Source organism: Arachis hypogaea, chromosome 17 (genome assembly GCF_003086295.3).
Source record: "Arachis hypogaea cultivar Tifrunner chromosome 17, arahy.Tifrunner.gnm2.J5K5, whole genome shotgun sequence".
Taxonomy (NCBI): Eukaryota; Viridiplantae; Streptophyta; class Magnoliopsida; order Fabales; family Fabaceae; genus Arachis; species Arachis hypogaea.
Genome location: NC_092052.1, coordinates 29,121,420 through 29,193,508, shown reverse-complemented (window position 1 = coordinate 29,193,508; position 72,089 = coordinate 29,121,420). Strand labels below are relative to the sequence as shown.

The window sequence follows — 72,089 nt, the reverse complement described above, 5'->3', positions numbered from 1 at the left end:
GAAAAAGCATTGCTTTTTTTTTGTTTTTCCATAACCACTGATGCCTCAAGGGATGCACTTTCCTCCACAAAACTATTAGGAGCAAATCAACACCTCCCTAGGAGAATTAAGTTCCAATATGGGACAACTAAGGGTGGAGCACCAAGAGCATTCCATCATCCTCCATGAAATTAGAGAAGATCAAAGAGCTATGAGGGAGGAGCAACAAAGACAAGGAAGAGACATAGAGGAGCTCAAAAGCACCATTGGTTCTTCAAGAAGAGGAAGACGCAACCCTCACTAAGGTGGACTCATTCCTTAATCTCCTTGTTTATTTATTTTCTGTTTTCGGTTTCCATGCTTCATGTTTAATTATGTTTGTGTCTTTACTATATGATCATTAGTGTCTAAGTGTCTATGCCTTAAAGATATGAATATGAATCCATCACCTCTCTTGAATGAAAAATATTTTAATTACAAAAGAACAAGAAGTACATGATTTCGAATTCATCCTTGAAACTAGTTTAATTATTTTGATGTGGTGACAATACTTTTTGTTTTCTGAATGAATGCTTGAACAGTGCATATGTCTTTTGAATTTGATGTTTATGAATGTTAAATATGTTGGCTCTTGAAGAATAAGGAAAAAGGAGAAATGTTATTTGATAATCTGAAATATCATAAAAATGATTCTTGAAGCAAGAAAAAGCAGTGAATACAAAAGCTTGCAGAAAAAAAAAATAGCAAAAAAAAGGAAAGAAAAAGAAAAAGCAAGCAGAAAAAGCCAAAAGCTCTTTAAACCAAAAGGCAAGAGCAAAAAGCCAATAGCCCTTAAAACCAAAAGACAAGGGTAATAAAAAGGATCCAAGGCTTTGAGCATCAGTGGATAGGAGGGCCTAAAGGAATAAAATCCTGGCCTAAGCGGCTGAACCAAGCTGTCCCTAACCATGTGCTTGTGGCGTGAAGGTGTCAAGTGAAAACTTGAGACTGAGCGGTTAAAGTCAAGGTCCAAAGCAAAAGAAGAGTGTGCTTAAGAACCCTGGACACCTCTAATTGGGGACTTTAGCAAAGCTGAGTCACAATCTAAAAAGGTTCACCCAGTTATGTGTCTGTGGCATTTATGTATCCGGTGGTAATACCGGAAAACAAAGTGCTTAGGGCCACAGCCAAGACTCATAAAGTAGCTGTGTTCAAGAATTAACATACTGAACTAGGAGAATCAATAACACTATCTGAACTCTGAGTTCCTATAGCTGCCAATCATTCTGAACTTCAATAGATGAAGTGAGATGCCAAAACTATTCAAGAGGCAAAAAGCTACAAGTCCCGCTGATATGATTGGAGCTAAGTTTCATTGATATTTTGAAATTTATAGTATATTCTCTTCTTTTTATCCTATTTGATTTTCAGTTGCTTGGGGACAAGCAACAATTTAAGTTTGGTGTTGTGATGAGCGGAAAATTTATAAGCTTTTTGGCATTGTTTTTACATAGTTTTCAGTATAATTTAGTTAGTTTTTAGTATATTTTTATTAGTTTTTAAATAAAAATCACATTTCTAGACTTTACTATGAGTTTGTGTGTTTTTCTGTGATTTCAGGTATTTTCTGGCTGAAATTGAGGGACTTGAGCAAAAATCAGATTCAGAGGTTGAAGAAGGACTGCAGATGCTGTTGGATTCTGACCTCCCTGCACTCAAAGTGAATTTTCTGGAGCTACATAACTCTAAATGGTGCGCTCTCAGTTTCGTTGGAACGTAGACATCCAGGTCTTTCCAGTAATATATAATAGTCTATACTTTGCCCGAGTTTAAATGATACAAACTGGCGTTCAACGCCAGTTCCATGCTGCATTCTGGAGTTAAACGCCAGAAACAGGTTGCAAAGTGGAGTTAAACGCCAGAAACAGGTTACAAACTGGCGTTCAACTCCAAGAGAAGCCTCTACATGTGTAAAGCTCAATCCTCAGCCCAAGCACACACCAAGTGGGCCCCGAAAGTGGATTTCTACATCATTTACTTATCTCTATAAACCCTAGTAACTAGTTTAGTATAAATAGAACTTTTTACTATTGTATTTACATCTTTAGTTTCATCTTTGATCAGTTTTATGCTATCTTAGACTTTCATGGGGGCTGGCCATTCAGCCATGCCTGGACCATTATCACTTATGTATTTTCAAACGGTAGAGTTTCTACACACCATAGATTAAGGTGTGGAGCTCTGCTGTTCCTCATGAATTAATACAAAGTACTACTATTTTTCTATTCAACTCAAGCTTATTCCTTCTCTAAGATATCCATTCGCACCCAAGAACATGATGAATGTGATGATTATGTGACGCTCATCATCATTCTCACCTATGAACGCGTGCCTGACAAACACTTCCGTTCTACATGCAAACAAGCTAGAATGAGTATCTCTTAGATATCTAATATAGAGAACCGAGTCCGAGATATTAGAATCTTCGTGGTATAAGTTGGAACCCATGGATGGCCATTCTTGAGATCCGGAAAGTCTAAACCTTGTCTGGAGTATTCCGAGTAGGATCTGGGAAGGGATGGCTGTGACGAGCTTCAAACTCGCGAGTGCTGGGCGTAGTGACAGACGCAAAAGGATAGTAAATCCTATTCCAGTATGATCGAGAACCGACAGATGATTAGCCATGCAGTGACAGCGCATTGGACCATTTTCACAGAGAGGATGGGATGTAGCCATTGACAACGGTGATGCCCTACATAAAGCTTGCCATGGAAAGGAGTAGGAATGATTGGATGAAGACAGCAGGAAAGCAGAGGTTCAGAGGAACGAAAGCATCTCTATACGCTTAACTGAAATTCTCACCAGTGAATTACATAAGTATCTCTATTCTAATCTATGTTTTATTTATCTTTTAATTATTAAAACTCTATATCCATTTGAATCCGCCTAACTGAGATTTACAAGGTGACCATAGCTTGCTTCAAGCCGACAATCTTCGTGGGATCGACCCTTACTCACGTAAGGTTTATTACTTGGACGACCCAGTGCACTTGCTGGTCAGTTGTGCGAAATTGTGACAAAGAATTAAGATTATGAACGTGCGTATAAAGTTTTCAGCGCCGTTACCAAGGAATGGAACCGTCACGATTTCTGTGCACCATTGCTCTATTTCACTTGGTAATTACTTATGTTGCCAAATTGGCTTATGAACTCTTCATGTTAGATTTTAATTTCTATTTAATGCAATTTGAGGTATTTTCAGATTTATGATTTTAATTTAGCGTTTTATATTCTTAGCTTTAATTGATGAAAAGGCATTTTTATTCGGATAGATTTTTCCCCTTTTGGCTTTGGTTGAGTAATTGGTGACACTTGAGTTGTCAAACTCAGCTGTTGATTGAAAATAGGAAATTGCTGATTGATTTGGATCCCTCTAAAGCTAGTCTTTCCATAGGAGTCGACTGGGACTTGAGGAATCAAATTGATTAGTCCACTTGACTTTCCTTTATTTAGTAAGGGTTAACTAAGTGGGAGCAATAACAATTCTCATCACACCTGATAAGGATAACTAGGATGGGATTTCCAGTTCTCATACCTCCAAGAGTTTTTCTAGTTATTAATTTAATTTCCTGCCAATTTATTTTCCTGTCCCCTATTTCAAAAACCCAAAAATACACCATTTTCCATAACCAATAATAAATCATACTTCCCTACAATTCCTTGAGAGACGACCCGAGGTTTAAATACTTTCGGTTATAAATTTTATTGGATTTTGTTACTTGTGACAACCAAAGTTTTTGTACAAAAGGATTCTTTGTTGGTTTAGAAGCTATACCTACAACGTGATTCTTTTTATAAAATTCTTTACTAGCAAAAGTCCTCTCGTCAGTCACTCACGATTTTTACTCTCTCACGCGTGTGCCTGGCCGACGCATATGCATCGTTGTATTGATGCAGGTGCGTGGTATAAATTTCAGAGAGTTGTGATGGTAGCGTGCCAGTTTTGTGCAAGGAGCACAAAACGTATCCACGCATATGCGTGACTGACGCGCGTGCGTCACTTCCCCTCTCTGATTTTCATGCGTACGCATGGGCGACGCTTATGTGTCACCCGCTTTTCTCCGCTTCCCACGCGGGCGTGTAACCGACGCGCACGCGTGACCCCATTTTCAGCAAAAATTGATTTTTGAGTTTTTAAAGCCAAATTTCAGACTTTTAAGCCTCCATTTTCATTCTTTAAGTCCTAAATTTTTATAGTATGCCTACTAATAAGAAGAAGCTAGGAAATGTGATAACTTGTTGATGAAGAAAGACTTGGAGTAATGAATTGTGATTGAGGAAGTGCAGAAATGATGGTTTGAAAATGAATGTGATGTGTGACCCCGGGTAATAGGTAGTGACATTGTCCACTTGTTCCGGGTATGAGATGGGGAAGGAGAATTATGACAAATGAGTTCAATTATGGAGTCTTGAATGAATGTATGTCTATGATACCTGGGTAGTAGCAAGGGTCGTGGTTCGTCCCGCTTGCTCCGGGTCATTGTTTGAGAATTGGTAATAATAAAGAGTGATTATGAAAGAATGTGTATTTGTGATACCTGGGTAGTAGCAAGGGTTGTGGTTCGTTCCGCTTGCTCCAGGTTAATGTTTGGGATTTGATAACAATGATGATTGATTGAGGAAACTTTAACATGTGGCGAGTATGTCGGAGATGTATATATAACTAATGAATGAATGTGGTAAATGAATAATGATGGAAAACGTTGAATATGAGTATGCTTGTGTTTTCTCTCTAGTTGTAAGGGTGACAAAGCACCGATACCCTCTAATGGTGACAGGGCACAGATACCCTCTAATAGTGACAGGGCACAGATACCATCTAATAGTGACAGGGCACGGATTCCCTCTAATGGTAATAAGGCGCAATAGAGAGATTGTGCCCGGGTTAGCTACCAGACACGTCGGGTTGACTTGATAACCGACAGATGATATCATCAGCCATAAGGCAGGCATACATCATTTGCATATGTTTGATTTGTTTGGGTTTTCCTATATGTGTTTTGGATTGCTATATCATATATGCTATGTTACCTGACTATATGCTATTTGTTCTACTTGTACCTTAATTGTGTATTACTTGTCTATATTGATTATGTTTGTACAACTGAGAGGTCCTTCATGCTGGTGTCGGTTGACATTGAAGGCTGTTCTTGTTGAAATGGAATAATGATATGATTAATTTAAAATGATGATTATCGAATGAGGTAATTTGAGCTCTCTGGGTAGACGCAGTGAAGTGATCTCACTTGCTCCAAGTGAGGATATGAGGTAATGATATAGAATTGCTGAGACAGAATAGCAGGTGATGATTTTGTTTATGATTCTTATCCTGATTCGTTGGAGAGTTAAAAAGTTGGGAAGCATGAGGAATATGAATTAGATTTAGCCTTCCCTTATGTCAGCTGCCTGTTTATGGATTAGCAAGAACATAGGATGAATATTGGGTGAAAGGAAGTTTAGGATGCTTAGTGAGTTTTTATTACAATGTATTATATTTATTTAGCAATTTTACCGTACTGGGAACCCATGGGTCGGGGTTCTCATTCCGTATATATCTCTTATTTTTCAGATACAAGTCCAGGTGCTCAGAAGTGAGCTGTGGTTCATCTGAGAGATGGTGAAGATCTTTATATTCTCTACTTTATATTTTACTTAGAATCTCTCCACCTTTATTTTGAAATGCCTATATTATGTATTGAACTCTTTTGAAATTGCCTATAGAGGCTCTTATGTTTCAATTGGGAGAGATTAGGAGATACTGTTGTCAACTACTTTCATACTGTACCCTAGTTGGCCTAAACTTCGCGGGTCGCGACTAGTGGCTATTTACTTATGTTATATATCTATATAACGTCCTTCTCTTATTCTCCTTAATGCCTTTATCTGTATATCGCTTTCGACTTCACGCTTTATCCTCCAGTTGTCGATACGTGAGTGATACGACTTCGCGATTTTACTTTTACTCTTTTCAGGCTTCTCGATTAATACTCATTTCAATTATACTTATAACTATGTATAAAAAAAATCCCCCTTGAGAGTCGTACCACCTTATTATCATTGACTTATGACTCGAGTATAAGGATTTGATTATTAGGGTGTTACACATAAAACTTTAATAAATAAGTTTTTGATATCAATATAATAATACTGTTATTTTTTTATTACTAATATTAGGTTACTCGTAATAATAATATTATTATCTTTTTGTTAAAGATATTATTTTATTTAAATAATATGACAGAAGAATAAAACAGTAATCTTTCCTAAAAGTTTTAGAAAGACAAAGCTAATCTTAGAACCTTTGAAGCCTCTTCATAAAACATATAGGGAAAGTATGAGAGAAGACATAGGAGTCTGTAAGATATTAAAAGAGGTGAATGAAAAGGAAGAGTTTTAAATAATGAAAAAGGGAGTTTTGCTCTAATCGAAGACTTAAAAAAACTGAAATAATTTGAAAGAATATTTGCCACAGAAAGTAGAGAAACGAGACTAAAATAATATTTTACAGAATTGATATGAATGAACAAATGACTAAGAATGAGAATGGCTAAGACTAACTGAGAACTGGAAACTGAGAAAGATATAGAGATTAATAAATGAGCACTAAATGATTGAATGTTCGCCTGGCAAGAACGAGAGTTCTATTTCGCTTGTTTAGTGCACAAACTGTTAAATATTTAAGTGCGGGAACACCCATGAATTGATAATCATTGATTATGGGAATAACCTACGAACTATTGACCTTTAAATGTGGGAAAACCCACAAATTGATAATCATTGATTACGGGAATAATCCACAAACAGTTGTGTGTTGATCTCAGGGACGCCCATGAATTGAAGATCGTTGTTTCCCCTTTTGCGTATATTATAGCATCGAGCTTTGTGCCAATTGCCAGTAGTCATGAACGAGTGGTATTCTTAACCACAAAGACATATCCACAAAGTAGACAATAGGAAACCATATCTGAGACTAGTTCTTAGATAATGTCAGGTTGTAGGGTGAAAATTGACACATGAGATCATAGCTTGCATAGGACAGACATACATCATAATTATTTGTGCATATTTTTGTGTTGTGTATTTCTATTAATGTGTGTGCGCTTTTGGTTGATTGCTTTTATGTTCTTTGTTTGTTGAAGTTGTATCTGTTCTATTGCTTGTTTGTTGTATAATAAAGAATAAAATGAACTTAACTACGACCCCAATCCAACTAAGGACTCTCCAATTCTTACCCCCTCTTTCCACCTTATAGATAAAGGCAGGAGAACCTTTCCATGATCTACCAGAAGTTTTCACTTATAAGGACCCCGATCTCATCTGCATGTATATACTCCACGACTCGTCAGAATGGAGGACCATATGGTTGCTGCTGCTTGAAGACATCCTGTTTAGTTACATTTGAAGACCTAGAGTGTCTTCCCCTCACTTTTGTAACCTTAGAGGAGACTAGGCTTATAAAGAGAAGTAGGCTAGTCTGGATACCAGTTTAGGGGCTTTTGGGAGAGGCCAGGACCTGGGATATTATATATCTATAAATATTATCTAGCTATGCTAGGAATGCTCTGTCTGGATTCGTATGAGGTTGACGACGCATGATTATAGACTTGATTCTTATATATATTGAGATAGTTAACTATATTATTAATATGATATGTTTTACTTGCTAGCCTTCTATAATTTTTGTGATGTATGTTTTTGTATAAATGACTTAGTGTTTTCAAACAAAATTTTACCTGTAAACCGATAACATGTTAACTACTATTAGGCTCATATTTATTAAATAATAGATGATGATTAGGAAGACAAGTCTGTAGAACTTAGTTTTCGGTATGATCTAGACATATAGAAAATTGGGCTATTACAATTTGGTATCAAAGCATTTCGTTCCTGTTAGAGCCTGGAGAATGGACAGAATCATGCTTCATTGTATACTCTGTGTTATGCCTCAAGCATTTAGTATATCTTTATGATATGGATTGCATGATTGTTGCTGTGTATCAATTTTAGAGACTATTCACACTTTACTTGAAATGTTAAGACTGATCACCTTAATATTGAATGTTGGGTGTGAACAGGATCTTGATGGCTGTACGGGGATGAGGACATAGTGTGTGAGGTGAGAATTTGAGACATATTCCAATGAGAGACGCGAACGCTTTTATAGCTGCAGTAAACATCATGGCTAATATTGTGCATGAAATGGCAACTACTATTATTCGAGCAATTGACCACTTAGGGAAAAAGAACAGTGACTGTAATGGAGATCGTAATGGCGAATGTAACAGTGATGAAGAGATGGTGAATCATGATAACCCTATGATTGTGACCAATTTTCTGAACGTGAATCCACCCAAGTTTAAGGGAACGCTTGTTGCGACGGAAGCTGGTAATTGGTTTCGAGGTATTGAGATGTCGTTGCGAGCGCAACATGTGATAGAAAAACAACATGTAGAGTTTGCAACCTAAATGCTAGAGGGAGAAGTGGAGCATTGGTGGCATGGAATACAATGTTTACTATGCAGGATGCGAGAGAGATCCCTTGGGATACTAATGCTCGCCGGATCGTCGGTTAGGAATTTTTTACAAATTGAGAAAGAGCAGATCCGTTGCAAATATAGCTCCCAACTGACAATTACGGCACAAATCAAAGTTTAGAAGAAGAATGTCACAATTTGAATCAATAAAAATCAGGAGTTTTACTTTCCATGTTGTTTTCCCTTGGATTAGCAATCAAGTGCACAAGTTTGGTTGTGAATTCGGGTTTTCACACATAGAACGGAAATTGAAGAATTTAGAAATTAAATGAACTAAAACAATAAAATAACAAGAACTAAAATTGGCAAACAAGCAAGACAATGTACTAAGCAAGCATAAACAAGAACAATTACTAAGCTATCACTAGATCAAAAGTCAACTAATGCAAATTAAAGAGGATAGAAGTAATAAACTAATGAGAATGTAATTCAATGCATGAAAGGACCTTTACTTGGAGTTAAGAGTTAATGAATCCTATCCTTGTCATAACCACAACTATAGTAATTACAATGAGTTAATCCCACTTATTTAACCCCTAAACAATAGGAAAAGTCAAGTAGGCATAATTGGCCTTAATCCACAAATCCTAGCTAACTTACTAATTAAGCTTAGTAAAAAAACTAGCGTTAGTACACTTTTTCTCTCGTTTCCATAAAACGTGATTTTCTCCATATTTGAAAACTGAACATGTCAAATCTTTCTAATTTTCTTTGACATGTTTAAAAGAAGTTAGTATGAATCTTTTCCATCTTATATCAAATTTTGAGGACGAAAATTTTTGTAAAGTGGGTTTATTGTAACAACCCATATTTTTGAAACTTCTATTATAGGCTATTTACGATTTATTTTATTAACCTGAACTTATTATCTTTAGAGGACTATTTTATTAAAAATAACTACATTAACTTTATGATTATTGATGTTTAAATTAATTATGATTTATTCTATTAGTTTGAATTATTTATTAGAAACTATTTTAATAGGCAAAATTAAACTGATTTTTATAATTATTATCGTTTGAGTTTGGATTAATTAAGATTATTATATAATTTTGCTATAATAAGATTTTTACATAATTGAAACTATAATTTTAGTAATCTATTAATAATAAACATTTTATAATTTAATTTGGGTAATTAATATTTCAAGTTCAAAATCTGTCGGTACGAGTAAATATCGATACTCTTCAATAAACTTAACTTTGCTAATGCTTCATCATAGATCTTCTATCCTTATGATCATCATGTTACTATGTCATTTATATTAGTAACTCATATATATTTATCTCTATATGTATTATGACTTGTGTTTTAATATATCTAACTTTCGTAAGCTATTTTGTTTTGATATGTATTATCTGCTTTGAGCAAGTAGGGTTTTGGCCCGTGGAGTCGGTGTTTGACATCTTTAAAGAGATCAGACTAGTCTTGAGGTCCGTCTTTATTGGTGGGCCTTTTAGTGTTTTTGGGTCTGACTCTTATCTGTTGGGTCAGGGTATGAACAAGTTCCTTTGGCACACTTGTGACTTTGACATTTGCATTCTGTTTTATACAAGATCTCTCATACTTTTCAAGGGGTTAATTAAGATTATATGCTTGCATAATCTATTCTTAATATATAAAAGTAGATACATAAGTTTACCCACATTACTTTCAAGCCATTTCTCTTCTCCTACTAACGCTATGTCAGCAACATCACTTACTTGGCAAAATTTTAGAATCAACCACTCAAATCTTGCCAAATCAACTATTATTTCCAAATCAACAAAAAAAATATACAAAAGAAACTACAAAAGTCATTAAATTCATATTCCTATATTTATTATATCTTACTGTTATAAACAATACAATAAATTTATAACCCCAATAATTAATTTATTAATTTCTACAAATAACTCATTAAATGTAATAAACATCCATATTACAAATATTATAATAATATTATTAATCATAATAAATTTTACGTTACAAATATTCAAATTCCATACTATTTGAACTATTTATATAAGTCTCTTATCACTATTCCTTCAAATAACATCAAATTTAGCACAAGAAGTTTATTTCGAACTACACAACATCTCAAATTTACTCAATGGAACATCATTTTTTGGAGAATATCACCAAAAAACAAACAATTGGTTTATCAAAGTTCGCGTGGTTTGTCTATCAAAAACATTAACACCCACAAATAAAGAGGAACTTCTTTGCTTAGAAATGATTGTATTAGATGAAAATGTACAAAACAAACATATTTATTGTATTTTTAAATTGAATTTACGAAAAAATACTTTAATTATTTTGTCTTTTATACTTTTTATATTATTTTATAATACTTTATATATAATTGTATTTTAATGTCATTAAAATTATACTTTTTTAAATATGCTATTCATTGTTCCTTTTTAATAACTTAAAAAAAATAAATGTAATCAATTTTTTTATTAACCCAATATTTATTTTAGGTTCAGAATTCAATTTAAAGGTTTCGATAAAAGTGTTACAACAACTTTTGTACTATTTAATGGCGAAGCAAAAAAAATTATTGGGCACAACTGCTTCAAATCTAATGACACTCCAGAAAAGTAATGACATTGAAATACCACCCCAATTGAAAAATTTGTGCAATCTCACACTTATATTTGAAGTCAAAGTAAATGATTTTAATCTCAAAGAAAGTTTTTAACAATACACTGTTGCCAGGACATTTGTTCCAATGAAAAATACTGTATCTCAACATCCATTACAACAAATAAAACAGGTAGTACTCCAAAAAAAATTACTTATTTAAGACATCATTTTTATTTCTAATTTAAATTATTCATTGATTATAGGAACCAATTTCGCCAACACTAATATCATCACGAAGATCTCATACCTATCAAGAGATTAAGGAGAAAGAAAACCATACAAATTCAAGACACATCTAGAAGTCCATCAACTAAAAGTTTAAAACATATGCCAAAATCAAACTACCAAATAAAAATATTATTTTGCACAACTCCAATATCTAAATTTTTTGTACTACATATTATTTTAAATAAAATATCTTTCAAATTTAACTGTAATTTACATATATTTAATTTAATTCTACACAACAGAATAATTTTTAATATTTATTATATACCATTATTAATTTATCACTCCGCGCATGGCGCGGGTCTCATTCTAGTTTGTAATCTTGATGCAAAGTCATGCAGGTAATCACTAAATAAAAAGACAAGTATCAAGTTTGTCGAGATCCAAAGATAGTGAACTAACAAAAATGACAAAACATAACTACATAATTTTCTTATATGAATGATTATATGTAGGACATTTTACTTTGTGAACTTATTAGTCCAGTGTTTAGATATTTAGGATGGGAAGGGTGAATTTACAGAAGAGCTACGTAAAGATTATTCTTTATTTTTATTCACGAAAAATAGTTACTGATGTATCTTTTAAGGTGACAACTCAAATTTGGAAGTGTACTTAATAATTAATATAAATGACAAATTTAAAGTTTTTTCAAATTTTCTTAAGGGGTGGGGTGTGTTCAGGAACTAGTATATAAATTTCCCAGGTCTAATATTGCTAAAAGACTCCTCATGATGAGTCCTTGCACTTACCTTTAGTTTGGATTTTGTTCCAAGAGAAAATACAGAAATGATAAGATGTTTGAAAAGAATGATGAAATAAGAGACAGGCAAAGATTCGATCTTAAAAAACGAAATCTACAAGTTTCTTTTATGGATGACACAACAATAGATAGAAATTTTTATCACTATTTACCCATCTTATTCTCCTTCCAGTTTATAGTTTCAAATTTGTCTCTTCCAGTTTCACAACTTTACTTTCTTTTTGTATATTTATTTTTATCAAATAAAATACAAAGACAACTTTTATGTCTCTGTCTATATTTTTCCGTGTCAGTATGTGTCTGAAGACGAAATCGAACCAGCACCTTAATCATATAAATTCTCCTTATTATATGCTAGTCCATAACCAAGAGGGAACAAGGGATCATAGGACTTAACTCCATGATCAACTAGTTGATCAAGCTGTTCAACTCTTCTGAACCATGTCATTGGTAGTTGACCCTTGAATTCATGATCACCAAAGATGACATCTGTGATTCCCTGTCCCTCAGTACCCGGCAACCAAGCAGCAACAAGAGCATCTATCTTTTCCAACAAGCATGACTCTATGACCAATGGTCTTCCAGATATCAAAATCACTAGTGTTGGGACTTTATCAGCAACCAGGTTTATGATTCTAGATCCATTAAAAGGGATTGTGAGCTCTGAATTGTCACCTCTTCCCTCAGCGTAGGGAGCCTCACCGACGACAACAATGGCGAAAGGAAACTCGTGGCGTTCGATGATCTCTATTGATGGATATTGCTCATAAATGACTTCTGTTTTGCCTCCCACTGCTTCCTTAATAGCATCTAAGATAGTTGTGCCTGAAATGGTACGAATTACTCAAAGATTTTAAGCTATAGAAGCATCAATGATCAAACTCTACCGACATTGCGAATAACTGGAAAACCAGATAAAAGACTAGCATTGTGTTAGCTGATCAACAGCCAATAAAACTCTTTGAATATTTATGACACAGATCAAAAGGTTGAGTCTCATCAGTTAAAATATAATAGTTATTAAACTAAGGAAGTTTTTCACATTACATACTTCCGTTCTACAAATTTCACAACTTCCACTCTAAAGAAAATTCAAAAACCAAGCATATCTGTATAAATTTCACAACTTGGGGAGTGGACAGATCCAAAAATTTTCCAATCCTTTCTTTCCAAAACTCAATTTGTAAACATATCAATAATAGCAATGATCTCTTCCAAAGCAGCTTAGAGAATTATACATACAGAATCCGAAATATAACAATGGCTTACCAATTGCGATCTGGCCACTAGATCCATATTTAGAACCGGTCCACCCTCCACATTGATATCCGATATCATTGGCATGAGTTCCAGAAACAAGAATTCTTTTAGCATGCTTGCTCAAGGGAAGAAAAGGTTTACTAGGATTCTTTCCATTTTTCAACAGGACCAAGGACTTTCGAACAGCTTCTCGAGCTAGATTTCTATGTGGCTGCAGAAACAGTTTGATGGTAAATGGAAGTCTATCAATTAAAGGAAAAAAAAATTTTGTACATAACATTCAAATGACAGTACAAAATTGTGAACATTTTGGCAAGAACATATAGTAATTTAATTCGAAATGAAACCATAACCACACAAAAAATCTTATTATTTAGGATATTTTTCCATCAAAGATAGTTTAAGTTGAAGCAGTTTTAGTTTTGTGTCTCTTACAGATATTTATCGATGCTCTCTCACTCTCTTCCTTTTTCCTCATGATTATTGACTTAATTTCTTGGAGAATAATGCCTCTGCAGGCACATTGTTTTGTAGGTTAAGTAAGTACTGTTTTGGTTCTTGAGGTTTTTGTTGAAAATCAAAATCGTCCCCAATGTTTTCTTGTTTTCAAAATGTCCCCAATGTTATAATATAAATTTAACATGGTCCTTCCCTTAAGAATGCTAAATTTTTGGACGAACTTGTCCATGAAAAATTAATAATTATAAAGCTTTATTTTATTAAAAGAAAAACTCCAGCTTAGGTTAAATGTTTGTTCGTTCCCCAAACATGTTTTTGTCCTAACTATTCTGAAATATTTAAAATCAATTTAGGTTGCTAAAAGTTAAATTGTTGGTGGCCTAGTTTTTTATCAACTTTTGTGGCTTGTTGCATTTCCAAATTGGATGCTTGTTGATGATCACAGTGGTTTGATGGACTGATGAAATCCTAATTGTTTAATAAAATAATGAGGATGAACTCTTTACTAGCCTATAAATAAGAGGCATTAGCCGAAGCTCATTGTGCACCAAACACAACCGTGTTGTATATCCAGCAGCAGAAGCAATTTTGCTTCTTGCTTCAACACATGTCCTTTTGGTATACTTGGTGAGAGTGTTGTTTTGAGTTTCTTTTATTTTGTGAGGATAGTGTGCCCTGTTGAGATAAATACTATAATGTATAAGGGATTTGGGAACTTGGGTTTGAGTGTTTGGTCATCATTTTGATATCTCGTTAGACATTTGATTTAAGTAAAGACTTTGTTAGGTAGACAATGACTTTTGTGAACAATGAGTTCTAAAATTGGCCCAATAAAGTAAAAACACACTACATTCCCAAATTACCCACCTAAATCTTAATATTAGGATAACCATTTGCATACCTAGTGAATTGAACATCCGATATATCCATTGTTTACATTATTTAGTATTTTCATTGTTTACCTATACTTTTCTTTTAAGTAAAATCATCACCTATTTTGTATCTCTTTTATATTTCATAGTGAAATATTTGTTTGTTGTCTTTGTTCGTTGGCATAGGTGTTAAGTCAAACCATGTTAATCCTTTTTGTGTCGGTTTTGTTATTCCACTAACGCTTGCGCTACTCTCTATTTCCTAACACTAATGTCTTTGTATCCTTTATTTCAAGGCAATAACGAAAATTTCTTTAGATTATGACAAAACTCACTCAGCTTGACCAGACACGGAAGTATCATAAAAGAGGTAAATACTAAATCGGTATCCGAAAGATTTTGGGCTGATAAAATAGTACTTAACTTTTGTTATTAACAAAATAGTCCCTGAAAGATTTTAAAATTTGACAAAATCACCTATCGGGAAAAAGATTACGTCACAGTAAACGAGAAACACTGATGTGGCCGTTGTAAGAGAACTCCAATGATGGCAGAGAGCTTTGACGACATTTCCGATCTTATTCTTCTTCTTCTTTGCCATGGCGAAAGGGGACGCAGCGTCGAGATGCTGCCATGGCCTTCTTCTTCTTTTCCATGGCGGAAGGGGACGCAGCGGCAAGGTGCTGCCATGGCGGAGGGGACGCTTCTTCTTCTTCTTTGACATGGCAGAAGAGGACGCAGCGGCGAGGTGCTGCCATGGTGGAGGGGACGCGGATAGGACGCAACGGCATGTTGAAGAAGAAGAAGCGGCGAACACAAGAACGCGGCGAGGTACTTCCATGGCGGAAGGAGATGCCAAAGGGGACGCAACGGCATATTGAAAAAGAAGCAGCGAACACGAAGAATGCGGCAAAGTGCAGCGGCATGCCATGACGGTCTTTTTCTTCGGCAGTCATGGCGAAAAGGCAAGCAGCGGTGTGTTGAAGAAGTAGAAGCAGCGAACACGAAGAAGAAGAAGAACGGAAACGTCGTCGGAGCTCTCTGCCATCATTGGAACTCTCTTCCAACGACCACATCAGTGTTTTTCGTTCACTATGACATCATTCTTTTACGGTTGAATGATTTTGTTAAATTTTAAAATCTTTTAGGGGCTATTCTGTTAATAATAAAAGTCAGGTACCATTTTGACAAAGCCAAAATTTTCCGGGTACCAATTGATAGTTATCTCTATCATCAAATATCCAAAAATGATTAGTAAAAAGCCTTAGCACTTGAAAGAGAAATTTAGCGGGAGCTAATTTTGCTTACCTTGCAACCAACTATATCTAGCAAAGATTTGTCAGTCAAAGGAAACTCAAAAAGTTTAGCAGCAAACTTCACTCTCAAAATCCGCTCAACAGCATCATCAATTCTGGCTATTGGTATTTCCCCTGATTGCACTAGAAAGGCCAACTCTTCCATGAAAAGTTCATATCTAAAAAGGACCATCACCTGCATATTTTTGAGAATGTATATTTAAATATAAGATAAAACAGGTTTTGCTTATCAATTCTCAAGGCACCTTGCTAAAATATATTAATGCCCTTATGACACTATTTAGAAAAGCAAATAAAGCTAAGCATCATTGCTAAAATACATAGGGAATTGAAGTATACCATGTCAATTCCTGCATTGATGGCAGTGGAGATGCAGTGACGATAATCTGATCCGTATGGTTGGCAGAGTTCATCAATTCCCTCCCAATCAGAAATCACAAATCCCTATACCAAAGTATTTGGTCTAACCATTATGCTTTATATGAATTTCACAAATAAAAGAAAACACTCCCTGTGTTCCCTTTTACCAGTCACTGTAACTTTTTGGTGCATTACTGGATATTGTATCTAGATATATTGATTGAATGATGTACCAAAATGTAACAATGACATGGTTTGTAACAGTGGTTTGTTTATGGCAGCAATTGATTGAAAGATAATAAAGTAAAGTGACAATTAGATCCCTGAAAATTTCGACTTCGGACTAATTAGTCCCTGAAAAAAAAAAAAAAAAGAGTACCAATTTGGACCCCCACAATAGCAAACGGTGGACACGTTATATCCTTCTATCAATTCATCACATAAAACTTAATGGTGGTGCTTATATATACCGTCAACTACTGTAACGTGTCTATCTTTTGAAAGATTGTTACGTCGATAACAACTTTTGGAGCAAAACTTCACCTGATCTAGTAGGATTTGTTATAAATAGAAGGCAGCTGATAAAAGGTTATATAGAAACCCAAAAGATAATGAATGTTTCGCTGTCCAAAATTATATTATTTCCATGCCCATGTACAACAATGGGACACACACCACTGTAGATAACGAAATACATGGGCAACTCCGTTTGGTTTTGCACTATCCATTGACGGAAGGACACAAGTGTTAACTGTTTAATATCATGATACTTTTGTTTTCTTCAAAGACTATTTAATTCTAAGTCAAAACCCTGGAGAATCTAATTGTCACTTTACTCAAGATAAAATTTGCAGAAAACATCCCACCTTGAAGCCTAGTTTTCCTTTCAAAATTTCAGTTAGAAGAAAATGGTGACCATGGAGTTTATTTCCATTCCAGCTAGAATATGACACCATAATGGTCGAAACTCGATGCTCTATACAGTACACGTAAGGGACCAAGTGTATTCTCTCCAAGTCTTCATACGATAACACAGTATTCCCCTCATTTACACCTTTCTCTGTTCCTCCATCTCCAACAAAATGCTTGGCACAAGCAATAACATTGTTCCTGTAATGCAACTCAGGTGAATGAATATGACCTCGATAAAGAAAGATATGTAATGCATCGCTGATTTTAAAAAAAATGAAAGTTAGCTCATTGTGCTCAAAGAACATTTACAGCTTCCTGTTTTTGTTTATAATGTTTACAAGTTATATAAAACATATAGAATGGGTGGTTATGGATGCTTTTGGATCATGCACTAAAAATACTCCAAGAGCATGTAAGTACTTAAATTGCACATATGTGTAAATAAATGACATGTAAACTAGGAAAAATGTAACAAATTTTTTAAACAAACATGTCACATTTTACAGCAGTACTTGGGATAGAAGGTAAAATAAATCTTTCCTGCACAATGAGAGTTGAGTTACTCCCTTTCACAATAACTTCAGGAAACTCAAAAGCCATAGAGCTTTTCTTCTTTTTAGGATGTGTTTGTTTCAATTCCGAAAAGAGTAATTTCACAACTTGAGATTGTGATGGCTTTTAAAGATTTATGCTGGTATATAGATTGCTAAAGGAATTTCAACAAGATGCATTTTCATTTACAATCAATTCAAAAAAACAGTCAAGAGAAGACTATGAAGAAAAAAGATGACAAAGGTAAGAGATTTGTAGATTCAGTCTCTTAAGGACATGAATTTATAAGCAATGTAAGTAGCATCGATGGCTTTCATCTACGGAGGATGGCCCTGCAAACCTAAAACAAAAGAAGTCATCTTTCCAGCAATTTCAGTGTTTTCACTGTAACTCTCATAGCATCTTCCCCATCTTGGATCTTTACAAACCTGTCCATTCAACTATTTATGTGAGTTGAATATCTGCATTTCCAGCACTAATCTATTTGAATGTTAAGTGCCACAAATAAAAGAAAGAAGAAGCACAATCTATGCCTCTTCATTGTCATGGATGTTTAAGTCTTAAGTTTTCCAATTTAATCAATTTGAGAAGAAGTTTGGTTTTTATTAACCAGAATCAATTCTCATCTCTAAATTCAGTTCAGAAGAAGCGAAACTTTTTTACTCTCTTTCATAACTCTTTTTTTTGTGTGAATGTGTGAGTATTACTTTACAACTCTAATATTATTTGTAAGAGACTTTGTTGTACAGTACAGAGTAAATGTACACAGCAATAGTACTAAGTACAGAACATACACAATATTAATTGCTTCAAGGTAAAATGCCAAATAATGATTTCAAATAAGGAGTAAGGACCAAACAACCACTGCTTATCTAGGCTAAAATTTGGATTGTAGCACTACATTAAGTATGATTTTGCTCTTTACTTGTAAACGTCAATATAGGGTGGCCATCTATCACCTCTTCCATGATACCAAGAATAGATGCCGCAAAAGTACAAATCCATGCCTAACCACTGTTGACATTGCACGAATTGCTAAAATGACTCTTTATATAGTGGAATTCAGAAGATTTTTTTTTAATGAGTATAACTAATTCAGAAACAAATAATGATTGGTTGATTATGATGCCTTACTGCCACACAAGGAGCAAAAGTGTAGTGAATTCCACTAGCTCTGAGTTCAAGTGAAGTTGCAGCTCCAATTCTTTGAACAAGATCTGTATCTCTACCACACCATGAATGAAAAACCAAAGTTTGTTTAAGATAACAACAAGACTTGTATGTCAAAACAAAGCATAATCTAGATGACCAAGAAGCAATCTCTTACCAAATCAGAGGCTGGAATTCATGCTCTTAAGAATTAAATTGAATACAAGAACATGAAAGTATTTGGCCTTTGAGGCATCTTTTGAAGTACACATGACCTCTTACTGCTCTGACAATTGAGCTTATCAATAATATTATATCTCAATCATATTTACCTTGGTTTTTTCAGCTACCTTTTAATAACTCTAATCTCAATAGCTACTTATGTGGAATGACTACATTTGAAGTTAAGGTTCCAACCACAAAGGTTTCTAGCTAACATATCAAGAAGTTTATTAGAAAATTCAGGCTGGAAGAACATGAAGGGAGAGCATACTCCCAAAACACACAACAAAGTGAAGAGAGAAGATTGAACACCAACCTGGTAGCTCCAAGACCAACATTGTGAGGAAATATAGTAGCACCGTAGACACTATTGTTACCATGAACAGCATCAATCCCATAAATGATTGGTATCCCCAACCGTGATTCAAGCGCCAACTTCTGATAGTCGTCCACCATATCAGCCCAATCTGATAACAGTGCCTTCTCAAAAGGTCCATTGTTTGGAGCACTGAATACACTTCCTTCAGAAAAACAGAAATAAGTAAATGTACCATGTAAATAAAGTAATGATCACAGAATGTAGAAACTGACAAGTAGAAACGTCCATGGTTCAAACAAGTTCAAGACATTGTATATAAATCTGTCACCCAAGTCTCCTAAACCCCCAATCAATATATAAGCCAATCAAACTCAAAAGTTTACCTAAATCCATGGAACTCAAGAGTTTGCTTAGCTGCGAAAAACACCAGTTACTGGATGTAAAGTTGTTGAAGCATTAACGAACTTTCTAAAATTCGAACTCAATTAGAAAGGGGCCAAGCTATAGATAAATAGATAGATACCAATGTTTAAGTCCTTGAGCGCAGAGGAGGTAGCAACCCGGCGCTCTATTTGGGTCATCTGAGCAATCTTTTCCTTCAAAGTCATACGAGAAAGAAGGTCTTTGAGACGAGCTTCAATGGGTTCGTTGGGATTCTTGTACAACCTATCATATTCATCCATGTCACTCAGTGCAAAGCTACTTCACTGTGTCTATGAGCAATGGAACCAAAGAGAAGAAACAAGGGAGTCAAGGACAAGTAGTCAACGAAATCAATTGTCAGATCTCTCTTACCTAATGGTTGAAGTTGTATAATGGGAGTTTTATTTTTATACATTTTTTGAAGTATTGGATAACAAAAATACAATTTCTTTTTATATATTTACATTGTAAAGTACGATAACATTATGTACATTGTGACTGAGAATAATGTTCTGAAGTTGGGAAATGGGAACCATGTACAACACATTCATTGCGTGAAATTAAATACTATATTTGATTGCTTCATGCCATCTCCTTTTGTCTACTTCAGACTCATGATCAATCTGACACTTGATGATGGAAATAACTAAGTAATGGAACTCCGCTTCCTTGTGTTCTAACACCAAAAAGTAGCAAGCCTCAAACACTTGTCCCAAGTGAACCACTTCACAAAGGTATATCAAGTTCTTTTTGAATTATTCATTCAATTATCAGCTTAAGTTTCTACTCATGTCAAGAAAAGGTTCACATGTCATTATTTAATTTGATAATTAGATGTAAAAAACTTGATGTAGAGTTCTTTTTTCTCCTTAGCGAATACTCTTCAAGGCCCTCATTTTTCGTCTTTGGTTCAATCAAAATTGGCTCAACTAATACCATGTTCAATCAAAACTACTGACTCTTTGGAACTTTGAGCTATCATTTGGTTTATTTGGCTTTGGTGCACTAAGATCCTCAAGCTGAAGTAACTCTTCATGCTTTTTCATTTTCGTTGTTACTCACCTCATCAATTTCATTTGTTGATTTAGACAAAACCTTGGTTTCATTATTGCTATTATCAGATTCTAATAACTTCTCTTCCGCATCGATGATTACATCAGTGACCTTTGGTAGTGAAGATTCTTCAGAGATTTTTTGTGTGTCCAACTTTTCTTGCTTCATATGATCTTCAACCTTTTGATTTGGCTCCTTTTGCAAAAGATTCACTTCTTCTGAGGCATGATGTGACTTATCTAATTCATTCTTGTTATCACTTTCACCTTTTAATTCCGATAAACCTGTGACTTCATTCATATTCAAATCCGCATGTTCTCCTTCAACATCTTTAGTATAATTTGTGCCACTTGCATCAAAATTTATTAATGGTTCCTCGGTAGCCTCTTGTGTTATTGATTCTTGGGGTTTATCTTCACTCTCTGTGTGAACTAGTGAGGATGATTCTTGCATTTGTGAGTTCATTGTCTCCTATTGAATTTTACAAGAAAGATGTATAATAGTAAGAGATTAAAAAAAAGAGAGAAAAAAAAGTGACGGACAATATTATGTAGCTAGCAACTCTATTTTTAATTAGTTGATTTCTTTGTTTTTCCTTATGTTAGCTATATGCAGACTACACAACACAACTATTGGTCATGTACTCATGTAACATGACGAAAAATTATCAACAAATAGTGGGATCTACATTGCCACCACCAACAGGTAAAGCGTTTTGACGGACTAATATACTAAAACTTTTAAAGTCTCAAATGTTACCTTATCATCAAATAAATCCCTTGATTTCTCATTCATGTCTTTTGAAGCCATCACCTCAGCTGGTATAGAGGGTTCTGCACTATCATCTTGTCTAATTAAAGGTATCAGTTTGCCTTCATTGCTCTCGTCGTTCTTTGATTCTTCAATGAAATTATCAGGGGAATGGCTATGCTCCTAGTCAATATCACAAATAATGCACAAGTTATGGCTTAGTCATTGGCAAACTAGGTTACAACCATAGTTAAATTATATGAATTCTTTAAAAGTTCACTTTTAAGATACACTAATTGAGATTAATGTGAGTGAATAACTTTTGGTTTGTCAGTGATAGACCCAAATAAGATTAGAGTCAAACTAGACCAGATCATTTGATAATAGCCCAAAAGGATTGAGTAATAAGAGTTTCATCACTCTGACTAACAGTTATAACTAACCCTTGTATGTTCAATGTTTAACTTGTTTCTAAACATATAGATAAAAGAAGCAATAAGCAAAATACTTGCTAGAACAATTCATACCTGAGAATGACTAAGGTCTAAAGGTTGATTATTTTGAGGCTTGTTGTCAAGTTTGCTTTCACCATATAACGTTTCTTGTACCGAATCCTCAACGTTAGATTGTTGAATGTTTAACTGCATTTCCTGATTATGAGCTGATGAAGAAGCTTGGTCTACCATGGCCTTATGGAATAAGATAGACCTTGGTGAAGTTGATGAACTTGAGTTGGTTGGAACTTCATAAACTACTTCTTGTCTTACAACTGATGCACCACCACTATCTTCATTACCTTTCATGATCTGATTGTTTTCTTGTTCAGTAGTTACCGAGTTATTCACATCATCTATATTTACTACCCTGTTTATCAAATTCTCTGTCACGTTAATCCATTCCTGTTACAAAACAAAGTTGTGTAAATGTAAAGAAAAACAAAGTAAAAAACAGGTTTTAGATATGTTGTTGGTGCTATATGAATTTCACCATGACCAAAAACATTTTTAACCCAAAAAAATTATTATTTCAACATTACACCTTCTATCTAAGTAAGTTAACTAAAACGAAATGGTAGAGTGCCAAATGCTAAGTGCAAAAGGCATAGTTTGTTCATGAATTTAGAGTTCTCTTTTCCCTGCAAAAGAATAAGAGTTTAATTTTTACTTACTTTGTCATCTAATTAAATTTATATGATTAAAAGATTATTTATGACAGTAATTTAGTGAGTTTAAAAAAAATTAATTTTGAATGTCTACAAAAATGTTATCAATATTTTTATTGAAAAACAGTGAAGAATGGACTAGTATTAGTTTGGTTCAAATTCAAAAAACTACATTAAATGTATATCAAGAATCAGCTACCAAATTAATCACTTGTATAGAATATATATTAAAATATAAAATATAAATTAAAAATAAGTTAAATAACTTATATATTTATGAACAAATACATAATAGTTGTTTTTTGTATGCACATAGCATTTTTTTAGAATAATTATTCAGATCAGTTTCTAAAAATTTAAAAGCGAATATTTTTGCCTAAAAAAAATTAATATAAAGATCAATTCACAGTCTTTCTTTCCTGAGATATAAAAGTCCCAATCTACTTCCGGAGGTGACTCACTAACTGAGACCATTGCAAGTTAACTCACATATGGGGTTGCTAAGTATTCATTTAATAACCACATGTGTAAGTTAAGGTGTCAACTCAGTAGTTTCTGTTAATGAGTCATACCACAAAGTAAATGAAATTATGTTTGATGAAAAAATTCGTTGTTGATTGATATGTATTAATTTTTTTTTACACTAAAATATTAGCTTTTAAAATCTTGAAAAGATTGATTTGGTATTTTTTTTTTTTAAATATTGTTGGATATCTAAAATTTTATTTTTGTGAAAACAATATATAACAATTAAATTCCATATATAATGCTTATCTGTGTCTAATCACGAAGCTAACTATCAAAACAAGTCTTACCTCTTCTTTTTCTGAATATTGTGGTCGACGATCAGGTGTACGCTCGGCACTACGGCTAGGTATAAATCGCTTCCGTCGCGGCGGCACTTTGGAAGAAGAAGAAGAAGAAGGGGAAGGATGTGATCTACTGGAAATTTCTCCTCTAAAATCCATCATACCAATTCCAAAGATATTGTGATCTCTGCTCCCAGCATGAGTTGCACTAGGTGTATCTTCCGGCAAGTCTGATTTCGAAGACATTGAACTCACATCAGCCGCGTTCTCTGCCTCATCTACGTTCAAAGAACCCGGCGAAGAAATCTCCCTCCAGTGACTCAATTCCGATATGTCTTGCTCGCTAACTCTTCGCCTCTCTCGCGCGTGCAGCGACGCTCCCCACATGTCTTCGCTACCGGACGTAACGTCTCTGTCGACGTCTCCGTCGTACAACACAGACTCTCCGTCTGTGGTAGTAACGGTGTCATGGCTCTCATCGACGGTTAGGGTTGGCGAACCGACTTCGGAAACTTCAACTTGCAGATCTGAAGCCAGAGAAAGCGAAGGTGTGTGGCTTCTTAACGTATTGTTGTCTAAGGTCGCGTTTTCTTGATTATTTTTATCGTTGTTAGCGTTAGCGTTAGCGGCAGCGGCTAGGGTAGCTGGAACGGATTTGTAGACAGAGTCGTTGTCTTCTGCAATTTCTTCTATCTGTGATTGAGTTACGTTATGCTTGATTGTTGGAGCAGCATTGTTGATCTCTTCTGCTGCTTCAACGTCCTCTTCTTTCCTTTCGATGTCGTCGTTATCTTCGAATTCGCATCTCTCGTCTGCTTCGTCATGTGTGGTTTCGTCGTAGTCGCTTAGTGGATTAGGAGTTACTGATTCAGCTGCTTCAGTGCCGTATCTGGATAATTGGCTAAACCAGTCATGGTTTCCTCTACCTGCAACAGTAATAATATGTATATCATATTAAGAAGGTAAAAACTCACCTCTTTTTTTCATATTAAAATTCTTTAGCCTAAAATATAACCATTTTTTTTCTATTAATAGTTTAATACTAGTGGACCTAGCCTAATTTTATAATTAGAGTTCCAACACCAAAGAGTAGATTAACAAAATTGACCCTAAACTTTAAGATTTGCAGAAAACATGATACATTGAAATCACAAAAAAATTTCCTTAAAGAAATTTTAATTGTATCAAAAAATTTATTTGTATTCCAACATCAATCATAATATATTTGTGTAAAGAAAAATATTAGAAGCCATTAAAATTCATTATTTTGGTCAATAAGTTAGCTATTAATAATTAAAAATATAAAAATAAAATGTTATTAGATTATTAGACTAAAGAAAAAGAATTGAGTTGACGACACAATAATGATCAAAAATAATAAATTTTGATAATTCTTTAATATTTTTTTTTTGGTGACTTAATATTTTTCTTTGTGTTTAAATACATGTGTTATTTAATTTATTTTTAATATTTGTATTTATATTTTGTTGTTTATTTAGTAGTTGATTTTGGTGCGTATATATATATATATGCAACGAGAATCTCAAAACAAATATGTTATTATTATTATTATTATTATTTGAATAGAAAGTTAAATGAAATAAATATGAAAAAAACTTAGATAAACTTTTAGTTTTAGCCTTCAGTTTTTAGTGTAGTAAATGATAACATATCATTAAAGACTAAAATTAAGCATTTTGAATTTTGAAAAGATCAGATTGTTACCTAAAAGATGCCTTCTATTACTTTGATATGAGGATCCATAAAAGAAGCTTTCATGCCTGCTGAATGCCGTATCCTTGTTGGGTGGTGGACTAGAAGGGAATTCTTGAGCAAAGTTATCCCCAGTTAGATTGGGTTTCTCTTCATAAGGATCATAGGGAATATCAAAAGGACTTCTCATAGCTGGTGCAGAACCTGGCATCTCTATGCCATCAAAATCATCCTTTGAAGAATCCATAGAGTTGTTTACTTTTGCAACAAGCAATGGTGCAATGTTTTGTCCTCTGGCAGCTGATGATTTCATATCAACCAAAACTTTCTCAATGTGCAACTTCAGTTGCTCCCTTGCTCTTCTCCTTACCATCAGGTTCTCTAGCCTTTTGGTTCTCTCCGTCACGGCGATACCTATATCCATTGGAACTTTCTGCTCATCCTCTGTCATCTCACCGGATTTCTCGATATCTTCTTTAACTTCTTCATCCTTGGCATTCTTTTCATCAGTCTCTTCTTTCTTGGTATCATTGTGGAGATTAACATTGCGTGGATTCGGGGTGGCAGGCAGTGGTGGTAGTTCGGAAGAGAACACGTTTTTACACTTAGGAGTCTCATGTTTCACCACAGAGTCATAGAAATCCGAATGATCATCATCTACCCTATAAGATCTTGATTTTCCAAACATTATGTTAGTGAATTCATTTTGGAACACTTCGGTCAAATCTTTCGCCTTGTGTTCTAGATCGCCGTACACATCCAACTTCCTCCCAGTGAAGTTCCTTCTTCTGCTTGTTGCATTTTGTGATGGACACTTAACAAGGGTTCCATGCCTTCCATAGATTGGTGTATTTGGATGCCTTTTTTTAGCAATTTCATCACTCTCCACTTTCTTTTTCTTGCTGTCCTTTTTTACATCTATAATAAGGTTTTGCTCAGAGCTCCAAAAGATTTTAACAAAGATTGCAGTGCACACAAGGAATGGGAACATGTAAAGCAAGAAGTGGTAAACATAAGAAAGGAATAAGTACAACACGAAGAGGAAAACCAAGGCACTAGAAACTAATGGGTGCCTTTTTATGAAGATCCAGCTATACTTTGATGAAAGTTGAATCACTCTACAAAGATAACTTTGAAAGCTACTTAAATTCAAACCCATTTGTTTTAGTGATCTGAAATGTTATGTTCAAAGAACAAACTATATATTTGGTCACAATGCAATGCAATAATCAAAATCTTAAATGGGGTGGAGTCGACATATTCTATCCGTTACCAAATTCAAATAAGTGACTATAATCACCATATGGAATTTGCATGTTCGTTACAAATCCCAGTTGAAAAAACATTAAAAGAGAAATTAATCTTCTCTAAAGAAAGGGAGATGTAAAAACATTGACTAATGATTGATTGATTGATTGAGATAGGTTAGGAGGGTATTAATTAAAAGTGGTACATGCAAATGTAATTGAGGAGTTTTAGCTAAGAACAAAGTAGGGGATTAATGATGGGAGAAGAAAAATTGCAGCATGATGTGGTTTCTCAGTCCTGGTATATTGAAATCATTCAGAAACTGAAGAAAACCAAAGAAGGAAAAACAGACAAAATAGGTCTTTAACTCATAAATGATGGTTAGCAATGAAAAATTGTTTGGCCTATCCCCTAAGAAATGGTTAGCCATTGAAACAAAATTTAGTTGTTCTTTTTTAGGAAACTATATTGTTTGGTTGAGAACTTGATAGGTCCCTTTAATATAGAAGTTTTCATTACTATCTGCTTCACTTCTATTTTAATAACCGGAAACTATGGGAAAAATGCATTTAACAAATTCAAAAATATAAAAAATCTCTTTCACAAGTCCAAATTGGATGATTGATTGATCAGTTGTTGTCTTCAACTCATTACAGTTTTACACTCAAGTCTATTTGGTTTTGTGGCTGTGACTATAAACAATTCATTTTTGTTGAATTATTAGTAGCAAAGTTTGATATATTTAATTTAATAAATGTATAATACATACATTAAAAATTGAATTTTATATGTTTTGTATAAATAATTTAATTAATAAACTTAACATACGTCCTTAGAAAATACGTTAGGTAAACTCATAAAAATATAGTGTTATTTGTCTATTTATAAATTATTAAATTTCATTAATAATATAAAAAAGCTAAATATATAAACCTTTGTTTTTCTTGAAATTCGGAATATTTTAAATGCACATTCACTTTTTACTTTGTTTTCAAGTTTTTTTTATCATAAAATATAAAAATTTAATTTTAATGTATTATTAATATAAAATAATTATATACATGTTTAATTACATAACATAACATTAATAATAATTAACTTTTATATTAATTGTATGAATAATTATTTAAAGATAAATATAATTAGATAACTTTATAAAATATTTTATACCATCCATATATTAAAATTAAATTGTAAAATATAAGCGTTTGAAATAAATAACACATACACTAATACACAAGTGAAGTGAAGTTATTTCCTTTTAAGACAAACTAAAAATAAGTTTATTTATCTGAAACCAAATTAGTGTTTTTATTATTTATTTATGAGTTTAGCTAACTTATACTCTAAAGATACAAGTTAAGGTTGCTAGTAATAGAAAATTTTAAATACTTTACTTTAATAAATACATAACAAATGCATTGAGAATTTAAAAATTTATCATAAAATATAAAAAATTAATTTTAATGTAATATTAATATAAAATAATTTTATATATATATTTAAATATGTAACATCATATTAATAATAATAATAATAATTAATTTTTATATTAACTATATGAATAATCATTTAAAAAATAAATATAATTAGACAATTATATAAAATATTTTACACCATCTATATATTAAAATTAAATTATAAAATACAAGCATTTCAAATAAATAACACATACACTAATACACAAGTGAAGTGAAGTTATTTCCTTTTAAGACAAACTAAAAATAGGTTTATTTATCTGAAATCAAATTAGTGCTTTTTATTATTTATTTATGGATTTGGCTAACCTATGTCCTTAGTTAAGATTGTTAATAATAGAAAATTTTAAATACTTTACTTTAATAAATACATAATAAATACATTGAGAATTTAAATTTTATATCATTTTTTATAAATATTTTCTTAATTAATAATGCTCAACATCTAAGTTATATTAGCAACCAAATTTAATCAAGTCATTTACATATACGGGCGTTTTTTTTAAATTCGCACACGCAAGTTCTTCTTCCCTTATCATCATTCTTTTGTTGCTGCTGTTATTATTGCTTTTTTTCTATTTTTGGTGATTTTGCAACATTAAGTATTTTGAATTGTCTAGAACAACGAGACCAAATACACCTTAATTCACTCAAAAATAAACCGAAATTACATTTAAAATGAACCGAAATTTTGAATTTGAATAGAATGCATGAGTTTCTGAGTTTATAGACTGCACAATTTTCGATTCATTTGCAGTTCAGGTGTGTTGTCGATGAATAATTTGTCCCAATAGTTGGATGACTTTCGAAACAAATTGAATGGAATGGAATAAAATCTAATACAATTTAATAAAGTAATAATGAATAATTTTATTCTTTGCTAACAAAAGATTCAATTATCAACAAAAACACATTGAATTCATTTGTGAACCCAAATGAACCTTAATTAAACTAAGAAATGAATTGAAATTACTTAAAGAATAAAAATTTTGATCAATACTTCTCAACAGCATCAAGTGAACCTCAATTAACACATAAATGAACTAAAAAAATGCTCCTACCTGCCCCTATTGCCACCCCTACTAAGGGCACATATTAGATAAATTTGATGCGGTATTGAGCTTCATTTAAAAGTTTGTCACTGGCCAATAAATTATTGCATGCACAAGACGAAATTTGAATTTTCGACACTTACTTAAACGGATTAGTAAGTGATACTGACTAAAGACTAAGCTGATCCGAAGGAGGTACGCCTGCCTGCTTTTCTAGCTCGGCGTGTTGCTGAAAACCTACCTATAACTAGTGTTGGAAGTGAGACGAGCTGAGTCAGTTAGACCAAACTCAAGTTCGGCTCACAAAAATTGAGCTTAGCTTACGACTCGACTCATTAACAATCGAGTCTATTTCTTAATCTCAAACTCGACTCACCGAGAGCTAACGAGTTGGCTCGAACTCACGAGCTCGCTTAAATAATAAGAACATAATCTATAATTCTATATCAATAAATTATAACTTATATATTTAAAAAATATTTAAAAAATCAATTTTATATATTATTTATAAAAAATTTTTATTTATGTCCTATATTAAAATTATATATAAAAAATAAAATTTTAAATAATTAATATCATTAATATATATAATTATATATTGCTATTTCATATGTATATATATAATATTAAAAATATAGATTAAATGCGTATATATATAATCGAGGCAGCTCACGAGTTAATGAGCTGAGCTTATTTAAGATCAAGGTCAGCTCATTTAATTTATGAGCTTAATTTCAGGCTCAAACTTGACTCATCAGCTCATAAATTTAGTTTATCGAACTATTAACGAATCGAGTTTGAGTTTGTTTCCAGCCCTACCCATAACTACACAATCATTGGGACTTGGGAGGCTCCACCAATTTCACCTTTCATCACTCTCCACGCGTCACCCCCTCAGCCTCTCAAAACCCAATCCCCACCTGTGCACCACTGCACCAGATCAGCACCCAAGAATAGAAAAAAAATAAAACAACAACCGATTCCGCCCGCAGATAGAATAAAAAAAGGAAGACAGGTGCCGTGAACTGACCAAAACAATCAACACTCAAAATTCAACTTAAAAAATAAAAACAAACAAACAAATAGTAATAAAAAATTCTGCATATATCAACGGTTCAGATAGTCAGACCGTCCGACGAATCCAACGGCCCTCACTTGTTGTCGGATTCACCCTGTCTCTACTCTTGCTCTTAGCCACCATTGCCACTGAATAGATATTAGATAATCAGATATTAGATAATCCCTGGAACCTCACCCATATAAATTATCCGCAACACGCAACCACACTCTTTCATTTCTTACATGCGCGCATAACTAGTAATATACTCATTTTTTCAAACTTTTGATTTCCAACTCTCTCTCTCTCTCTCTCCCCCTCTGTATTGCAATGTCTGCGTTGGAATACTTATCTCCATTAACACACACCCAACTTTACTTGAATTCTGACTCCAATTTCCACCGCTGGCGGAGGCACACGGCGACATCGTTTCGGCACGCGGTGACGTCGACACGTTTCGCTCCCAATTCGGGACAGCCTAGGGTTCCGACTAGGCACGCTAATTTCTCGACCGATTCGTTGAGGTTCCATGTTTGGGGAGATTTCAAGAGGGGATACGATAGGATTAGGGCTAGCAGTGGCCAAGAGAGCGATTCCGCCGCGAGTTCCGGCGAGGAGAAGAGTGGCGACGGCGACAAGGGATCGAAGACGGCGACGGGGTCCGGCTCGAACAGGAGGAAGGAAAAGCAGCAGGGGAAGGGAGGGTGGTGGTGGTGGTGGTTGGGGTCTAAAGGCGCCAGCGGTGGCAGCGGAGGGAAGTGGCGGTGGCAACCGATAGTTCAGGCTCAGGAGATTGGGGTTCTGCTTCTTCAGTTGGGGATTGTGGTGTTTGTTATGAGGTTGCTTAGGCCAGGGATTCCATTACCTGGGTCCGAACCTAGGGCTGCAACCTCGTTCGTGAGTGTTCCGTATAGTGAGTTCTTGAGCAAAATCAACAGTGACCAGGTTCAGAAGGTGGAGGTTGATGGGGTGCACATCATGTTCAAATTGAAGCCTGAGGTTGGAACTACTGGGAGTGATGGTAGTAGTGAAGTTGCTTCTTCTGGTGGAGGGAGTAAGTTATTGCAGCAGGAATCAGAGTCTTTGGTTAAGAGTGTTTCCCCAACTAAGAGAATTGTTTACACCACCACTAGGCCTAGTGATATTAGGACTCCTTATGAGAAGATGCTGGAGAATCAGGTGGAGTTTGGGTCGCCGGATAAGCGGTCCGGAGGGTTCTTTAACTCGGCATTGGTAAGCGAGTTGCACTTGCTAGAGTGGTTTTTCTTAGCTTTTGCTGTGCGAAGTTGGCTACTTGCTTATTATGGTTAGTGGTTGCACACTTGCACCTCAACTGAATTTAATTAAGACTATCAGAGATTCATAAATAAATAGATAAATTTAAGTTTGTTTAATTATTTGGAGCAAAGGTTCCATGAACCAAAGAGGAGTAACTGAGTAAGCATTTTGATTCTTTCTCCAATTGCTATTTTTATTAAAAACTGTGCGACTGGGTGCCAAAGCTTGACTCTAACTAGAAGTTCTTATTAGTTCTTCAATTATTGCCTACCTGTGGAGACATTACAATCTGCATGATTTAATTAGACACTAGGTTTTGTATCTGAAATTTTGAAATAGTGATTTCTGGAAGAGTGAATACTTTTGCTTATTTGGAGTTACATTTGCTTCATCAGCTAGATAAGCTTACATAACATAATACTCCTCAAATTTGTTAAACATGCTTCAATATTATTTGGGTTTCTTTCTATTTTTTTAGTATCCTGCTTTTGTTTATATTTTCTATAATGTTTAGTGGTGTAAGTTATATAGTTTCCTATTCCATTTCATTACAAATTTCCTTAGTTGACCGGACTTATCACTCTGTCATGTTGATTTTTCGCTCCCATATTTGCAGATAGCAATGTTCTATGTTGCTGTGCTAGCAGGGCTTCTCCACCGATTCCCTGTAAGCTTTTCTCAGGTGAGTTTGTATTTATTGCCCTCTTTCAATTTCTTGGGCCTTCTCAATCAACTAGTGAGTGCCTACAGTTAGACTCTATCTATTCTTATTTCTTAGTACTTGTATGCTATGTACAGCACACAGCTGGACAGATTAGAAACCGCAAATCCGGAACTTCTACTGGTACAAAGTCATCTGAACAAGGTGAATCTATCACTTTTGCTGATGTCGCCGGTGTTGATGAGGCTAAGGAGGAGTTAGAAGAGATTGTGGTAAGCTGGCCTCTCTTCCGCCCATTATTATCACTTAATTTTGTAGGGTGTATGAGAGCCTTTCTTTCATGTAATTAACCTTCTGATTTTATTGAGGTCTTTTGGTGATGTAGGAATGTAATTTTTTATTGTGCTTTCACTTGCCAGGAATTTCTTCGAAATCCCGATAGATATATACGGCTTGGAGCTCGTCCCCCGCGGGGTGTACTCTTGGTGAGTCTTAGCTTGAAATATCTAATAAGAGATACATAATGAAAATTAAACTCTTGATCCCAATGTAAAGCATTTGGCAGTCTGCCAAGAAGATACTATCTAGTTTTGGTTATTTGCTTGAAGAAGTGTCCAAATATGTGAAACTCATCATGAGAATATTTTTGGCTAACTTCCAACAGATTTATCTACTGTATTTCTGTGAACCATGTTTTCTCCGTTTTACATATCAGCTTACACATCATATGTGAGCTGTTTATAGCTATGCACTGCATTTAGTAGTATTACTTGAGTTCAAGATCCAGATAGTAAATACCTGTTGGTTTATCTTACAGGTGGGTCTTCCTGGGACAGGTAAGACTCTACTAGCAAAAGCAGTGGCTGGGGAGGCTGATGTGCCATTTATAAGTTGTTCTGCTAGTGAGTTTGTAGAGTTGTATGTTGGCATGGGTGCCTCCCGTGTGAGAGATCTCTTTGCAAGGGCAAAGAAGGAAGCTCCATCCATAATATTTATTGATGAGGTCTGTAAATGAATTTTGATTGAGAAAGGGTGGTTTATTCAATATCTACCATTTAATAATCAACCAATAGAACTTTCTTTTGGCATGCAGATAGATGCTGTGGCCAAAAGTCGGGATGGTAAATTTCGCATTGTCAGCAATGATGAACGAGAACAAACATTGAATCAGTTGCTCACTGTTAGCATTCCTTTGATGTTATTATTATTATTTATTTTAGGGTAATTGTGGGAAGATAGACTCTCATGACAAGGCTAATATGTTATAATTTCATTGCAGGAAATGGACGGGTTTGACAGCAACTCTGCAGTGATTGTTCTTGGAGCTACCAATCGCTCAGATGTCTTAGACCCTGCACTCCGGCGACCAGGAAGATTTGACCGTGTAGTTATGGTGTGGATTATAGTTTAGTGCTTTACTTCAATATTTATGCTGATATTAGAAAAAAATTCGTAACTTTGCATGCTTATAGCAAAAATGACTTATTTCTGATAAATTTCTCTCTAGGTGGAAACACCGGACAGGATCGGTAGGGAAGCTATTCTAAAAGTACATGCTTCCAAGAAAGAACTTCCTTTGGCCAAGGATGTTGACCTTGGCGACATTGCTTCTATGACCACTGGTTTCACGGGGTAATTGTGCTCTTACCTCTGTACATTTTCCCCATTTAAAAACATTGAGGCAGTTGGAATTCTGATTTGACATGTGTATCATATCATTAATCATTTAAGAGCGGACCTTGCAAACCTAGTAAACGAGGCTGCTTTACTGGCGGGAAGGCAGAATAAAGTTGTTGTGGAGAAGATTGATTTCATCCATGCTGTGGAAAGATCAATAGCTGTAAGTCACAACCTCTCGTGGTCGGTGGCCACTTATATGTTACATGCAGTTTGTAATTTTAAAAGAACCTTTTAAACTTAAAATTTTATGTACATAAATGCGACCTTAGTTTATTAATTGCAGAGAAAATCAACCAAATTTACTTGTTTCAGGGCATAGAGAAGAAGACTGCTAAGTTACAAGGAAGTGAGAAGGCTGTAGTTGCACGACATGAAGCTGGTCATGCTGTAGTAGGCACTGCAGTTGCAAATCTTCTTCCTGGTCAGCCACGTGTTGAGGTAAGCCGTGGAGGATGCTCAATTTTTCATGATTCAAATATGCAATTGTAATTATGGATAAGCATATTGTGCTTAAAAATTAGTAACATAGAATTGCCTATTTGACTTTTCGGACTTAAGACACTATCTGAATTTTATTTATTCTTGAGAAATCTGTGATATCAGTCTAATGATTGATGATTTCTAGTATGTAGAGGCTCTGATTATGATATATTTAATCTACTGGATTGTAATCACAATTCATTTTATTTTTGTTTGTCGGTGGAATCAGGGGTGTGGGTATTCATTTTCGTTTCTTTCTCATTTGTTTTTGGTGGGAAATTAGACCAAAGTATAGATTTATCACAGTAAATTTCACTTGCTCTGCAGATTAAACATGGTATAAATTGAGGGTTGTGCTTCATTTTGTTAATAGATTAGTGTTGTGTGTATGCAATTATTGCCTCCTGTTATTCTCACTCTGAAGTCTTTTTTTTTTAATGAAAAATTAATTTGAAGTAGTGAGTTAGTTTTTGTCAAGCTGGTCAATCTTATATTTTTGCAATTCCTTCCCATTAATTATAATGATTAGCTAATTTTATGAAATTTTTATCAAATGTTTCAATCTCCTTATCTACTATTTTACTTCTACTTCTACTACTATATATATGAGAGATTGGGAGGGGATTTGGTGCACAATGTTTTCCTAACATATCCTTTATTTATATATACTCATAAAATTGTTTTTTGCTATTTCCAAGACTTGAATCCAAGATGATGTACTAAGAAAACAAAGTACTTGACATCTTTATAATCCCCTATTTGTCCTATTACACATCTTTTCCCCTTTTCTTTTCTGTAGAAGTGTGAAACACACTAATCTAGAAAGTAGAATAATAGAAATCAAACTGTACGAGATAAATATGGATGTCACTTAGATTCATTCTTGGAGGATAGAGTTTTGTATTAGCATCTGCACATGATTTCTACTAAGAATTAATATACTGGTACTTTTTATGTATGATTTGTGTGATTCTAGACTTCTAGTGCATAGGTACTAGATAGTGAAACTAAAATTGCATAAAGGAGAATAGGTATTAGATAGCAACTAAAATTACATAAAGTTAGGGTAATAATAAATAAAAAAAAAGGGGAAAAATCTTGGTGAACCAAATATTAATAGTTTCTTTTAATTGTCATTCAGTGTCTTCCTGTCCTATGTATGTTTTCAGAAACTGAGTATATTGCCAAGGTCCGGAGGGGCTTTAGGCTTTACTTATACTCCCCCAACAAATGAGGACAGATACTTGCTTTTCATTGATGAGTTGCGTGGTCGCTTGGTGACTCTTCTTGGAGGGCGTGCAGCAGAAGAAGTGGTTTATTCTGGTCGGGTATCAACAGGCGCACTTGATGACATACGACGAGCGACTGACATGGCATACAAAGCTATAGCTGAATATGGCCTAAGTCAGAGTATAGGCCCCGTGTCAATTGCCACCCTTTCTAATGGCGGACTGGATGAGTCTGGTGCAGTTCCTTGGGGAAGGGATCAGGTCCTGCAGTTCATAAACTTTATTTTTTATCTCATCTCCAATTCGTTAGGTTCTGTATGCATATTTAATCTGAAGTTCTGACTACAACAGGGACATCTTGTTGACCTTGTCCAAAGAGAGGTGAAAGCATTATTGCAGTCTGCGCTGGATGTATCACTTTCCATTGTGCGAGCTAATCCTACTGTCTTGGAGGGTCTTGGTGCTCATTTGGAAGGTAAAGCTACTTGCTGTTTTTTATATTTGGTGATTGGATGAATGATTTGTGATGATTTCTGGAACTATGTTATACATTTTTCTTTGAACATGATAAAGGCTGTGCATGCTTCATATTTGATATCTGTTGTCTCATTTATGGTTTCCTTGCTTGGATATTTTTGTTTATCAGGGTGCTCTTGATAGGGTTTTTTTTATGCATGTTTTCATCTTATATTGCATATCTTTTGGTGTCTTCTTCTGCCTCCCAAATACTGTTTAAATTCAGGCTATTAAATTGCATATTTAGATTTTGAACTTCACTCCACTCTGCATATTATAGTTATATATGATATGAACTTGCAATGTGAACATCAAGTATATATTTTGGTGTGCTAATAATACCTGTTCTTCAGAAAAAGAGAAAGTAGAGGGTGAAGAGCTACAAAAGTGGTTAAGACTGGTAGTTGCACCAACGGAGCTTTCAGTCTTTATCAGTGGCAAGCAAGAATCTATTCTCCCGTTACAGTCATTGCAGACAGGTTCCTGAACAATTAAGAGCTGTCTCTATTATGCTGCCAGTGTGAAGTGGAACTTGAGGTATGATTTTTGATGGTCATTCGGCTGAAACCAGTGAAGTTATATCTCTGTAGCATGAGCTCACCCTTACAACATTTGTATATTCCTGTAAGGTGAATTTTGGCTTCATTTTTAACCCCATAGCCAGCTTGTTATTTAACTTCACTCAACCAAAGCCACAGGGAAAAAGAAACATGAATCAAATACATACATTAGTGCCTTTCTTATATAGGGCTTCCTAAATCATAACTGCTCCCGCTTTCACTTCATGCATCCTGCTATTTGAATTTCTTGTATATTGACTATTATTTCAGTCATGATGTGACTGTCTACAAATGTAATTTTATATATAGCTGTATACATTATAATTATAATTATGTGAAATACATAGGATCCCCCCACCCTCCACAAAACCATGAAAACAATCCTTTATACCACATGGAATGTACCATGTGGGGAATAAAGATGTATTTATTTAGATGGATATTTTTTTCCTATTGAAATGTTGAAAAATGTGGGAGGTGGATCGTTTTGCGGCCTTTTATTGTCTAGATGTGAATTATTGAGAAGAGTTTGTGTTTATATTAGCGTTTTGTTGTCATGTTTTGAATGGGGGAACAAAAATATAACATTCACTTTGCTCTGGAGCTTCTATTGGACAATTGGTCTCCCACTCTACCGTGTGGCTGAAATTTTTCTAAAAGTCACGTATCATATTCATGTCATTTTTAAGTCATGGTTTTATGTCCTATTTGGTAATAAGGTTTGCAATGGAGCCGCAAGATGTTGGGTGTGTCATGGTCCTGGTAATTAGTATTAGGTTGCGTTGTGCTTGAATTTTATTGAGACAAAAATACCGAAATAGAAATAAAAATAGACGAATATTTTCTATATATACGTCTAAAAATTATTAAAAAACTACAAAACTCTTGTCTCAAATTGGAAAAAAAAAAGTCTTTACAATTAAACAAATTTCTGTGTATATATATTGGATAAAAGTTTACTCAGTCTGATTGACAAAGTATATAACTTTGACATAGTTTCATCAACGACTGGAGACTGTAGAGGATTGATAGTGATTTTTCCTGCTTTTTTTAGTTTTTTTTATGGTATTTCTAAATTCGGTAGGTCAATGACTAATCTGTTGTAGTACTGAGTTTCATTTAAGAGTTTGTTATTGGCTAATGAATTGCTGTATGCACAAGGCAGAATTTGAACCTTCGACATTTGTTTAAATGAACTAGTAAGCTAATTACTAGACAAATTCAACTTGGTTAGATTGATAGTGGTTTTGATCAACAAGAATTGGCATTTGAATCGGCAAATCTTGTTGGTTAAAATCTTGGTATCCTGGAGAGCATTGATTTCAACTACTTGACACAGAAAACCATAAATAGAAGACGCAAGTTCTCAGAGATGGTACCGTATAGGTAAGTACATATGACGCACGTGCAAAAGCTCAAAATCTCAAATAGTGGTTATTCATGCATTAGGAGGAAAATAGATTTTTTTTTCTGGAATAAAATAAAAAAAATTATTTTCACAGAAAAATTATTCTAGGATTATATTCCGAAAGAAAAAGTATACGGAGACAATGAAATTAGTGATCATATTGTGAACAATAAAGTTAAAAAGGGAAATTAAAATCAAACATTTAATTAGATGATTAATTAATTTCTAATAATATCAGATTTTGAATTTTAAAAAAAATAAGGATTTGATGAACGTGGAGTTACACAATTGATCACTTCTCTTCTAGTCGTGCGTTTTGCATGTGTGAACTTCGTTCTGCAACCAGCCGCCGATTGTCTCCCACTCTCGCCAGACTGTTGCCAATCAGAACACTAGCCACTGCTGCCAAGCCGCAGCCGACGCCGCCTACCTCTACGCCAACGTCCAAGTAGGCCCACGTTCGCGTACAAGTTGTCCTTCGCGCAGCCCACCAACGCGCTAACGGTGCAGGCCCCCCGCAACACACCGCGTCCACCGTCACAGCCTCTTCATCTGCAACAGATCCGTCCAAATATAGGGGACATTCGCAGCTGCCGTTTCATACGTGCATCACCCCTCGCATCCACATAAATGGAATCTAATTTAGTTGAACCGGTTTATCATGTCCCATCTTCGTTCACTGATGACAATTCCACGTATTCGATTGACAACCTTCTCAATCCTTGCGATGTGGAGGGTGAACAATCTAACAAGGTAAGTAATGAAGGTTGATGCATTGGTAACGGATGTTTATTTTCAATATAAATGAGATGGTCATTCTTAGTGCAAGCGGAGTATTTTCTTTTATTTCAACCGTTTAAGTAGATTCAAGATATTAATTCTTGATGCATCCAAATTTGTTATGGTAGTAAATTGATAGTATAAATATATGTATGAAGACTTTAGATGTGTTAATGAATAATATCATATATTTTTTACGTCAATTAAAACTAATTAGAGTTTTAATTTCTAAATTTTTTAATGATGAGGATGCATTGCACAATTAGACTTATTTGGATATATTGTTACTTAGACTTATTACCAGTTTGTGAATGGGTGGATTATAGAAATTGAGAGACATAAGAATTACTATGTAAGTTGTTACAAAGTTAAATTTTTTTTATCTAACACCCGGTATTCTTTTTTCAATTAGGAAAATATGTTGATTTTTTTGGAACATGTAGGAGTCATAAAAGGCAAAATTTTTAGGATGATGGTTTATTGTTGGAGTCTTTAATACAACTGGAGGTTTTTTATTTTGTATTTGGTTTGACTTCTTTTGGTTGATGAGTGGAGGTATTTTTAGTTGATATTTATTTCATGGTACGATATCTAACTAGTTTGTTTGTTTTGGTTTGTGCGTGTATGTTCGATTGTAGGCCATGAAAGTTGCGTACGTCACTGAGTTTGGAAGTGATGAGACGGATCTTGGTGATGAGATTTGGACTCTAGTTTATTGTTGTTTTCTCGTGAACCGCATGTTTGAATCGACCATTAATCCTCGTGTTCATCTAATGATGTTTGTTTTGAACTGATACGCAGTTACCAGATCACAGTTGCCTTGGTGAAGACGAAATACCAAGAGTTGGGATGCGGTTTGAGCATTTGAAATTGGCTCAGGAATTTTATGCGGATGTTAAGGAGATGTTGAATTATTTCATGCGAATGAAGAAGATAAATCTGAACTTCTTTTATGCAATGAATGTGGACGATGATTATAAGTTTAGGAGTGCAGTTTGGGTGGATGCAAGGTGTAGGACATCTTATGAATATTATGAGACGTGGTGTCGTTTGATACCACATACAACACGAACCGGTAATATTTATTTATGTTGATGTTGTTTACTTTTTTTTGTTATTTTTTGTAATAGTTGGATGTTCTTATATGTGGTTTTGTTCGTTTAGGCATAATTGCCGTTCGCCTATTTCGTCAGTATGAACCACCATGATAAGTCTACTTTGCTAGGCTGTGATCTGCTAGGGAATGAAGAGATTCCAAGTTTTGAGTGGGTTTTCACGCAATGGATGAAGTGCATGGGTACTGCACTGTAGGACATCATCACAGACCAGTGCAGGTCCATGTTTGGTGCAATTAGGAAGGTCGTACCCCAAACACGCCGTCAATGGTGCATCTAGCATATATTGAAAAAGTTACCGCATAAGTTTGGAGGTTATGCTCGGTTCAGAGAGTTGAATGTTGAGCTGAACCACATTGTGTGGAACTCTCAGTCGGTTGAGGCTTTCGAGGATGGTTGGACTGAATTCATAAATGAGTTCAACCTACATCACAATACATGGCTATCAGGTTCGTTGCTTTAAATTTATATGATGCATCGTAATTGCTTAGGGTTTGTGATGTTCTTGTATTCTTTTCTTAAAATATGTTCTTTATACGAGTTTCTATTTTTGGATGGTTTGTTTTGTGTAGACCTATTTGAAGACCGACGTATGTGGGTGCCGATCTTTTTCAAGGGTGAATTTTGGGTTGCTATGATGAGTACGCAAAGGAGTGAGAGTATGAACGCATTCTGTGGTGGATTCTTACATAGCAAGACTAGCTTGGTTCAGTTCGTCCACGAGTTCGACAATGTGCTTGGAAACAAGGAGCAGAAGGAACTGGAGGATGATGCTGCAGACTTGAGAAGAATAATCCCATGTGCAACTGGCTCAGCTATTGAGAGACAATTTCAATAAGAGTATACCAACGACGTGTTTAGGAATGTCCAAACAGAGTTTCGCAAAAAGGGTGATTGCAATATCTATGCAATTTATGAATAAGGTGACTCGGTCTGGGTAAAAGTGGAAGAGAAAAAATTAGCCAGATGAGAATACCCGGTATGTTACGTACCACGTCCATTTTGACCGGTCGACTCACAAGGTTCGATGTGAGTGCAACTTGTTCGAGAGTTCAGATATATTGTGTTGCCACTATCTTGTAGTGTTTTCCTCTTACAAAGTGAATAGAGTTCCTTCTTGCTATGTTCTCACTCGTTGGAGCAAGAACATAAAGCGCAAGCATACCTACATTAAGAGTAGCCACGACGTGAGACGTTAGACGTTCGGATGAGAGCCATAACTTATTCAGAGGGTTGTGTGCACACTTCTACAACGTTGCACAGGAATTTGTGAATTGTGATGATGAAGCAGCCATGTTGCATACTGCTCTGGATGATGCAAGGGCCAAGCTCGTTGATTACAGTGCCAAGTTGCGGAACAAGACTGTCGCTAATGTCCCTAATAGCATGGCCACACAGAGTTCCTTCGTGGTGGGGGACAGAGGACATACAAGGCCCATCAAAGGTCACCACAAAGGGTCGTCCAAAAAGTAAAAGGCTCGGATCTGAGTTGGAGAAGTCGATCAAGAAATCCATGAGGAGGAAGCGGAAGAAATCAGGCCTGGTAGGTATCTTAATCAATTTAAAGATGCACTTTTAGTACAAAGTTAAATATATAGATAGTGACTTATTTTAGACTGTATTTGTTTCTTTTAGGATAATCGTGTAGAATCTTCTGGAACATAGAGTTGGATGCTTCCGATGGGCAGATTGTTCCGCAAGGATTTAGTTGTTTCATGTCCCTGTTAAACTCGTTTGGCAATACCTAGTCTGTGTTGGATATGGAATCTGCTATATTATATTAGAGGTCCTTTTTATTAGGTGTTCTGACTCAATATGTATGTTGATGGTCATTTTGTATTCTGAGTTTTTGACGGTTAGATGTGTATGAAACTGGTATTCTGTTTGTTGTCTTCTTGCTATATGCACATGGTCGGTGTGTTTCTGTTTTTATGTGGTTTGACTGGATTTAGGCTAATGTTTTATGAATTCATGTTTTGTTAGAGTTATTAGATGCATACATAAGTGATTAGGCTAGAATATTTTGTCAACATACATTGAGTATATGGGGTATATTATTAGAAGCATATTAAAATGTTGCTAAATCCTACTTAATCATGTCATTTTGAGTTCACCAGGTATACGGATGGTTAGTATTATACTCATGTGGCTGGCTTGATTACGTAGTTTCTAGTAACATATGTCAGATGTTCATTTCAATTGGTATGCAGATGGTTATTTTGTTTCTTAATTAGATGGTTATTCTTGTTGACTTGTTTTACTCGTACACAGTTAACAATGGCTGGAGATGGCTGGATATTTAACTCAGTAGGTGTGCAGATGATTATCCTAATGTTACCTTGATAGTTGTTTGATTGCTTTTGGTTTAACTAGTTACCATCTATGATACCCTAAATGTTCATTTCACTAGGTATGCGGATGGTTATTTGTAATACTCTTGATGTAGTGTGTATAAGTTTTTACAAGTAATATATGCTGGATGTTCGATTCAATAGGTATGCAGATGTTTATTTCCATTAGTATCCAAATGGTTATTGTATTACTCGTGCGAGTAATGTTTTAAATTAGTTACAACTAAGTTATATTGGATGTTCGATTTACTGGTTGTGTGGATGGCTATTTTAATTTCTTACCTTGATAGTTGTTGGCTTGGTGTCGGCTTAACTAGTTTCCATTTTGGAAAATAGTAGATGCTTGAGTCAGTATGTCTGCGGATGAATACTCTTATCTTTAAATGGGTGATTTTTTTCTATTAGCTTTTACGCATTGCTAAAATCATGTAACAGAATCAGAGAAGTTCGAAAACTAACAAACCATATAAATGTTACTCGCTAGGAAACTTTGCCCTGTGTCTTTAATAAAACTCCCTCTCAAAAACAAATAAACAGTGTCAAAAAGGTATTTGTGGTATTAGAATTAAGTACATCTATTTCTTTTTCCCTTTCATGGTCTTTCTCACAAGTAATCATTTGACCTGTTGCATTAATGTTCTTGTGCTTGGTGCTGTGAATGGCGATCTAACCTCATTTTACTTGTTTCTTGGATGGTTGCGGCATACAGGTTCAGCCTTTTCTTCTAACAAAGTTCGCACCTGATCAATTGAGGCATTTTGTGCGCCTATGACAATGTCCACCATTAGCTCCAATCTCATTGACCTAAGCATATCTTTGTATGGTGTTTTCATATTGAGCGTGATGTTAGAAGTGTCACGATAACATGTATCGCAAATAACAAATTAAAACCAGAAGGACCGGTAAACTTACATCATCCCATTAATTCATGTTGCAATCTTCAGTCTATGTTTCTATGAATTTAATGTCATAGATGCCACAATCTCAACTACATAAATAAGTAAGATTGGTGCTATCAGGATGATACACATGTTACAGCAAATGCGATATGGATACAATGTTAGGTGTGTTTTTCGGGTCAACTTACCCGTTTGGTTGCTTGGGCACTTTGGCATATGCACAACTTGGGCCATTTGTACTACGCTGGTATGTGGAGATGGCCACTTTAGCCATGTCTTCAATTAGTCGCCCCTGTAAAATAGCCAGAGTTCTATTGTGTTAATATGTTATTGGTTTATATATTAGCAACGTTCACGGGGTATAGGGAATGTCTTATCTTACCGCATATGCATCGAGTTTACTCCGTCGATCATCGGGTGCCTCAGCATGCAGACTATCGATTACCAACACCCTTTTCCTAGCTACCTCAAATGCATACAGCCACCAATGGCTTTGCGAACACATCGAATAAACCACTTCAACAAAAATTCACAAAGTACAACACATTCAACGCATTAGCGTATTGTATTACATGCAACTTACCACCAGGGGGTATTGATGAGTGAGAATTTATCGTTGATCTAGAATTGATCAAAATAGGAATCACTTCGTTAATAGTATAGTCCAAATCAACAATAAACTCTCACAATCAAAGTTTAAATCCTAAAGATGTCACAATTCAAAACAAATATATTAACCGAGAGTATTTAAACTCCCGGGTCGTCTTTCCTAGGAGTTGCAATGAAATGTCATATCATTAGCGATGAGGGATTTTAGGGTTGGAAATGCTAGAAAGAGCAAGTAATGTAAATGGTAAGAAAGTAAATGATCATGCAAGGAATTAAAAGTCAAAGCAATAAAAGTCAAAGCAATTAAAGCAAGAAAAGGGAAATTAAATGATAAAAAGGACTCTTGGCAAGAAGTGGGTAATTAAGGATTCCTATCCTAGTTGTGGACCACAAACATGGTAATTGTGTGTGAATTAATCCCAATTAGTCAACCCTACATCGAGGATAAGTCAAAAGGGCATAATTGATTCCAATCCCTAAGTCCCAGTCAACACTAGTGGATCACTTAGAGTCAAGGAAAACCAAACCAATTAAAAATTCTCACACAATGCGGAATGGACATCCACAACTCAATTTCACCTAATCATCCAATTTTCCAACCAAGAATGGGAAAAACTAAGCAAAAACCCAACCAAAAATTTTGTCAAACACTTGGTGGATATGAAAAAAAAGCATGGTAAAATAACTAGAAATAATAAATGCTACAACTACCAAGCAAGGAAAGTAAATATAGCAACTCAATTAAACAATAAAAGGGCATGAAACATAAATTACATTAATTGTAAATTAAAATAACAATAGTGCTCATAAACATAAAAATAACCAAAGTAAGAAATTAACAAGGTAAACTAAGGAAATTAAGACAATAGAATAAAGAAAGGTAGAAGAAACTAGATGAAAACAAGAATTAAACATAGAAATTACAAGAAATTAAACTAAGAAACCCTAATTCTAGAGAGAAGGGGGAGCTTCTCTCTCTAGAAAACAACCTACATAATGCTAAACTAACCCTAATTTCTCCCCCCCCCTTTCACATGGAGTGAGACCTTGTTTGATATAGGAAGAATCAGCTTCAAAAGGTCCAAAAACTGGGCTCTGGAGGCCCAGAAATCACCCCAGCGATTTGCATTAAGTGAGTCACGTGCTACCGGTGCTGGGACTTGTGCGTACGCGTATACACAGGTGTGTGCGTATGTACACTGGCTGATTTTCTTCTTGTGTGCACGCACAGGATGTCGTGCGCATGCACACATGGCTGTGTGGTTCTTGTGCGTACGCACAGGGGGTTATGCGCACGTACACTCCAATATGTGCTTCTCCTTTATTTTCTTCATGTTTTCTCCCTCTTGCATGCTCTTCTTCCACTCTTATCAAGCCATTCCAACCTATTATACCTGAAATCACTCATCAAAACCATCAAGGCATCGAATGGGATAAAAGTGGGATAAAAGTGATTAAAATAAGCACAAAATAGCATCTTTTCACAATTAGGCTCAATTAAGGGAGAGAACACAAAAGCATGCTATTTGGATGAATAAATGTGGGTTTATATGATGAAATCCATTTAAATTAAACCAAAATATATCGTCAAATGTGGATTCATCAATTCTCCCACACTTAAACAATAGCATGTCCTCATGCTAATCACAATCAAAGGAGAAGGATAAGGAGGGCAAGCAATTTATTAAATGCATCTAACTACATGCATGCAACTATACTAAGTGCCATCTATCTATATCTACACTATGGTTCCTATTAAGTTTGGCAAAGATAAACAAAAGAAATTCAATCAATTCAAAACAAGTCTTAGGGACAAGGTATGAAAAACATAGCAATATGACCAATGTCCAAATAATTGATTTGAAGTTTTCAAAAATTACTTTCAAAAACTTGCAAGAAGACTGAAAACACTTAACACATATATCAAGGCATCGAATAGTAATAAAGGATAATTAAAATTAACAGTTTAAAGGCCTAGGAAACATGTTTTCAATCATAGCACAAAATTAGGAAGGAAAATGTAAAACCATGAAAATTATATGAATAAGTGTGTAAAGAATTGATAAAAACCACTCAATTGAGCACAAGATAAACCATAAAATAGTGGTTTATCGAAGATACAATAGGAGAGATGAAATCATAGAATTGAGCAATCGAACCCCTCACCGGATGTGTATACACTCTAGTCGCTCAGTGTTTAGGGCTTAATCATTCAAAGCTCCTTTAATCATGTTTTCAAAGATTTACAAGTCATCTAACAATCAATTAGTATTTGATGAATGAATGCAAATATCATGAGGTCTTTTGTGGGTTGTAATGGGGCTAGGGTAAGGGTAGGATTAATATGGTTAAGTGGGCTAATAGATTGAATCTTTGATTAGCTCAAGTATCCCACCTAATCCTATATCAACCTATATACATAACAAAATAACCTATCTACCCATTTATTCTCTTTTTCACATTCATTCATGCATCCTCTTTCCAATTCACACACATATGCATCCTTTATTTACTCTTTATTTCTTTTTTTTTTCTTTTCTTTCTCTTTTTTTTTCATAAGGTATATACACCAAATTTTTTTAACATCAAAAGGAGATGCATATGTTTTAAGTAACGAATGCATGAGTGTTTACCTATTTTTCCAAATATTCTCAATGAACACCCAAAGTAAACTAACTACCAATGTTTCCCACAAATTCTCCCACACTTGAATAACACACACTCTTCAAACCCAAGCTAATCAAAGATTCAAGTCATGGACATTAATGGTTTTTCAATTAGGGAAAAAGATGTACTCAATATTGAACAAGAGGGAATTAAAAGGCTCAAAAGTGGTTACAAAGGTAGATATAAGGGTTGGCCATATGGGTTAGTGAGTTCAATTCAAAAATGGCCTCAATCATGCTAAATGCATTCAAAACAACAAATATAGGACATAAAGATTCAAGCAAATCTAAGATCACAATCATAAAAGAGTATAACACACAAGAACAAAAATTTGTGGTTGAAGATGTGCAACCACAAAATTAAGGCTCAAATCTCACTAAGTAATTTGTTCAAGCTCTTTTCTATGTTCCATAAAAAGAATACTTCATGCAAGTTCACAAAAACAAGTTTTCAAATCTCATCAATGGAACGCCCTAAAAGGAATTTCTTGAAAATTCTTTGTTGTTTTGCCAAACTTATTTACTCTATCATGCATATGCAAGTACAAATATTTACTACTATAAAACTATAGCAAGCTAGGGTATATACATATAAGCAAACTAAGCAAAATGCAATGAAATACCAACAAATATTCACAAAATATAACTATTAAAAACTAGAAAATAATGCAAAGTGTTGAGAATGAGAGAATTTACACCCCAAAATTGCGGATCCTCCCCCACACTTAAACGTTGTACGGTCCTTCGTGCATGCGCTCAATCCGGGGGTGAAGAGATGTGAGGCTCCACCTTCAGCTGGTGGGCACGGGGGCTTTGGTTGCTGTATAAACACATAAACAACAATTGAGGAAGAAGTCATAATAGTGTGATATGAGAAAAGATGATGTATGTATTCTAAATGCGCACGGTTTAGAGCACAACACATTGGTCAGTTAAAAATAGAAACCGCACAATCAAAAGAAATAGCATGTTCCTCAATCAAGTAGTCCTAGGTTGCAAGTAAAGAATAAGCAAAACTTGAGGCACAAGCAATCCTAAGTAACCCTAACTAAAGTGAATTGAGTATATAAGACATTGGTTATTGAAGTTGTGCAAGTGAAAGCGCAAGGTGAATAGAAAATGGCACAATCAATAATAACCAATCCAATAATGAAAAGAAAACTCCTTATTCATCATGCACATAATGCAATAGTCACATAATTAAGGTACTTGTTGCAAAAAGTGATAAGCTTGATAAGAATCAAGTCAAGTCACTCAAACAAATGCAAAGCATTAAAAACAAACAAGTGCCTTGTTATGAAAATCATGATGATCAAGTAATTTCAACTCAATTCACTTAAGTAAAAGTGCACAATTCAAGATGGCAAACAAGGATAAAGTTTAACACATATGGTCGCGACAACATATGAATCAAACTCACAATTCAATTAGACAATCAAACAAAGACTTAATGCTTAGTGCACATATTCATAAAAAACAATAAAATCAAAATATAAGAAAGCAAGAAGCAACCCAATCAATCATCAATCAAACACTTGCAACTTATTTAATCACAAAAACTTAAACTAAAACTAATATAATTACTAAAATAAAAGTGAGATGCAAACAAAATGAACAAGAACAAGCAGAAAATAGGGTAAAAGGGAAAGAGGGGAGTGGAAGAGAAAAGAAGAGAAGAAGTAGAGAGAAGAGAAGAAGAGAAGTATAGTGGTGAGGAAACAGGGGCGTGCGTACGCACAGGTACGTGTGTGTACGCACATAAGGTGGAAAAGGGAAGGTGTGTGAGCGCACACTCTATGCGAGCGTTCCGGGCAGAAGAGGAATTAAGGAGTGTGCGTGCGTGATGGTGGCGGAAGTTGACCAGTTAAGAAATTAATAAACGAAATGCGTTGCAAGTACAGTTCTCAACCAGCTAAGATCCGCCTTCTCAATTTAAAGAGGGTTGTCACAAAATTTAGAATTAAAAATACTGGGAGTATGATTCCCAGGTCGTCTCCCAACGAGTTGCAGGAAAGAGTGCTAATTTATTAATTAGCAATTTTCCAAAAGGTTTGAATTGGATAATGAGTAATTAAAATGATTGTGAATTAAAGTAAGAATTATTATTAATAAAAAAAGCCTTGACTGGGGAATTGATTAATCGGAAGTTTTATCCTTGTTGGAATCTTCTTAAGTGTAATGTAAAGCAGTTATTGTTTTCACTTAGCTAACCCTTACTGAGTAAAGGAAAGTCAAGTGATTGAACTGATTCTTACCCACAGGTCCTAGTCCTTTCCCTTGGGAAGGTCTAGCGTTAGTAGATGCAGAATTAGCCAACAATGTTCAATTTAACTAAGCACTTGAACATTCCAACTCAAGTGTCTCCTCTTAATCAACCCCATGTCAAGTAGAATTTCTACTCCATTGACATGGAATTAACACTCATAAAAATATAAGAAGACATAATTAAATGAAATAAAATAGAGACTTAAAGTTAATTAAAAATAAAAATAACTCTGTATATTAATAAATTCAAAATGTAACATACTTATTTGAATAGGGTCAATGATCAATTGAAAAGAGTAAAGGAATAAGGAAACGAACTAAAGTGATGTCTTCACAGAGGTAATGATTCTTCAGCATCCGAAAATCCAAAGCAAATGCATAAACTACTAATGTAAAGCTAATCTAGATTCAGATCTAAAACTAAAGTAATCCTAATCTCAATGTATCTGAATGTGCGTGGATGCGTGTTGAGTCTCTGCATGTTCCCTAGGTTTAGTCTGTGTTTCCGGGCCAAAAACTGGGTTAAAACACGGCCCGAAATCGTCTCCAGCGTATTCTGTAATTTTTGCAGATCGCACAGGTCATGCGTACACGTCGTCCACGCGTTCGCGTCATTCAGCGATTTTTCTTGTCACGCGTTTGCGTTGTTCACGCGTTCGCGTTATTCGTGCAGACTCCAATCCACTCGTTTGCGTCAGGCACGCGTTCGCGTCGTTGCGATTTCTTCATTTCGCGCGCTCGCGTGAGCCATGCGCTCACGTCAGTGTTCGCTGGTCATCTCCTTAGTTTCTTGTGTTCCTTCCATTTTTGCAAGCTTCCTCTCTATTTTCTAAGCCATTCCTGCCCTATGAAGCCTGAAACACTTAACACACAGATCACGACATCGAATGGGATAAAGGAGAATTAAAATACATAGTTAAAAGTTCTCTAGGAAGCAAGTTTTCAACCATGGAGTAATTTTGGGAAGGAATTGTAATATCATGCTAATCATATGAATAAGTGGGTAAAGACTTGATAAAACCACTCAATTAAACACAATATAAATCATAAAATAATGTTTTATCAACCTCCCCATACTTAAACATTAGCATGTCCTCATGCTTAGCTTAAGGAGATAAAATAAATGAGTAGGGAAATGTAAAACTCATGCTATACAATGCAACATATATATATGAATGCAACTATATGATTCTTGTCTACTTGGTTAAAAGGAAACAAGCTCTTCAAGACAAATATAAATTAGATTTCACTAATTCAAATTATATAGTAAAAATAGGTAACATTATAAGAAGACAGCTCATGAAAGCAGGGAACATAGAATCAAGCACTGAACCCTCACTGATGGTGTATGTGCACTCTAGTCTCTCAAGTGTATAGGGTAATCACTCTACTCTTCTCTAATCATGCTTTCTAAATTTTATTTTTCACCTAACCAATCAACAATATTTAATGTACCAATGCAACATCATGAGGTCTTTTCAAGGTTGTAATGGGGCTAAGGTAAGGGTGAGGGTATATATATGGCTAAGTGAGCTAAAATATGAATCTTTGACCAACCTGAGCTTTCACCTAACATACATATACTCTATGTAATTCTAATTCATGCCTAGCTTCCCATAATTTTCACTTTTGCATTACATACTCATGTGTTAACCTTTTATCTTAACTTGTATCACATATGCATTGGGGCTTTACTTAACTTAGAATTGGGGTAATTTTGTCCGCTTATTTAATTACTTATCTATTGAATATTTTTGAATTTTTTTTTAACTCGGAAAATAAACATAGCTTATCAATGCACATGGATTTTTTAATTTTTCTAGTTTCACATGAGTAGGTACCCAAATTCCTATTATTTTATCATGACATATTCCCTTATTAACCCATGTTCCCACAATTTTCCCATACTTAATTAACACACAATTTCTATCTTAAGCTAACTAAAGATTCAATTGGGATATTTAATTGTTTTTCTGCTTAAGGCTAGTAATGTGGTAAAATATAGAACAAATGGATTTAAAAGGCTCAAAGTGGCTAACAAAGGTAATTTAAAGGGTAGACTTATTTGGGATAAGTGAGCTTAAACGAATAATGGCCTCAATCATATGCATGCATATAAATACATTAAACATTGGACATATAGGATGAAACACAATAAAGATCATAATCATAGAGAAGTAAACACACAGGAATAAAATATTTATGGTTAAATAATGTAACCATGTAATTAGGCTCAAAATCTCACGGGTTGTGTGTTCTTAGCTTTTTAAACTATGTTCCAATTACAACTTCTAACAAGTTTAACACAAAAGATTTATTTTAAATTAGTGAAATTTTTCAAAAATAGGGTCTTAAAAAGAAACTTATTATTTTTCAATCAAGTAGAACATGCATGCAATTAACCTATTACTATGCAATCTATTTTATTCTAAAAAAAAGAAAAATTAACTAAATATCCTATTTTATTGTGTTTTAAGGAAAAGAAATTACCTCCGGAAGTCAGGTACTGACCGACCTCCCCACACTTAAAGCTTTGCACCGTCCTCGGTGCCATCTGTCAGGAATAAAGGGGGGCTGGTAGCAGTATCTCCACCATCGGAACCGTCGTGGCTCCCTGTGCTGGTAAATGAAGTGGAGTCCGGGGTGTCTGGGTCTTCTCTAGATGGTTGGCTTCCAACAATCATCTCCTTGAGGTATGTAAATCTGCATTTGTTACGGCGCTCTCTCAGCTTTCCTTTTCGGTCAAGCCGGTCTAGCCTCTCAAGTATCTGGTTGAGCAGTTGATTTGTTGAAGGTGCTTGTGGTGTTGAAGGAGGAATGTCTTCTGTTGGTTCTATGCTTCGGTTGATAGTGGCTGCTGGAGGTCTGATATACTTTTCGTTAGGGACGTATTGATCATCTCGTGGGATCATGGCCTTGGTATCCCCAACTCTATAAGAAACTCCGGCTGCTGAGACTAGATCTGAAACTAAAACGGGGAAAGGTAAGTTGCCCGCAATTTGTACGTGTCCCATAGCATGCTGAATGTGTCTTGGTAAATTGAGGTGCTGATCTGTAAGGATACACCAGAGTAAAACAGCCATGTCTGCAGTGAAGGAGGACTCATGAATGCTCAGAAAGACGTAATAGGACATGATTTGTGCCCATACTCGAGCTTCCAAAGTAAGTGCTGAAGCCAATATGCCCTTAGGTCGGGAACGATGGTATCCGTAGATCCATAGGCTGCCAGGTTGTGCGATAACTCTGAGAATGTCGTCCCAGTCAAATTGGTATGTCTGGCGCTTGAGTGAGGCTTGTTGGAATGCGTCCAATCCTTCTGGAGCAGGGGAAAGATCTAAGGCTTGTTGAATGGCCTCTTCAGTTATGGGGACTTGCTTATGACGGACATAGACAGACTGCATGGTTGGCATGTGAAAGTTTGAGTAGAACTCTACTACCCATGAAAGATTAACCTGCCGTGGCTGTCTCTGTAGGAATCCCCATTGTCTTTGCTCAATGCGGGGCTCAACAATTTTAGCAATGCGGGTTGGGAGGATGAGAAGGTGCTCATTGTTATAGTTCCTTGCTGCCAGGATGGGGAACATCTGCTCACAGTAGCGATTAGTGAACCGCGTAGTGTCCTTTGCTGTGAAGGCTTTCCCTTTTTCATCGACCTTGATGATCCTCTTGATTCGTTTTGTTGAGGGTTTCACCGCTGTTGAAGATGGTTCTTCCATTAATGTTCTTTTTGTTCCTCTCCTTGCTGGTTGTTTGGGAGTAGCTTTCTCTTTGCCTTTCTTAGTGGCCATTCTGAAAAAGGAAAGAGGTAAGTACATGTAAAGCTAAGGGTTCGAGCAAGGGAGCGAACATTATGGGTGATAATCAATGCACAGTAAAGAAGGATGTCGTTAACACATGGTCTAGACTACATGTGAAAAGTTTATCAAAGGTAATATAGCAAGTGCATATGATGGCAATTAAATGCAAGATGTTTATTGGCATGCTGGCAAAGGCATGAGTAGCATAGTCAAGCATTCAATGTCCAAGTTAGATTACCAAGCCTTTCAAACTAATAATCTGTTTGTATTGACAATTATATTTAATGAATAAAATATAAAAGGAGTTTTGTGAAAAATAGGCATTAGAGTAGAAGAATCGAATATTTTAAATATGCACAATGCCATACGGACTTTTTCACAAACTCTTAGCATGCATGGTAAATATGATGTTGAAAGTATGAACTTGAACATGCAAGCAACCCTATGAAAGGTAATATATAATTGTCAAAAAAAATTTTAATAATCCACAAGCAAAATATAGACACTAATGACCCAAAGTAATTTTCTAACACCAATTAAAGGAATAAAAAAAAAGAAAGAAAAGAAAATATAGATAATAAAAGTGAAAGAAAAAAAGAAAACATAAATAAAAATAATAAAGAAAAAGTAAAAAGTAAAGAAAGAAAGAAAAGAACCTTGATAATGGATGAGGAAAATAAGGAAGAAGAAGGTAAAAAGTGAGAAAGAATAAGGAAGGAAGAAGGAAGAAGAAAGAAATAATAAGGGAAAAGAAAAATAAGAATTTGGGGAAGAAAAGATATGATATTTGGATGATCTGGATAAGTTGTGCGCCGCATCTGACGCGGACGCGTGAGTCACGCGATCGCGTGGTGTGTGATATCTGTCAAGTGACGCGGACGCGTGGGTCACGCACTCGCGTGACTTGATTTATGTGAATGGTGCGAGGGCAGCCATGCGTTCGCGCAACTCTCTGTTTCAAACTCAATTTGCCAAAATTTTGGGTGACGCGTTCACGTGGTTGACGCGATCGCGTGAATGGCCATATTTTGAAAACGATGCGGCCGCGTGGGGCACGCGGTTGCGTGTTAGGGCTGGTGCTTCCAGCATCATTCCAGCCCAACTCCATCATAACTTGTTGCCATACACCTCTTTTACGTCAAATTTTTGGGGCACGCGTTCGCGTGGGTGATGCGGATGCGTGGGAGGCTCTTTTGAAGAATGACGCGGACGCGTCATTGACGCGGACGCGTCATTGACGCGGTCGCGTGGGCATGGTTGTGCCTAAGGCGCGCCTCCAGCCACGCTTTCGCGTGACTTTTTGTTTACTTTTCTTTTCTTCCTAATGCACTTGTGACGCGGACGCGTCAGCGACGCTGCTGCGTCGCGTGCATTTTTTTTTTGAAATGCAGAATGCTAATGCAAACGTGAATGCAGACTATATGCAGTAATTATAAGAAGAGTCATTAACACCATGAAGAGAGAAATAAAGTGAATTAAATCTACTGAAACGGAACGATCATACCATGGTGGGTTGTCTCCCACCTAGCACTTTACTTTTACGTCCTTAAGTTGGACGCTCGTTAGGCTCATTCTGCTTCTATTGGTGGGTCTTCCAAGAGGAAAACCTCTAGTTCTTTGTTATTCTTCATCTTCACATCGTGATAAAGCTTCAGGCGATGTCCATTGACCTTTAAGAATTTGGAGCTAGAAGGATGACGTAGGTGGAAAACTCCGTATGCCTCTGCCTTTTCTACTCTGTATGGACCTTCCCATCTTGATCTCAGTTTGCCTGGCATAAGCCTTAGTCTGGAGTTATAAAGAAGAACTAACTCCCCTGGTCTGAATGCTCTCCTTTTTATGTGCTTGTCATGGACAGCCTTCATCTTTTCTTTGTATCTCCTGGAGTTGTCATATGCTTCTAGGCAAAGATTCTCCAGTTCTGCTAGTTGCAGCTTCCTTTCAGCACCAGCTTTCTCAAGATTCATGTTGCACTCCCTCACAACCCAGAAAGCCTTATGTTCTACCTCCACTGGAAGGTGGCAAGCCTTTCTGTATACTAAGCGGAAGGGGCTCATCCCAATGAGTGTCTTGTATGCTGTTTTATATGCCTAGAGTGCATCTTGTAGCCTGGCACTCTAGTCCTTCCTATGAGGTTTTACTATCTTCTCCAGAATACGCTTTATCTCTCTGTTAGAGACTTCTGCTTGCCCATTGGTCTGGGAATGGTAAGCTGTTGCTACTTTGTGAATTATCCCATGCCTCTTCAGTAATCCTGTTAGTCTCCTGTTACAAAAGTGGGTGCCTTGATCGCTCACAATTGCTCGTGGTGATCCAAAGCGGCAAATAATATGATTTTTAACAAAAGAAACAATAGTGTTAGCATCATCAGTATGGGTAGGAATTGCTTTCACCCATTTAGAAACATAATCTACAGTTAACAGTATATAAAAATAACCATTAGAATTTAGAAATGGACCCATGAAGTCAATGCCCCAAACATCAAAAATTTCACAAAAAAGCATAATCTGTTGAGGCATCTCATCCCTCTTGGATATATTACCAAATCTTTGGCATGGGGAACAGGATTTACAAAATTCAGCAGCGTCTTTAAAAAGAGTAGGCCACTAGAATCCATAGTCTAGAATTTTTCTAGCTGTTCCTTGAGAGCCAACATGTTCTCCACTCTCAGATAAGTGGCAGGCCTCTAAAATGGACTGGAATTCTGATTGAGGCACACACCGTTTAATTACCTAGTCAGCACCACACCTCCACAAATATGGATCATCCCATATAAAATATTTAGACTCGCTTTTCAGCTTGTCTCTTTGATGCTTAGTGAAATTTGGAGGAAAAGTGTGGCTAACTAGATAATTAGCTACAGGTGCATACCAAGGAACTACTTCAGATACTGCATGTAAGCTATCAAATGGAAAATTATTATTTATAGGAGTGGAATCATCCTTAATGTGCTGAAGGCGACTCAAGTGGTTTGCCACTAAATTCTGGTTACCACTTCTATCCTTGATTTCTAAATTAAATTCTTGTAGCAGCAGTATCCAACGTATTAGTCTTGGTTTGGACTCCTTTTTAGCTAATAGATATTTTAGAGCTGCGTGGTCTAAGTACACTACTACCTTAGTACCAAGTAAATAGGCTCAGAATTTATCCAGAGCAAAAAAAATAGAAAGAATATCTTTTTCAGTAGTAGTAGTATAATTAGATTGAGCAGCATCTAAAGTTTTAGATGCATAAGCGATTACAAAAGGATTCTTACCTTCGCGCTGAGCCAGCGCCGCTCCTACTAAATGGTTGGAAGCGTCACACATAATTTCAAATGGTTGGCTCCAGTCTGGTCCTCTTACAATTGGAGAGCTTGAGTCAGAGCGATCTTCAGCTTATCAAATGCCTGCATACAATCCTCGCTGAACTCGAACTCAATATCTTTCTGCAGCAATCTGGATAAAGGCAATGCTACCTTACTGAAGTCCTTAATGAATCTCCTGTAAAAACCTGTGTGGCCAAGGAACGAACGGACTTCCCTCACGGAGGAGGGGTAAGGCAAACTAGAAATAACATCCACCTTTACTGGATCTACAGAAATGCCAGTATTAGATACAACATGTCCTAGTACAATTTCTTGTTTTACCATAAAGTGACATTTTTTAAAATTTAACACAAGGTTTGTACTAACACATCTGTCTAATACTTTAGATAAACTATCCAAGCAAAGGCTAAATGAATCACCATATATGCTAAAATCATCCATAAAAACTTTCATACAGTTCTCAATAAGATCTAAAAAGGTACTCATCATACATCTTTGGAAAGTAGCAGGTGCATTACACAAGCCAAAAGGCATTCTTTTATAAGCATATGTTCCAAAGGGACATGTAAAAGTGGTCTTCTCCTGATCTTCAGGAGCTATATGAATTTGAAAGTATCCTGTATAATCATCTAAAAAACAATAATGAGATTTACCTGATAGGCGATCAAGCATTTGATCAATGAATGGCAAGGGGTAATGATCCTTGCGAGTGGCTTGGTTGAGACGCCTATAGTCAATGCAAACTCTCCATGAATTCTGCACTCTATTTGTCAGGAGCTCTCTATGCTCATTCTTTATTGTTGTGACTCCAGACATCTTGGGCACTACTTGTACTGGGCTGACCCATTCACTGTCTGATATGGGGTAAATGATATCTGCTTCAAGTAGCCTGGTCACTTCCTTCTTAACAACTTCTAAGATGGTGGGATTCAATCTTCTTTGAGGCTGACAGACAGGCTTTGCTCCCTCTTCTAAGAATATTCTATGCTCACAAATTTGGGGGCTGATGCCTACTATATCCGCCAAGCTCCATCCAATTGCTTTCTTATGTTTTCTTAGCACATTAAGCAGTTGCTCTTCTTGTTGAGAGGTGAGTTCCTTTGCAATGATAACTGGAAACTTCTGCTTGTCCTCAAGGTAAGCATACTTGAGGTGTGGATGGAGGGCTTTAATTCTAATTTCTGCTCATAGCTAGGCTCTGGATCATCGGGGTTGGTGATAATGGTAAAGGGTCTTCATTATGTTCAGAGGATGTCCCCACACTTGGACCTTACTCCATGTGCTTCTCTTCCATTTCTTCTTGGTGAAATTCAGCTACAGTTTCATCAATAATGTCACATTGGAAGATAGAATGATCTTCTGGAGGGTGCTTCATAGCTTCATTTAAACTGAAACTCACTGTTCTGCCATCTATCTCAAATGAGTAAGTTCTTGAGAATGCATCCAGCTTGAACTTTGAAGTTTTCAGGAATGGTCTTCCAAGCAGGATTGATGATGGTCTTCCTGAGTCATTAGGGGGCATTTCCAGGATATAGAAGTCAATGGGAAATGTGAGCCCCTTAATGCTCACTAATACATCTTCAGCAATTCCAACTACTGTAATAATGCTTTTATCTGCTAACACAAAACGAGCAGCCGACCTTTTTAAGGGAGGGAGCCTCAAAGTATCATATATAGACAAAGGCATTATACTAACACACGCTCCTAAGTCACACATGCAGTTAGAAAATATTACACCTCCAATGGTACAGTTAACCATACATGGACCTGGATCACTACATTTTTCAGGTATACCCCCATTAAAGCAGATATAGAACTACCTAAAGGAATAGTTTCTAATTCATTAATTTTATCTTTATGTATGCACAAATCCTTTAGAAACTTTTCATATTTAGGTACTTGTTAAATAACATCAAAAAGGGGAACAGTTACCTCGACCTTTTTGAATATTTCTACCATTTTGGGATCAAGTTCCATCTGCTTTCTGGATTTCTTTGCAAGGTGTGAAAATGGGATAGGGGTGGTATTACTTGCAGCTTCTGCATCCTTTGATGTTTCATTATGTGGTTGAGCTGCTTCTTCTTCAACTATATTTTGCACATCCTCTTCTTCTTCAGCATCTTCCACTTCCACTACATCCTCAGCTGGGACGTGTTCTGGTGAGCTTGGCTCCTCATAATTCCTCTCTTGTAATGTGGTTCCGGACCTTAAAGTGATGGCATTGATGCCACCCTTTGGATTAGGTAGGGGTTGAGAAGGGATCCCACTGGAGCTTGAAGGTTGATTGGTGGAATTTGGCGATGAATCTAACCGGGATATGAGAGCTTGTAAAATGGCAGTCATATCGTTTAAAGTAGAGTTCAGCTACGTCTGCATGTCTTGTTGCCCTTGTGCAAGAGAACGGAGCATCTCGTCCTTTGATGAGGAATTGGAGTAAGTGATCTGAGGAACCTGCTGTTGGTTTTGCTGGGGTCCTTGGGGCTGTCTTAGGTGAGGTGCTCTGTAAGGTTGGTTCTGATTCTGCTGTCTGTTGTTATTATTGTTATTCCACCTCTGGTTTCCATTGTTATCTCTACCTCCTCTGTTATAGTTGTCCCTCCAACCTTGGTTGGAGTTGTCTTGCCATCCTTGGTTATAGTTTCCATCTTGGTTGTAGTTGCCACCTTGTTAATTGTATCCTTGATTTGGGCGGTCATAGAAGTTATGAGTGGCTGCCACAGTGTTGTCTTCCTGTTGGAGCTGCGGATATTCATCAGTATAATGACTATAATCAGCAACCAACTGTTGGCTTTGCTGTGGTAGGGAAGGCTGAGCTTTATGTGTTTGTTGTTGGTTTAGCTGCATCTGTTTCAGTAGGTTGGTCATTTCACATATACTCTGTGTAAGACCAGTAGTTTCAACGCTAGAGGAGATCTCTGCAACAGCTTTTGAGTGGCTACACCTCTGTGATTTCTAGTTGACTCAGCTAAGTCGCTGATCAATTGCCATGCTTCATCTGCGGTCCTGTACTTTTTCAGAGAACCATTACTAGCACCATCCAGTGTAGTCTTATCCTGGGGGTTCATGCCTTGAGTGAAGTAGCTGATCAATACCAGTCTATCAATTATGTGATGGGGGCATGCATCCAGTAGATTGTTGAAGCGCTCCCAGTATTCATAGAGAGTCTCAGATTCGCCCTGAGAAATCATTGAAATCTCTTTCCTCAATCTATCAGTAACTTCAGCTGGAAAGTATTGTTCCAAAATTTCTCTTCTAAGCGTATCCCAGTTAGTAACAGTCGATTCAGGTTGGGTGTAGTACCATTCTCTCGCTTTTCCCTCAAGAGAAAACGGGAAAGCGGTTAACAGAATGGAGGTTTCATCTGCACCATGACGCCTAACAGTAGAACAGGCTGTCTGGAAATCCCTAAGGTGCTTGATAGGCTCTTAAGCAGGTAAGCCATGAAATTTGGGCATCAAATTGATTAGTGCAGTCTTCAGTTCAAAATCTGCAGCCAGATTTGGATGACGCACTTGATATGGCTGCAGTGTAAAATCTGGGGCTCCAGCTTCCTGGAGAGTAATCCTCGTAGGTACTGCCATGTTACCTGCACGTGAATCAACTGAATCAGTAGTAAATGAGCTTGTCTCGCTCTCAGATGGCGGTTCAGATTCGCCCTCAGATGAGACTGGTGAATCAATAACAATCACTTCACCACCCTCAGAAGCTAACCGACGTCGAGCTCGCCTAATACGTGAAAGAGTTCTTTCAATTTCCGGATCAAAAGTGGCTAAGCTTGGATCAGGCAATGAACGCGTCATTCAATGAGAAAGACATATAGCTCATGGTAACAAAATAAAGATAAAATATGCAAATAAAATAAAATATGTACACTAATTAATAATCTAGCACACTATTGCAACTCCCCGGCAACGGCGCCAAAAATTGATGGTGGCGGAAGCTGACCAGTTATGAAATTAATAAACAAAATGCGTTGCAAGTACAGTTCTCAACCAGCTAAGATCCGCCTTCTCAATTTAAAAAGGGTTGTCACAAAATTTAGAATTAAAAATACTGGGAGTATGAGTCCCAGGTCGTCTCCCAACGAGTTGCAGGAAAGAGTGCTAATTTATTAATTAGAAATTTTTCAGAAGGTTTGAATTGGATAATGAGTAATTAAAATGATTGTGAATTAAAGTAAGAATTATTATTAATAAAAAAAAGCCTTGACTAGGGAATTGATTAATCGGAAGTTCTATCCTTGTTGGAATCTTCTCAAGTGTAATGTAAAGCGGTTGTTGTTTTCACTTAGTTAACCCTTACTAAACAAAGGTAGGTCAAGTGGACTAATTAACTTGATTCCTCGGTCCTAGTCAACTCCTATGGAAAGACTAGCTTTAGAGGGATCCAAATCAATCAGCAATCCTAATTTCCAATCAACTGCTGAGTTTGATAACTCAAGTGTTACCAATTACTTAACCAAAGCAAAAAGAGAGAAGATCTACTCGAATAAAAATGCCTTCAGATTGGAAGCAGCAGTAACATAAATAAAAGAAAGAAATCTTAGATCTGAAATACCTAAAATTATATTAAATAAAGAAATCAACTCTAACATGAAGTTCATAAGCCAAATTGAAAAGATAAATAACAATTAAAGTAATAGAATAAATAAAAGTAGAAAATAAATTAAAGGAACATTTAACCTGGAATGAAGAGAAGTAGCCTAATCATAATAGAAATCCTAAATCCTAAATCCTAAGAGAGAGGAGAGAGCCTCTCTCTCTAGAAACTACATCTAAACCTAAAATATTGTGAATTATGGAGTTATTTCTATTGATGAATGGATTCTCCCACTTTATAGCCTCTAATCTGTGCTTTTTGGGCCAAAAACTGGGCCAAAAATAGCCCAGAAATTGCTGGTTGCGAAATCTGCCACGCTGGTTTTTTGTCACTGCAATGTGTCCGCATGAATCACACGTGCGCATCACCTATATGTACTAATACTATGGTAAATTATATATCATTTCGAAGCTCCGGATGTTAGCTTTCCAACACAACTAAAACCGCATCATTTGGACCTTTGTAGCTCAATTTATGACCATTTGAGTGCGAGAGGGTTAGGTTGGACAGCTTAGCAATTTCTTCAACTTCTTGTGTTCCTTCCATTTTTGCATGCTTCCTTTCCATCCTCTGAGCCATTCCTGCCCTGTAAACTCTGAAATCACTTAACACACATATCATGGCATCGAATGGTAATAAGAGAGGATTAAACATAGCAAATTTAAAGCCCAAAGAAGCATGCTTTCAATCATAGCACAAAATCCGGAAGGAAAAAGTAAAACCATGCAATTAGTATGAATAAATGAGTGAAGAGTTGATAAAAACCACTCAATTGAGCACAAGATAAACCATAAAATAGTAGTTTATCAATCTCCCCACACTTAAACATTAGCATGTCCTCATGCTAAGCTCAAGAGAAGCTATAAGAGAGTGAAGAGGAATGGTAGAATGTATGAAATGCAACCTATATATGTGAATGCAACTACATGCAAAATATTTCTACCTACTTGGTTAAAAGTAAACAAATCTTCTAAGAACAGATATGAACTGGATTCCACTAATTTAAATCATAAAAATGAAGTACAAATAAACTTGCAGAAGAAAATAGCTTATGAAAGCCGGGAACAAAGAATCGAGCATCGAACCCTCACCGGAAGTGTATACAATCTAATCACTCAAGTGTTTAAGGTTCGACTCTCTCAATTCTCTACTAACCTTGCTTTCTAAGGCTTGCTCTTCATCTAACAATCAACATAAATTTAATACACAGATACACATATCAAGAGGTCTTTTAAGGGTTGTAATTGGGTTAGGGTCAAGGTAGGATTGTATTTGGCCAGGTGGACTAAAATCTGAATCCTTAATTAACTTAAACTTTCCACCTAACTTTAGACAATCCATGTAATCATAAATCTACATCTAACTATCCATTAGCCATGTTTTCCACATATTCATGCATCCTGATTTGAGTACAGTACATATGCATTGCTTTCACCATTTACTTTGGGGCATTTTGTCCCCTTTTACTTATTTGCTCTTTTTTCTTTTCTTTTTTTTTCTCACTTCTTTTATGTATATATTTATTTATTTATTTTTCTCAATGCATATGATTAAATTATTGAATGCATGAACATGTCCTAAACTTTTCTTTCACATTTTCATAAAGAAGTTTAACATACTTAATTTCCAAAACCAAACGTTTCCAAACCCAATTTCCCCACACTTAATTCATGAGTACTCTCACTAGTCTAAGCTAACCAAGGATTCAAATGAAGGACATTATTGTTTTTCGCTTAGAGTTAGTGATGAGCTAAAGTAAAGAACAAAGGGGTATAATAGGCTCAAAATTGGTTTTCAAGGGATAATGAAAGGTAAGGCCATATGGGTATGTAAGCTCAGTGAAACAAAGGCCTAAATCATATAAGTGCATGTATACATCAAACCATGGAAATATAGAATTAAGCAAGACAAAGATCACAATTTTAGAGAGAAAAACACACACCAAAAATAAAATATTGGTTGATAAAATGCAACCAATCAATTAGGCTCAAAATCTCACTGGTTTTGTGTGTTCGAGCTCTAAACCATGTTCCATAATAAAATTTCTTCAAACAAGTTTTTCAAAAAGTTTAATTCAAATTAATGAAATGCTATAAAAAGTTTCCTGAAAAAAAGAAAATATCACTTTAACCAAGTGGTGGTAAAATATGCACAAAATCAAACAAATATACAATCAAACATGCAAATGCAATAATGAACAAACAAAGAAAATAAAACATTGGTGTTGAAAAGAAGGTAACTAACCCCTGGAAGTTGGTATCGACCTCCCTACACTTAAAGATTGCACTGTCCTCGGTGCATGCTAAGATGTGCGAGTGGACGGGTTGCTCCAACTGACGCTTTTCTTCCAGAGAATGTGCAGATGGACTTGTCTGTCTCCCCATGTAAACGTCTTCTATTTTCCTTCGTCGGTGGCCAGCCTGAAAGAAGAGGAAAGAGAAGAAAAAGTAACCCATAAATAAAGATAAGAAAATAAATAAAGTCTAGGTGGGTTAATGCCAAATAATGAGGGTCTCAATTACATGGTAGCTACAACATGCAAGTGAGAAAACAATAGAAGCACATGGCATACCAGTGGTGCAAAATTTTCAACAAAGGGGAGGAGTATGGGTAATGAAAGACAATATAAACTCATGTCAATGCAAAAGGAATACAAGTATCATAAAAGATTGGCAGTGACAAATAAAAAATATCATCCGACAGTGTAAAACAAGTCACTAAGCACCAAAATAATACCAGAAAAGATACAACAGTTGAAAAAGAACGTTTAACACCAATGGAAAAATAATAAATTTAGAGAAGAAAATAAAAATATGCACAAAATTAAAATGTAATGAATGAAAGTATGCAAATAAATTAAGTAAAATAGGATGAAAGTGAAGAAGGATGAGAAGTTAAAGAGATGAAGTAAGACAGAAAGAAGAAAGAAGAAAAGATAGAAGAAATTAGGATTAGAAAAGAAAAGATACGATAAGTGGCGTTGATCTAGATAAGCTGTGTGGTGCAGGCGACGCGGACGCGTGAGGCACGTGTTCGCGTAGTTGGCGCTATTTTCAAGTGATGCGTACGCGTGGGTGATGCATACATGTGATAGGGTTTGTGCTTCTAGCACCATTCCAGCCCCACTCCATCATAACTCTCTGCCATACACCGCTTTACGTCGATTTTGCAGGGTCACGCGTGCGCGTGGGTGACGCATACGCGTGGGAGGTTGATTTTTCAAATGACGCAGACGCGTTAGGGACATGTTCACGTGGGCGTGTTTGTGCCTAAGGCACGCCTCCAGCCACGCTCACGCGTGACTTTCTGTTTTTTTTTTTCTTTGCTTTGCATGCACACATGACGCGGACGCGTCAGCGACGCTTGCGTGTCGCGTGCGAATTTTTTTTTATGCAGTATGCAGAATTCAAAATGCAGAATGCAGATGACTATACAAAAATTATGAATGAACATGAATGAAAATAAAATAAAATAAAACTAAGAACAAAAAGGAAAGAATATACCATGGTGGGTTGTCCTTAAGTTGGACGTTTGGTGAGCTCCTTATTATGGTGGCTTGTGCTTGAACTCATCCAGGAATCCCCACCAATGTTTGTAATTCCAATGGTCTCCGGGATCCCAAACTAGGCGTATAAAGCCTTCAAGCAAGTCAAAGCAAGTGACAAGGGCCCAAGAGTGTTGATTGCCAGAATGAATTCCAGGGTCCCAAACCTTGCTTTTGCACCCGTCTGCTTGTTGACCATCTTTGTTCCAACCGGGTGGTAAGCAATTTAAATTCTCACTGAGGCATCCAAACAGCTTCCTAGATCCATTCAATTGAGAATTGTACCAACCTTTGTACTTCAATTTGGAGCATGCAACCATATTGAACCTTGCATGACATTTCCTACCACTAACCATCTCCCTCTTACTCTTAAAGCCATAAAGAGCTCTAAGCTGCCCATCCGTCCCAAGCAAAGCATATTCAAGTGGGCCAATTAATCTTAGAGATGAGATATTTACCCACTTGAATGAAGGGATGGATGGTGATGGCTTTGGGGGAGAGGTCTCCAACAACTTTGGCAAGGTGATTTCCAGCTCTATTCCCTTGAGCTCTTCCTCTTGGTAGCTTTCTTCCAATTCGATCTCCTCTTCATTGTTCACCAAGGGCATGGGAGGTTGTGCTTCTTCTTCTTTAATCTCCATGTCAAGTCCAATGGGAGAGGATTCTAATGTAGATAAGAATTTCTCAATGATTGAATCCATCTCTTGGTCATCCCTTTCAAAGTCTTTAACCATGATATGCCTTGGAGGTTGTACACCCTCATTAACAACAAAGTCAAACTCCTTAGAAGGGGGTTCTATAACTTAAGGTTCCCATGGACGTTCTGCATCTCCTAAGTCCTCGACCACTTCTTCCTCTTCAACGGTTACGGCTTCCTCTAATTGTTCCAATACAAAGTCATGCACTATCCACCGGAGCTTCTAGCTTCTCCTTCATGCTGCGTTCTTCAGTAGATTCTCCACATGAAGCCATGGGGGTTCCTTGAATGTCCGAACGTCGGGAAGGTAATCGATTGATCGCTTGCTCCAGTTGGTGAAGGGTTGCATGAAATTTTTCCACTGTTTCCTTGAGACGCTCCTGTGATTCTCGGGTCGATGGATATGGACATGGTGTATATTGAGGTGGTGGTTCTTGGGAGTAATTGGGTTGGAATTGGGGTGGCTCCATGTATGGTTCATACAGTTCATAGGGTGGTTGGTATGGTGGATATAGGTTAGGGTCATATGGAGGTGAATGGTAGAAAGGGGCTTGTGAGTTTGGTGGTTCAAAGGTATGTTAGGGAGGTGGTTCATAAGCATATGGTGGGGCTTGTTGGTAACTACAAGGGGGTCCACCATAGTCATCATCTTGGTATGCACCTCGGAATGGCTCTTGACCATAGCAAACTGGTAGAGGTTGGTTGTCACGAAGAGGTCCACCGTAACTATTGTCTTGGCATGCATTGTAGAGTGGTCATTGTCCAGGGTATCTTGGAAAGTGTTGTTGCCGAAAGGGTTAATCAGATCCTCATGGCTCCTTCCATCTTTGATTGTTTTGACCTTGATGCATGTTCCTGTTATAGCTTCCATTCCTTTCAACAACATTAGAACCAAACTCAAAGCGACGGGGGTGAGAACTCATAGTAGCTAAAAAAAATTAAAAAGCAAAAATAAAAGCAAATAAACAAGCAAAATAAAATATTTATAATAACCAATAATAAGGCACACAGTTGCAATTCCTGGCAATGGCACCAAAAATTGATGGTGGCAGAAGTTGACTAGTTAAGAGATTAATAAACGAAATACGTTGCAAGTACAGTTCTCAACAAGCTAAGATCTGCCTTCTCAATTTAAAAAGGGTTGTCACAAAATTTAGAATTAAAAATACTGGGAGTATGAGTCCCAGGTCGTCTCCCAACAAGTTCTAATTAAGAGTACTAATTTATTAATTAGAAATTTTCCAGAAGGTTTGAATTGGATAATGAGTAATTAAAATGATTGTAAATTAAAGTAAGAATTATTATTAATAAAAAAAAGCCTTGACTGGGGAATTGATTAATCAGAAGTTCTATCCTTGTTGGAATCTTCTCAAGTGTAATATAAAGCGGTTGTTGTTTTCACTTAGTTAACCCTTACTGAGTAAAGGAAAGTCAAGTGATTGAACTTATTCTTACCCACAGGTCCTAGTCCTTTCCCTTGGAAAAGTCTAGCGTTAGTAGATACAGAATTAGCCAACAATGTTCAGTTTAACTAAGCACTTGAGCATTCCAACTCAAGTGTCTCCTCTTAATCAACCCCCATGTCAAGTAGAATTTCTACTCCATTGACATGGAATTAACACTCATAAAAATATAAGAAGACATAATTAAATAAAATAAAATAGAGACTTAAAATTAATTAAAAATAAAAATAACTCTCTATATTAATAAATTCAAAATGCAACATACTTATTTGAATAGGGTCAATGATCAACTAAAAAGAGTAAAGGAATAAGGAAACGAACTAAAGTGATGTCTTCACGGAGGTAATGATTCTTCAGCATCCAAAAATCCAAAGCAAAAGCATAAACTACTAATGTAAAGCTAATCTAGATTCAGATCTAAAACTAAAGTAATCCTAATCTCAATGTATCTGAATGTGTGTGGATGCGTGTTGAGTCTCTGCATGTTCCCTAGGTTTAGTCTGTGTTTCTGGGCCAAAAACTGGGTTAAAACGCGGCCCAAAATCGTCTCCAGCGTATTCTGTAATTTCTGCAGATCGCGCAGGTCACGCGTACGCGTCGTCCACGCGTTCGCGTCATTTAGCAATTTTCCTTGTCACGCGTTTGCGTCGTTCACACGTTTGTGTCATTCGTGCAGACTCCAATCCACGCGTTTGCGTCACGCACGCGTTCGCATCGTTGCGATTTCTTCATTTCGCGTGCTCGCGTGAGCCATGCGCTCGCGTCAGTGTTCGCTGGTCATCTCCTTAGTTTCTTGTGTTCCTTCCATTTTTACAAGCTTTCTCTCCATTTTCTAAGCCATTCTTGCCCTATGAAGCCTGAAACACTTAACACACAGATCACGGCATCGAATGGGATAAAGGAGAATTAAAATACATAGTTAAAAGATCTCTAAGAAGCAAGTTTTTAACCATTGAGTAATTTTGGGAAGGAATTGTAATATCATGCTAATCATATGAATAAGTGGGTAAAGACTTGATAAAACCACTCAATTAAACACAATATAAATCATAAAATAATGGTTTATCAGTGCGCACACGGGTGTGCGCATGCACAGGTGAATTTTTTTTTTTGGAAAAGATCATGTGTGCGTGTGCACACAGGTCCGTGCGCTTGCACAGGAACAAAATTGGGCAGGGGTTCATGTGCACAGGCTGTGCCAGCGCTGCGAACAGAAGGCATAACAATTAGTGTGCGTGCGCACAAGTCGGTGCGCACGCACAGGACGCCAAAAATAGAAGTTGTGTGCGCACGCACAGATGCCCTATTTTTCAAAAAATTTTTCTTTCAAAATCTAAGGTACCAAGCCTTAGCTCAATCAAAACTCAACACCAAAACATGCAAGAACCCATAAATTCATGATCCAAACCAAAATTAACCTATCAAATCTTAAAATTAAACTAATCATAAGCTAACCAATCAAACAAAAATGCAATTAAGGCAAATTATAAACAAAGAGAAGGGTTGAAACAATGTTACCATGGTGGGATGTCTCTCACCTAGAACTTTTATTTAGAGTCCTTAAGTTGGACTTTATTGAGAAGCTCTCATCCAAGCTTGTATTCTCCAAGGCAATTGAGATTCCCAAGCTTGTACACCCAAATTTTCTTGTGAGTTCCTTTCATTCTATCTAGGTAACAAGCAATTGAAATTCCCAATTCCTACACACAATAGCAACAAAACTCACAATGCAATGGGTGAGAATTCATAGAATAAAAAAAAAATAAAAACCAAAGGTAATGAGAACAAACAAAATGAACTCTTAAAACTAGCAAAAACAAGCAATCAATCAAAAACAACTAATCACCTATTCACATATTAACATATTCACATATTCACATATTAACATATTCACATTAACCAAAAGCAAGCAGCATATGTACAATCAACCAAAAATAAGCTATTCACAATATTTACATATGCACAATAGCCAAGAATACAACACCATTGCAACTCCCCGGCAACAGCGCCAATTTGATGAGTGAGAATTTATCGTTGATCTAGAATTGATCAAAATAAGAATCACTTCGTTAATAGTATAGTCCAAACCAACAATAAACTCTCACAATCAAAGTTTAAATCCTAAAGATGTCACAATTCAAAACAAATATATTAACTGAGAGTATTTAAACGCCTGGGTCGTCTTCCCTATGAGTTGTAATGAAATGTTCTTATTATTGGTTATGGGAAATTTTTGGGGGTTTTGGTTGAAAAATGCAAGAAATATAAATGGCAATAAATGAAACAAGCATGAAATTAAATGGAAAGCAAGTAAAAGTGATGCAAATGGAAATTAAATGATAAAAAAGACTCTTGGTAAGAAGTGGGTAATTAAGGATTCCGATCCTAGTTGTGGACTACAAACATAGTAATTGTGTGTGAATTAATCCCAATTAGTCAACCCTACATCGAGGATAAGTCAAAAGGGCGTAATTGATTCTAATCCCTAAGTCCTAGTCAACACTAGTGGGTCACTGATGCGTGAGCATCTTTCCTATCTTTTCCTAGTGAATTTGTATCTAATTTGTTGAGTTTAATAAAGAATTAATTATATTTTAGCCAATATGGATGCTACTTTGAGTCTTTTGTAATTTTGTTTATTTTATGTAGCATTCGGTGGAATTTGATGGAGTTTCTGCAGCACAAGAATCAAATTGGGTAATTAGAGTTTTTGTTGCATATAATCCTTTTATTTTTGGGTAATTAGAGTTTTTGTGGCATATAAACTGGAATTTGATCATGCAGCTTCTAATTGAAATTAATTGACCAAGGAATTGGTAGTTAATGAATTTTAGAGGAGACTAGAAATGTCTAAGGAATTAGGGTCTAGTCACATATAGTTTGCCATAAATAAATCCTACATGATTAAAATAGTTAGTAAGAAAAGTTAATCCAGAAAAATAGATAACTCTGAAACCTTAATTGTCTTCTCCATATTTTATTCCCAACTTATTTACTTTACTATTTTATTTTCTGAACGATTGTTTAATGCTCTTTGAACACTCAAACACTCTTTTCTGTTTGTCTAACTAAGCCAATCAATCAATCATTGTTGCTTAGTCCTTCAATCCTCGTGGGATCGACCCTCACTCACCTGAAGTATTACTTGGTACGACCCGGTGCACTTGCCGGTTAGTCTGTGGTTATAAAATACCGTATTAAGTTTTTGGCGCCGTTGTTGGGGATTGACTGTGATTGACAACTACTCGCTGTTTGATTGCTTAGATTAGATAATTTTTCTTTTAATTAAATTTTTTTATTATTTTAATTTTAATTTTTTATTTTTTCGTTTCCTTTATATTTTTTTTCCTCCTTTCCGTTCGTTTCCCATCCCCGTACCCCCTGTTTTCTTTTTTTTTCTTACTTCCTTTTAATTTTTCTTATTTAAATCCCGTCCATTCTTTCTTTTTATTTTCATTTTTTATTTTGTTTTTTCTTTTTATTATTTTTTTAACTTTCTATATTTTATTAGTTTTATTTTATTTTTATTTTTCTTCTTTAAAAAAAATTTATTTGCATCTCGTATTATTTTTCTTTAATTTCTAAAAATAAGTTTGGTGTTACCCAGTTAATTTTATTTTAATATTTTTCCTGTTAATTTTTGAAAATTTTTTATTTTAGTTATTATTTTCAAATTTTTTTATTTATTTATTTAGTATTTTTATTTTATTTCTTTACACAGGTTACCTCACAGGGACTTCTCTACACTCTGACGTAGAGAGTCCATCTTTTCTTGTCTTCTGTTTGTGTATGCGCAGGAACAGAGACAAAGAAAATCTCTTAGACTTTGATCATAAACCTTAAAGAACTTTCAGGCGGCGTTTACAACAAGCAAGACTTTACAAGGCTGCAGAGTCCACTATGGATAATAATAATGCTGTCAATGCCAATATGGCAAATCCGAATGGAGATGATCAACAAAGGAGAGTGCTTGGCTCTTATTCTGCCCCTACTGCGGATCTTTATGAAAAAAGTATCGTGGTGCCTCCTATAGCTGCAAACAACTTTGAGTTGAAGCCACAATTGGTCACCCTGGTGTAACAAAATTGTCAGTATCATGGACTTCCTCATGAAGATCCAAATCAATTTATATCTGATTTTCTGCAAATTTGTGATACTGTGAAGACAAATAGAGTGAATCCTGAGGTGTTCAGACTCATGCTTTTCCCGTTTGCTCTGAGGGATAAAGCAAAGCTATGGCTAGATTCCCAACCAAAGGAGAGTCTGAATACTTGGGAAAAGGTTGTTACTGAATTTCTCACTAAATTTTTCCCACCAAAGAAGCTGACTAAGCTTAGGTTGGAGGTTCAGACCTTTAGGCAGGAGGGTGAAACTCTTTATGAAGCTTGGGAGAGATACAAGCTACTGACTAGGCAATGCCCTCCGGACATGTTCTCCAAATGGACCCAACTAGATATCTTTTATGAAGGCTTGGGTGAGATGTCCAAGATGAGCTTAGATACTTCTACAGGCGGTTCATTGCACAAGAGAAGACACCAGAGGAGACTATTGAGCTTATTGAATTGGTTGCTAGTAACCAATATTTATACTCATCTAACAGGAATCCTGTGAACTCTGAGACCTCTCAGAAGAGAGGCATGTTGGAAGTGGAAGCTGTTAATGCTCTTCTTGCTCAGAACAAGCTTATGTCTCAGCAAATAAATCTACTTACTCAGCAGATGGGTGGCATGCAAGTCTTAGCTATCAACACCCAAAATCCACCTCAAGAGGCCTCCTATGACATGGCAGGTAATTTTGTGCAAAATAATAATTATAATTATACTCAATTCCCTTCTGAACAGGTCAATTACATGTGGAGTGCTCCTAGAAATCCCAATAATGATCCCTATTCTCAGACCTACAATCAGGGGTGGAGAAATCACCCAAATTTTGGGTGGAGAAACCAACCTCAGAGACCTCAGAACTTCAACAATAATTCTCAAGACGGCTTCCAACAGAACAATTACAATAACCGCCAATTTCAGTCTTAGCAGGCAAACTCTAAATCCCAAGAAGATGCTAATTGGGAGATGATGAAGAGTTTTGTGCAGGAAACCAAAGCATCAATCAAGAATTTGGAGATTCAGATGGGTCAAATAGCCACAAGAGTTAATGAAATTGATCAGAGGACCACTAATAGCCTTCCTGGTAACACAATTCCAAATCCAAGAGAGGAATGCAAGGCTATCACCTTGATAGATGGACAAGTGGCAAGTATGGAAGCATAAGTTAGTGAGGAGCCCATTGAAAAAGAAGCTCCAGAGGAGAAGAAGGAAGAAGTAGAGCATGTCCCTCTAAAGCGTACAGACAACCCATTCCTAGACTCTCTTGACACTTATCCTACATTGCCAAAGGCTCTTGAGTACAAGCCTAAAATGCCATATCCTCAGAGACTTCAAAAGGAGATCAAGGACAAGAAGTTTTCAAAGTTCTTGGAAGTCTTCAGAAAGTTGCAAATCAATATTCTTTTTACTGAGGTTTTGGAGCAAATGCCTATTTATGTCAAGTTCATGAAGGAGTTGTTATCAAAGAAGAAGCCTTTAAAGGGAGATGAGACAGTGGTCTTGACTAAATAATGCAGTGCCATCATTCAGAATCACTTACCAAAGAAGATGCCAGATCCAGGGAGCTTTCAAATTCCATGCACCATTGGGAGCACAACCTTTGAGAAAGTGTTATGTGATTGATGATTAGACTTTTGTGTGGTTTAGAATGCACAAATAATGAAGTCTCGTTGTAAAATATAGTTTCTAAACCAACAATAGTCCTTTCATACAAAAATTTGGTTGTCACAAGTAACAAACCCCTA

The 72,089-nt window shown here is 35.9% G+C and overlaps 3 protein-coding genes and 1 non-coding gene across 17 annotated transcripts; 2 read left to right on the top strand and 2 right to left on the bottom strand.

The window, feature by feature from the left end:
- Positions 1 to 12,251: 12,251 nt before the first annotated feature.
- LOC140172914 (uncharacterized) lies at positions 12,252 to 20,437 on the bottom strand. 13 transcript variants are annotated; one of them, XM_025811097.3, is made up of 9 exons: positions 20,116 to 20,396; positions 19,976 to 20,006; positions 19,590 to 19,790; positions 19,037 to 19,127; positions 17,305 to 17,548; positions 16,418 to 16,522; positions 16,071 to 16,253; positions 13,441 to 13,642; positions 12,252 to 12,996 (listed from the first exon to the last, which is right to left on the bottom strand). In XM_025811097.3, exons 2-9 carry the CDS (start codon positions 19,983 to 19,985, stop codon positions 12,497 to 12,499), a joined length of 1,536 nt encoding a protein of 511 aa, XP_025666882.1. In that variant the 5' UTR covers positions 19,986 to 20,006; positions 20,116 to 20,396; the 3' UTR covers positions 12,252 to 12,496. The 13 variants fall into 13 exon arrangements, with proteins under 13 accessions (XP_025666882.1, XP_072078764.1, XP_072078761.1 ...); XM_072222663.1 differs by lacking the exon at positions 19,976 to 20,006 and adding an exon at positions 18,224 to 18,330 and having other exon boundaries at positions 17,305 to 17,608; positions 19,590 to 19,794; positions 20,116 to 20,296; XM_072222660.1 differs by having other exon boundaries at positions 19,590 to 19,794; positions 19,976 to 20,025; positions 20,116 to 20,251.
- Positions 20,409 to 26,804, bottom strand: LOC112765206 (uncharacterized). The gene is made up of 5 exons (XM_072222658.1): positions 25,515 to 26,804; positions 23,796 to 24,715; positions 22,346 to 22,717; positions 21,828 to 22,001; positions 20,409 to 21,539 (listed from the first exon to the last, which is right to left on the bottom strand). The coding sequence occupies exons 1-5, from the start codon at positions 26,659 to 26,661 to the stop codon at positions 21,048 to 21,050; spliced, it is 3,105 nt and encodes a 1,034-aa protein (XP_072078759.1). The 5' UTR covers positions 26,662 to 26,804; the 3' UTR covers positions 20,409 to 21,047.
- Positions 26,805 to 30,414: 3,610 nt separating this feature from the next.
- LOC112766561 (ATP-dependent zinc metalloprotease FTSH 9, chloroplastic) lies at positions 30,415 to 37,236 on the top strand. Of its 2 annotated transcripts, none has more exons than XM_025812457.3 (13): positions 30,415 to 31,570; positions 32,232 to 32,297; positions 32,414 to 32,548; positions 32,696 to 32,761; positions 33,094 to 33,279; positions 33,370 to 33,456; positions 33,556 to 33,669; positions 33,784 to 33,908; positions 34,008 to 34,116; positions 34,269 to 34,394; positions 35,606 to 35,926; positions 36,017 to 36,140; positions 36,535 to 37,236. In XM_025812457.3, exons 1-13 carry the CDS (start codon positions 30,668 to 30,670, stop codon positions 36,666 to 36,668), a joined length of 2,496 nt encoding a protein of 831 aa, XP_025668242.1. In that variant the 5' UTR covers positions 30,415 to 30,667; the 3' UTR covers positions 36,669 to 37,236. The 2 variants fall into 2 exon arrangements, 1 of the variants encoding a protein (XP_025668242.1); XR_011875101.1 differs by having other exon boundaries at positions 30,489 to 31,570; positions 35,578 to 35,926.
- A 21,807-nt stretch (positions 37,237 to 59,043) lies between these two features.
- On the top strand, positions 59,044 to 59,147 carry LOC112768360 (small nucleolar RNA R71). Its single transcript, XR_003185796.1, has one exon. It is a non-coding gene; the product is annotated as a small nucleolar RNA R71 (small nucleolar RNA).
- Positions 59,148 to 72,089: the final 12,942 nt, after the last annotated feature.

Excerpts from the sequence above, each read along its gene's own strand:
- LOC112765206 (XM_072222658.1), bottom strand. The coding sequence starts at position 26,661 with ATGGGTTTGAATTTAAGTAGCTTTCAAAGTTATCTTTGTAGAGTGATT. Across the intron at positions 24,716-25,514 it reads TAATAGAAGGCATCTTTTAG|GTAGAGGAAACCATGACTGG; the intron begins GTAACAATCTGA and ends TTACTGTTGCAG. Across the intron at positions 21,540-21,827 it reads GGGATTTATTTGATGATAAG|GAGACAATGAACTCACAAAT; the intron begins GTAACATTTGAG and ends AAAATTCAATAG.
- LOC140172914 (XM_072222663.1), bottom strand. The coding sequence starts at position 20,275 with ATGGATGAATATGATAGGTTGTACAAGAATCCCAACGAACCCATTGAA. Across the intron at positions 19,128-19,589 it reads GTTGGTCTTGGAGCTACCAG|AGATACAGATCTTGTTCAAA; the intron begins GTTGGTGTTCAA and ends ATGGTGTGGTAG. Across the intron at positions 17,609-18,223 it reads GGTTTGCAGGGCCATCCTCC|CGATGCATTACATATCTTTC; the intron begins GTAGATGAAAGC and ends TTTTAAAATCAG.
- LOC112766561 (XM_025812457.3), top strand. The coding sequence starts at position 30,668 with ATGTCTGCGTTGGAATACTTATCTCCATTAACACACACCCAACTTTAC. Across the intron at positions 31,571-32,231 it reads GGTTCTTTAACTCGGCATTG|ATAGCAATGTTCTATGTTGC; the intron begins GTAAGCGAGTTG and ends CCATATTTGCAG. Across the intron at positions 35,927-36,016 it reads TTCCTTGGGGAAGGGATCAG|GGACATCTTGTTGACCTTGT; the intron begins GTCCTGCAGTTC and ends TGACTACAACAG.